The sequence below is a fragment of the Aegilops tauschii genome, chromosome 6 (genome assembly GCF_002575655.3).
Source record: "Aegilops tauschii subsp. strangulata cultivar AL8/78 chromosome 6, Aet v6.0, whole genome shotgun sequence".
NCBI lineage: Eukaryota > Viridiplantae > Streptophyta > Magnoliopsida > Poales > Poaceae > Aegilops > Aegilops tauschii.
In genome coordinates this window covers 74,265,232-74,336,867 of record NC_053040.3, presented here as the reverse complement: position 1 = coordinate 74,336,867, position 71,636 = coordinate 74,265,232, and the positions used below count along the sequence as shown (strand labels likewise).

The 71,636-nt window shown below is 44.9% G+C and overlaps 3 protein-coding genes and 3 non-coding genes across 8 annotated transcripts; 5 read left to right on the top strand and 1 right to left on the bottom strand.

Moving 5' to 3' along the window:
* Positions 1 to 16,465: 16,465 nt before the first annotated feature.
* LOC109760520 (BRCT domain-containing protein At4g02110) lies at positions 16,466 to 24,011 on the top strand. The gene is made up of 10 exons (XM_020319335.4): positions 16,466 to 16,758; positions 16,858 to 16,947; positions 17,040 to 17,144; positions 17,230 to 17,331; positions 18,021 to 18,105; positions 19,071 to 19,137; positions 19,230 to 19,274; positions 19,384 to 22,515; positions 22,761 to 22,977; positions 23,145 to 24,011. The coding sequence occupies exons 1-10, from the start codon at positions 16,660 to 16,662 to the stop codon at positions 23,718 to 23,720; spliced, it is 4,518 nt and encodes a 1,505-aa protein (XP_020174924.1). The 5' UTR covers positions 16,466 to 16,659; the 3' UTR covers positions 23,721 to 24,011.
* Positions 24,012 to 27,733: 3,722 nt separating this feature from the next.
* LOC109760531 (uncharacterized) lies at positions 27,734 to 40,639 on the top strand. 3 transcript variants are annotated; one of them, XM_020319351.3, is made up of 8 exons: positions 27,734 to 27,930; positions 28,773 to 29,094; positions 29,217 to 29,302; positions 29,466 to 29,612; positions 29,711 to 29,813; positions 30,712 to 30,824; positions 31,267 to 31,381; positions 40,226 to 40,639. In XM_020319351.3, the coding sequence occupies exons 2-7, from the start codon at positions 28,818 to 28,820 to the stop codon at positions 31,357 to 31,359; spliced, it is 819 nt and encodes a 272-aa protein (XP_020174940.1). In that variant the 5' UTR covers positions 27,734 to 27,930; positions 28,773 to 28,817; the 3' UTR covers positions 31,360 to 31,381; positions 40,226 to 40,639. The 3 variants fall into 3 exon arrangements, with proteins under 3 accessions (XP_020174940.1, XP_020174946.1, XP_020174953.1); XM_020319357.4 differs by lacking the exon at positions 40,226 to 40,639 and adding an exon at positions 38,485 to 39,205; XM_020319364.4 differs by lacking the exon at positions 40,226 to 40,639 and adding an exon at positions 37,594 to 39,205.
* LOC120967691 (small nucleolar RNA snoR117) lies at positions 33,348 to 33,425 on the top strand. Its single transcript, XR_005761417.2, has one exon. It is a non-coding gene; the product is annotated as a small nucleolar RNA snoR117 (small nucleolar RNA).
* LOC120967690 (small nucleolar RNA snoR117) lies at positions 34,895 to 34,972 on the top strand. Its single transcript, XR_005761416.1, has one exon. It is a non-coding gene; the product is annotated as a small nucleolar RNA snoR117 (small nucleolar RNA).
* On the top strand, positions 36,143 to 36,220 carry LOC120967692 (small nucleolar RNA snoR117). The gene has a single exon (XR_005761418.1). It is a non-coding gene; the product is annotated as a small nucleolar RNA snoR117 (small nucleolar RNA).
* Positions 40,640 to 56,426: 15,787 nt separating the features above from the next.
* On the bottom strand, positions 56,427 to 57,935 carry LOC109760559 (bZIP transcription factor 44). Its single transcript, XM_020319372.4, has one exon. It carries the CDS (start codon positions 57,301 to 57,303, stop codon positions 56,779 to 56,781), a length of 525 nt encoding a protein of 174 aa, XP_020174961.1. The 5' UTR covers positions 57,304 to 57,935; the 3' UTR covers positions 56,427 to 56,778.
* Between the last annotated feature and the right edge of the window lie 13,701 nt (positions 57,936 to 71,636).

Genomic DNA, 71,636 nt, shown 5'->3' with positions numbered 1-71,636 from the left:
TCATTAGAGAATGATGTGATGGACAAGACCCATCCGTTAGCTTAGCCTAATGATCGTTTATTTTTTCTGCTATTGCTTTCTTCATGACTTATACATGTTCCTCAGATTATGAGATTATGCAACTCCCGAATACCGGAGGAACACCTTGTGAGCTATCGAACGTCACAACGTAACTTGGTGATTATAAAGATGCTCTACAGGTGTCTCCGATGGTGTTTGTTGAGTTGGCATAGATCGAGATTAGGATTTGTCACTCCGTGTATCGGAGAGGTATCTCTGGGCCCTCTCAGTAATGCACATCACTATGAGCCTTGCAAGCAATGTGACTAATGAGTTAGTCACGGGATGATGCATTACAGAACGAGTAAAGAGACTTGCCGGTAACGAGATTGAACTAGGTATGATGATACCGACGATCGAATCTCGGGCAAGTAACATACCGATGACAAAGGGAACAACGTATGTTGTTATGCGGTTTGACCGATAAAGATCTTCGTAGAATATGTAGGAACCAATATGAGCATCCAGGTTCCGCTTTTGGTTATTGACCGGAGATGTGTCTCGGTCATTTCTACATAGTTCTCGAACCCGCAGGGTCCGCACGCTTAACGTTCGATGACGATTTGTCTTATGAGTTATGTGATTTGATGAACCGAAGTTTGTTTAGAGTCCCGGATGAGATCATGGACATGACGAGGAGTCTCGAAATGGTAGAGAGGTAAATATTCATGTATTGGAAGGTTACATTTGGACACCGGAATGGTTCGGGTTGTTTCGGGTGAATTTCAGAGTACCGGGAGGTTACCGGAACCCCCCGAGGAAGTAATGGGTCTTAATGGGCTTTAGTGGAAAGGAGAGGAGGGCCTCAAGGGGTGGTCGCGCCCCCCCCCCCATGGGCTGGTCCGAATTGGACTAGGAGGGGGCGGCACCCCCCTCTTTCCTTCTCCCCCCTTCTCCCTTCCCTTGCTTCTCCTAGTTGGAATAGGAAAGGGGGGATCCTACTTGGACCGGGAGTCCAAGTAGGACTCCCCCCTTGGCACGCCCCCTCTAGGGTCGGCCTCCTCTCCTTCCCCCCTTTATATACGTGGGAGGGGGCACCCCAAAGGCACACCAAGTCTTATCTTAGCCGTGTGCGGTGCCCCCCTCCACAGTTACACATCTCGGTCATATCGTTGTAGTGCTTAGGAGAAACCCTGCGCCGGTAACTTCATCATCACCGTCACCATGCTGTCGTGCTGATGGAACTATCCCTCGGCCTCAACTGGATCAAGAGCTCGAGGGACGTCATCGAGCTGAACGTGTGCTAAACACGGATGTGTCGTACGTCGGTGCTAGGATCGGTTGAATCGCGAAGACGTTCGACTACATCAATCGCGTTACTAAACGCTGAAAGGATCGATATAGTTGACTAGAGGGGGGTGAATAGGCAACTAACAATTTTTAGCTTTTCTTTACCAATTTAAACTTTGCATCAAAGTAGGTTATCTAGATATGCAACTAGGTGAGCAACCTATATGATGCAACAACAACAAGCACACAAGCAAGCAATGGATATAACACAAATAAGCTTGCACAAGTAAAGGCACGAGATAACCAAGAGTGGAGCCGGTGAAGACGAGGATGTGTTACCGAAGTTCCTTCCTTTTGAGGGGAAGTACGTCTCCGTTGGAGCAGTGTAGAGGCACAATGCTCCCCAAAAAGCCATTGGGGCCACCGTATTCTCCTCACGTCCTCACACAATGCAAGATGTCGTGATTCCACTATTGGTGCCCTTGGAGGCGGCAACCGAACCTTTACAAACAAGGTTGGGGCTCTCTCCACAACTGAATTGGAGGCTCCCAATGAAACCACAGAGCTTCACCACAATGGAGTGTGGCTCGAGGTGACCTCAACCGTCTAGGGTGCTCAAACACCCAAGAGTAACAAAATCCACACAAGAAAGTATGGGGGAATCAAATTTCCTTTGGTAGGAGTGTAGATCTAGGTCTCCTCCTTCAATCCCTAGCAAATCAACAAGTTTGAGTGGCTAGGGAGAGAGATCAGGCTAGAGAGCTTGAGTGGCATTAATGGTAGAGTGAGAGAGGTGAGAGGTAAATGTGGTAGGTGGAAGAACCACCCTTATATAGCAACCCTAAAAATCCAACCGTTACTGCGTTTTTTGTACTGCAGCGGTACAACCGCTCCTTGTCCCGGTACAACTGGGACTCACGGTTTACCTGCAGAACCCTACCACGCGGTACAACCGGGCGACCAGGCGGTAGTACCGGTTTATGTGAACAACCGGACCAACCGCCCAGCCACCGCTCAACCACCGCATTGAAACAGTAGGGAGTCACCCCTGAGTGTGGTAGTCGAGCGGTACAGGACCGGTACAACCGCTTGTCCTTGGGCGCTGGGGCGGCTAAGTCCTGAGCGGTAGAACCGCTCAAGGCACCGGTGGTACCGGTAAGCGGGGAACGACCGGACCAACCGGGCCACCACCGCCCAAGTACCGCATCAAAACAGAAGTTTGACCGGTAGTTGGGTGGTACTTGGCCGGAACAACCGCCGCAGTCTTTGTTGAGCATGGTGGCCGTACCGCCGCCCGGGAGCAGCGGTACAACCGCTCGATCAAGACTGGTTAAGCGCCAAGAGCCAGCGGTACAACCGCTCCAGCGAGCGGTACAACCGCTGGGAAACCACAGCAAGCAGTAAGATAAGAAGGGAAGCACTCTCTCTCAAAACTAAGGAAGGCAAAAGAGGGGTGAGGCAAGTGTACGTGAAAAGATTCCCCAACTCCTTCGATGGATTCCCTCTTGATAGTACGGGTTTCCTACGACCAAAAGGATAAAAGCGAAGAAACCTCGTCTTCGATCTTTTCCTTCCGAAGAGAGTGACTAACCGTTGTAAGCATAATCACGGAGAACCTGAAGCACTTAGCACACGATTAGACCAACAAAGGGTTGTCATCATCATCCAAAACACAAAGTAGGGAAATGCCCTTACAATCTCCCCCTTTTTGGTGGATGATGACAACAACACAATTTGCAGGAGAGAAGTCTAGAAAATATAGACGGGACTCCCCCTAGATGTGTGCCCCAATTTGAGATGGTTATTCACATATCAAGGGCGAGGCCCCCCTAGATTTTATAGACTCACCACTCCTACTAGACAAGAAGATATGCGAAGATAAGCAATAAGCACATAAAATGAAGGTAAGGACTACAACGAATAAAACAACAATATCACCGATAATAATGAGAGATAGATAGATAAGCGCATGTTTTACACCATGCAAGTTGAGATAAGCAACAAGGTTCACAAGCTAAAGTTCCACACGACAAAACACAAAAACACAAACCCAAGCACAGCAAAGCAAATCAAATCCAAATCCCATGCAAATCCCGAGACCTAATATAGAACTCTCTCCCCCTTTGGCATCAAGACACCAAAAAGGAAAAGAGTGAAGCTAGCGCCCGAGAGCTCAGGCGTCTTCCTCTGACTCCTCAGTAGCACCGGGATCCTCATCATCATCAGACTCATCATCGTCGTCCCGATCTGTGTCCTCCATGATGTCATCAGCAGCAGCAAAGGAGGTGGAGGGTTGGCGAGGAGCCTCATCATCAGACCAAGTGCTGTGTGTAGAGATCCAGCGCTCCTCCGGTGTGATGCTCTTCTCAAAACCACTCTGAACAGGCATATTGAGGTGCTTCATCATTGCAATTTGACGACGCCGGGCATGCTTCTCATTGACATGGGCCTCATACATCCGCTTCTGAATGTTAGACTGGAGGTAGAAGGTATTCTTCACCTTAGCAGTGAGCTTGGTCACCCAAGAAGGCTTGGCCCCTGGCTCCATCTCAAAGTCCTCATCCTCAGAAGTGGCATAGACATCCTCATGAGCATTAGCAGGAAAGCGAGGCTCGACATGCTTCTTTTTCTTGAGTAGCTTGACCTCATGAACAGTGAGATTATCTGGAGAAGTGAGAAGCTCTCCAGGACGGCGAACAACCCAAACTGAGTTCAGAAAGCACATGACAAACGGAGCATAAATGGGGACCTTCCTGTAGATGACCATGTTGTACATCTCGTGCCACAGCCAGTTGGACACATCAAACGTTTCACCAGAGCCCACCTTGGTCTTCATTGCAACCATCAAGTCAACAAGATAGCCATGAATTTCATCTTGATTCCCCACCTTGGGCAGAAGCACATTGCGAAACACTCGATGCATGATGTCATAGACCTTCACCAAGTCCTTGGATTCTCCAATAATACCACGGCCCCGAATGTACAGAGGGGCAAGCTTCTCCTTAGGCATGGACTCAGGATGGTCGTGAGGACGAATGCCACCCCTCCCTTCCAGACCGGTATCGTCATACCCAATAGCATTAAAAAAGGCCCTCCAGGGAACTTGAAAGAGCTCATCACGACACATGAATGTGAGAGTGCGCTCGTCATCTTCTCCAAAATGAAAAGTGGCATAGAACTGATGGACGAGTTGAACATCAAAGTCACAGTTGACTAACATGAGCTTGACAAGATCAAACTCCTCACAGAGAGCCAAGGCCTCACCAAAATAGTCCAAGTTGCTCCTCCAATGGTCAAGATCAATGGTCCACTGCTTGGCGTACCTGTTCTTGTTGTGCTCAAAGAGTTCATGAACAATCCGTACTTGCATCTCATTCCGGAACTGAACGGTGGTCCAACGAGGTGCAATGGGAACCTCGTAAGGATTCTTTGAGCGGAAAGCTTCCCAATCCTTGGCTTTCCAACGGTGCAAGGGCAAGACCACACGTTGCTTGGCAGTGGCAGACTTCTCACGGCGAGTGGGCTTGGTGGGGATTACAACCTCTTCTTCTTCATCAGACGCGGCCGGGCGATGGCACCTCCGAGCCCTCTTCTTGGTCTTGCGAGGAGCAGAGCGAGAACCACCTGAACACATACACGAGGAGAACACACGAAACCCAGCAAAGATGAGAGGATTGCACACACGAGCAGAGGAATAGATAGATTGCACAAACATAGAAGACAGAACAGGGCTACGTGGTGCAGATATCCCGGTAGTACCGCTCTAGCGGTTGTACCGCCCGTAGAGGCGGTAGAACCGCTGAACAGTGACACTACCAGTAGGAAATAGATCTAACCGCAGAATATGAATCACACTAGCCATATTCTAACCTCTAAGAAATGTAATCTAAGCAGGAGGAAAATATAGATCTCTTCCACCCAATAGTTTAAACAATAAACGCGGAATGTCAAGTAATGCCCTAGGAGGAGGGAAAGAACCCTAGAACAAAGAACGAAGGACATGGGGCATTACCGGCATCCATGGGAAGAGATCGGGAAGGAGGAGGCCTCCTTGGAGAGGATCCACGGAGAACCACGGATCCGAAGCGCGAGAAGCACTCCGGGGCAGGGGCAATGGCGACCGGCGGCTAGGGCACAAGATGGGAAGGACAGGGGATGAGGGGAAAAAGAAACTCCCTTCAGCCTCGTGGGCTACATATAGGCCCATAGACACGCGGCGGTTGTACCGCTCAAGGGAGCGGTTGTACCACTACCTGGTACAAGCCAGTGGTTGCGGGCGGTACTTCTCTCGCCAAGAAGGCAGCGGTAGTACCGCCTGTAACCAACCGGTAGTACCGGCCAGACGGGCACCCTAGTGGTTGAGCGGTGGAACCGCTCAAGCACCGCTGGGAGTCCTCCTGAGGCGGGACAACCCGAGTGTAGCAGTGGTAGAACCGCCCGTAACACCGGTTGTACCGCCCTGTCACCATCACCGAAGCCAAGATCAAGTGGGTGCAATTGGACTAGATGGTTCGTAAGGGAAGGGGAAGGCTTGGGATAGAGAAGACACTGGAATAAGGTGTGAGGATCTCCAAGAGACTAAAAGGAAGACTGTTGGAAATATGCCCTAGAGGCAATAATAAATGGTTATTATTATATTTCTTTGTTCATGGTAATTGTCTATTGTTCATGCTATAATTGTATTGTCCGAAAATCGTAATACATGTGTGAATACATAGACCACAACGTGTCCCTAGTAAGCCTCTAGTTGACTAGCTCGTTGATCAATAGATAGTCATGGTTTCCTGACTATGGACATTGGATGTCGTTGATAACGGGATCACATCATTAGGAGAATGATGTGATGGACAAGACCCAATCCTAAGCATAGCATAAAAGATCGTGTAGTTTCGTTTGCTAGAGATTTTCCAATGTCAAGCATCTTTTCCTTAGACCATGAGATCGTGCAACTCCCGGATACCGTAGGAGTGCTTTGGGTGTGCCAAACGTCACAACGTAACTGGGTGACTATAAAGGTGCACTACGGGTATCTCCGAAAGTGTCTGTTGGGTTGGCACGGATCGAGACTGGGATTTGTCACTCCGTGTGACGGAGAGGTATCTCTGGGCCCACTCGGTAATGCATCATCATAATGAGCTCTATGTGACTAAGGCGTTAGTCACGGGATCATGCATTGCGGTACGAGTAAAGAGACTTGCCGGTAACGAGATTGAACAAGGTATTGGGATACCGACGATCGAATCTCGGGCAAGTAACATACCGATGGACAAAGGGAATTGTATACGGGATTGATTGAATCCTCGACATCGTGGTTCATCCGATGAGATCATCGTGGAACATGTGGGAGCCAACATGGGTATCCAGATCCCGCTGTTGGTTATTGACCGGAGAGGCGTCTCGGTCATGTCTGCATGTCTCCCGAACCCGTAGGGTCTACACACTTAAGGTTCGGTGACGCTAGGGTTGTAGAGATATGTGTATGCGGAAACCCGAAAGTTGTTCGGAGTCCCGGATGAGATCCCGGATGTCACGAGGAGTTCCGGAATGGTCAGGAGGTAAAGAATTATATATAGGAAGTCAAGTTTCGGCCATCGGGAAAGTTTCGGGGGTTACCGGTATTGTACCGGGACCACCGGAAGGGTCCCGGGGGTCCACCTATACCGGAGGGCCCCGTGGGCTGAAGTGGGAAGGGAACCAGCCCCTAGTGGGCTGGGCGCCCCCCCATGGGCCTCCCCCCATGCGCCTAGGGTTGGAAACCCTAGGGTGGGGGGGCTTCCCACTTGCCTTGGGGGGCAAGGCACCCCCTTGGCCGCCGCCCCCCACCCTAGATGGGTTTGGCCGGCGCCCCCCTCCCAAGGGGGCCTATATAAAGGGGGGAGGGAGGGCAGCGATATCTCAGCCTTGGGCGCCTCCCTCCTCCCCTGCTACACCTCTCTCTCTCGTAGAAGCTCGGCGAAGCCCTGCCGGCATCCCGCTACATCCACCACCACGCCGTCGTGCTGCTGGATCTCCATCAACCTCTCCTTCCCCCTTGCTGGATCAAGAAGGAGGAGACGTCGCTGCACCGTACGTGTGTTGAACGCGGAGGTGCCGTCCGTTCGGCACTCGGTCATCGGTGATTTGGATCACGGCGAGTACGACTCCGTCATCCACGTTCATTGGAACGCTTCCGCTCGCGATCTACAAGGGTATGTAGATGCACTCCTTTCCCCTCGTTGCTAGTATACTCCATAGATTCATCTTGGTGAGCGTAGGAAAATTTTAAAATTATGCTACGATTCCCAACAAAGACAATGAAGGAAAAACCACACTTGGAGACCACAACACCTAGAGCCAAAGAAAACCAACGAGGGCAAAAACAACAAGGACAAAACACTAAGCACAAACTCTCCCAAGAGAGGTCGGTGGCCGGAGCCACCTATGTTTGAGTCAATTGGTATGGCACCACGAAGATTTATCCTTGGGCCCATGACCAAAACTCGTCTTTTAGGCACAAGTACCATTGCAAATGGCTAATGTGGAAGAGTTGATCAATATATGCATAATGGGGGAGGAAGAGTTCATTGAGAGAACAACACTCCCCCTATGTCCATGCCTACACCTAGAACAAGATAACAAGATGAGTGTGGAGTGGTGTGCACGGGTTCAAGCAACATTGCTCGAATCAATGATATTTAGCTGATGCCTTAACTCGTGAAATCTTGCTTCATCCAAGGGCTTCGTGAAAATATCTGCAAGGTTATCATGAGTGTTGACGTAGTTGAGCTCGAACTCCCCTCGCCTAATGTGATCCCGGATGAAGTGATACCGAATCTCAATATGCTTCGTCTTGAAGTGTTGCGTCGGGTTGAGAGAAATCTTGATGGCACTTTCGTTGTCACACCAAAAAGGCACTTTGTCACAAATGACACCGTAATCCTTCAAATTTTGCCTCATCCATAGGAGTTGTGCACAACAACTACCGGCGGCCACATACTCCGCTTTGGTGGACGAGAGAATTACACAACTTTGCTTTCTTGGAAGACCAACTTACCAAAGAGCAACCAAGAAATTGGCACCCTCCGGAAGTGGACTTCCTATCCACTTTGTCTCCCGCCCAATCGGAGTCCGAATATCCCACAAGCTTGAAGTTTGATCCTCTTGGGTACCATAAGCCAAAGTTTGGGGTATGAGCCAAATATCAAAAGATTCGCTTGACCGCCACAAAGTGGCTTTCCTTAGGTGCGGCTTGAAACCGTGCACAAATTCCCACACTCAACATGATATCCGGTCTAGATGCACAAAGGTAAAGCAAGGAGCCAATCATGGAGCGATATACCTTTTGATCCACTGCTTTACCATTGGGATCTATGTCAAGTTGGCATTTGAGGGGCATTGGAGTGGAAGCCGGCTTGACATCACTTAGCTTGAATCTCTTGAGCATGTCTTGAGTATATTTGGCTTGCTTGATGAAGGTTCCTTCTATTCTTTTCTTGATTTCGAACCCGAGAAAGAACTTCAACTCTCCCATCGAAGACATCTTGAACTTTTAGGTCATGAGAGCGGCAAATTGCTCATTGAAAGCTTTGTTAGGGGAACCAAAGATAATATCATCAACATGTAGTTGGCACACAAACAACTCCCCTTTGACCTTCTTAGTAAAAAGAGTGGGGTCGATTTTCCCAACTTCAAATCCACGATCTTGCAACAACTCGGTAAGGTGGTCATACCACGCACGTGGGGCTTGTTTAAGGCCATATAGTGCCTTATCGAGTTGATACACATGATCGGGGAAGTAGGGATCCTCAAACTCGGGGGGTTGTTTGACATACACCAACTCATTAATAGGACCATTAAGAAAAGCACTCTTCACATCCATTTGTTGCAACTTAAAGTTATGATGAGAAGCATAAGCAATCAACAAACGAACAGATTCAAGGCGAGTAACGGGAGCAAAGGTTTCACCGTAGTCGATACCCTCGACTTGGGAGTAGCCTTGTGCTACCAATCTTGCCTTGTTACGAACGATGATCCCATGAGCATCTTGCTTATTCTTGAATATCCACTTGGTTCCAATGACATTGTGGTTCCCCGTTGGCCTTGGCACCAATCTCCACACTTTGTTGTACTCGAAGTTATTGAGTTCGTCATGCATGGCATTGAGCTAATATGGATCTTCGAGCGCCTCATAGACCTTTTGGGGTTCAACACAAGAGACAAACGTGTGATGTTCACAATAGTTTGCCAATTGTCTACGAGTGCTTACCCCCTTTTGAATGCTTCCAAGCACATTCTTCATGAGATGACCCTTGGTAGAGAGCTTGGATGCAATCTTGGCGGCACGACGCTCCAATTCCTCCTCGGGGGTGAGTTGAGGAGCGGTCACTTGATCATCTTGAGCGCCGTCTTGAGCTTGTTCTTGATCTTGAGGTTGCTCTTGATCTTGAACTTGCTCGGAGGAGAGAACTTGACCTTGGGTATCACTTGGTGATTCAACACCGTCTTGAGATTGATCTTGCCCTTGGTCTTGTTCATGAGGTTGAGGGCCTTCACTTTGTTCTTCGGAAGCGTGTGGGCCTTGGGTTGGTGATGGCTCCACTTGAGTGGAGCATTGTCCTTCTCCTTCGGCCACAAGGGGTTCCTCAATGGGTAGGATAAAACCAACTCCCATTCTTCTTATGGCTTGAGGAGGAATTTCATCACCTACATCACAAGTGCCACTTTGCTCCACTTGGGAGCCGTTATTCTCATCAAACTCCATGTTAGACGTCTCCTCAATAAGTCCCGTGGACTTATTGAGGACACGGTAAGCATGAGAGTTTTTAGCATAACCAACAAATATGCCCTCATAAGCTCTAGCCTCAAATTTAGTCAACCGTACACCTTTCTTGAGAATGAAACACTTACACCCGAACACCCGAAAGTACTTGAGGTTGGGCTTGTTACCGGTGATTATCTCATATGGAGTCTTGTTCAAGCCTTTGCGGAGATAAAGCCAATTTGATGCATGACACGCGGTGTTGATGGCTTCGGCCCAAAAGTTGTATGGAGACTTGAACTCCGCCATCATGGTCCTTGCCGCATCCATCAATGTCCGGTTCTTCCTCTCCGCTACACCATTTTGTTGAGGGGTGTATGGTGCGGAATATTGATGCTTGATCCCCTCATCACTAAGAAACTCATCCAAGGTGTAGTTCTTGAACTCGGTGTCGTTGTCACTTCTTATCGTCAAGATCTTTGCATTGTGTTGGCGTTGAGCTTCATTTGCAAAGTCAATGACGGTTTGTTGGGTCTCGCTCTTCCTCTTGAAGAAGTATACCCAAGTGTATCTTGAATAATCATCCACAATCACCAAGCAATACTTTCTACCCCCAATACTATCAAAGGATGGAGGCCCAAAGAGATCCAGGTGAAGGAGCTCCAAAGGCCTCTTCGAGTAGATGATAGTCGTGGGAGGGTGAGCCTTTTCATGTAGCTTTCCCTCGATACAAGCACTGCAAGCACGATCTTTAGCAAAACTAACATTTATTAGTCCACGGACATGGTCCCCCTTGAGAAGACTTTGCAAAGATCTCATATTGACATGGGCTAAACGGCGATGCCAAAGCCATCCCACGTCAACTTTAGCCATTAGGCATGTCGCGATCTTAGTGGGTCGCTCCGAAAAGTTAATCACATAGAGACCGTTCTCGGCATGCCCAGCAAAGGCCACTTTAAGGGTCTTGCTCCACAAGAGGACCACAGTATCAACATCAAAGAAAGTGGCAAATCCCATGAGTGCAAGTTGACGAACGGAAAGTAAATTGAACGCAAGGGACTCAACAAGCATGACCTTCTTGATCGTGAGATCATGAGAAATGACAACCTTGCCGAGTCCCAATACCTTAGAGGACGAGGCATCACCCCACTCGACATTGGTGGGCATAGATGGAATCTTGTGCACGTCCACCACCAAGTCCTTGCTTCCGGTCATATGATTTGTAGCTCCACTATCGAGCAACCATGATCCCCCACCGGAAGCAAACACCTACAAGAGATCAATGCTTGGTTTTAGGTACCCATTTTGTAATGGGTCCTTTGATGTTAGTGACAAGGGTCTTAGGAACCCAAATAGACCATTCAATGTACTCATAGGGAGAACTAACAAATTTGGCATAAACATGCCCATCACTAGCACGGCACAACACATAAGAAGGGTTAAAGTCGCCGCCTTTGTTGGAAGGGGTGGCATTGTCCTTCTTGACACCACCACCCTTCACATTGTTCTTCTTCTCCTTGGAAGCACCCTCTCCCTCCTTCACAAAAGTTTTCTTGAGAGGAGGAGGTCGTTTGGTCTTGTCATTCTTCTTCTTGTTCTTGGACACGGGTGCGAACCCAATACCTTCCTTGGCCACAACTTCCTTTTGATTGCTCAAAAGGTTGTTGAGGTTCTTCTCGCCTTGTATGCACGACACAAGGCCTTTCTCAAGTTGCTTCTTCAACTTTGCATTCTCCTCAACAAGACGCACATGCTCACAACATGGGTTAGTAGCATTTGCATTATCAATTAAAACCATGTGAGGAAACGTGGTATTCTCCTTGGTTAGCTTCACTTGGAGTTGATAATGAGACTCCTTGAGGCTAGCATGAACACCTTTCAAGGCCTTGTGAGCCTTGTCAAGTATATCAAACTCCTCCTTGAGTCTAGCAAGATCAACCCCAAGCTTGGCCTTCTCGGAGTTTAGCACACGAGATACAACAAGTGCATGATCAAGATCTTTCTTTAATTTAGCGTGGTCATCGTTGTATGACTCCTCAAGAGCCAAACGAAGACCTCGCTCTTCCTCAAGAGCATTGGAAAGATCCGGAATCTCATCGGCATAGTCACAACTATACCCTTCCATCTTAGAGATGGTATCTTCGTGAGCCTCGATCATGTCATTGGCTTCACCAAGTTGTTCCAAGAGAGCAACGAAGTGCTTCTTGGATTTACCCTTGAGCTTACTCATAAAGGACTCAAATTCATTCTCCTCCACATTAGTCCCCTCATGTTCATCAATGCAATCCGTCAAAGAAGGATTATTAATGATGGTAGTTTTGATGTTGGGGGTTACCTTGTTGGTGGCTTTAGCCATGAGGCACTTAGCGGTGATGTTCTCATTGGGTGAGTCGAAGAGAGACACCCGTGGAGTTTTCGCAATGGCAATGGAGGCCACGGCTACCGACTCACCGTCTTCATCATCATCATCATCCTCATTGTACTCTTCTTGTGCCACCAACCCCTTGGGAGGAGTCTTCTTGGTGAAGTTGCTCTTGTTGGGGAAAGTCTTGGCCTTGTCCTTTCGGATGAGCTTGCCACCATTGTCTTCCCTCTTCTCATAAGGACATTCCGCAACAAAGTGGCTCACGTTGCCACAATTATAGCAAGTCCTCACTCGTTGCTTGACCTTCGCGCCACTTGAGTTGTTCTTGTTGAAGTTGGGCCTTGTGTTCTTCTTGCTCCAAAATTGCCTTGAAGCAAGAGCCATGTGTTCATGATAAGCATACTTTGTATCTTCGGGATTGCTCTCCTCTTCTTCCTCTTCTTACACGCTAACCTTGGCCTTCAAGGCAAGGTTGGGCTTCTTTGCTCTTTGTGAGCGTAACACCGCATTGTCGGCGGTCTTGTCCAAGATGCTCATAGCCACAAACTCATCCAACACTTCACTTGAGGACAAGGTGTGGAAGTCCGGCCTTTGACGAATGACGGAGGACATTGCCTTGTGATAACGCATCATGGCCTTGAGGAATTTGCGCTTGATCCAATTGTCATCCATATCCTTGCTCCCATGATCTCGGAGTGAGACCGCGAGTTTGGTTAATCTCCGATAAAGCTCATGAGGTTCTTCATCTTCTTTCATTGCAAACTCATCGGCTTCATCTTGCACCACTTCATAGTTGGAGCGTTGAATGCTTGCGCTTCCCCTGTAGAGGGAAACAACATGGCGCCATGCATCCTTGGCCATGGTGAAGGGCCGGAGATGAGCAAGATCTTCGGGTGGAATTGCATCTTGGATGATGAAGAGAGCATTCTCATTGAATTGATTATCCGCGGCTTCTCTAGGGGTGAAGTTGCTTCGGTCATGCGGATAGAAACCTTCTTTAATGATTCTCCAAAGATTAGTATTCACATGATTTAAATGACGCTTAAAGTGATAAACCCAAGAATCAAAGTCCTCATTTTTCACAATCTTAGGGGGAGGACCGGCATGATTCAAATGAGTTGAAGGAATTGGTCCACCATAAGTAAGTGGATGTTCCACATGGGCAAAGATGCCGGTGCCATTTTTACCACTAGAAGAAGGAGCCTTTTCACTAGTAGATTCCCCCTTGTCGGAGCTAGCATCCGACACCTTGTTAGTGGGATCACCCACTTTCATCGGTGCGGTGGATAGTTTAAGCCCTTCTATGAATTTGTTAAACATGCTTTCAACCTCGGTCGTCATGGAGGTTTTCAATGTGTCCAAGGCCACATTGAATTCCTCACGAGAGACCGCGGTTCCCCCATCGGCCGTAGACGAGATTGGATTCGCACCGGAGTGCTCCTTACCACCGTCTACGGTGTCAACCATACTCTTCGGACGGCAAAGTCCTTAATAAAGAGACGAGGCTCTGATACCAATTGAAAGGATCGATATAGTTGACTAGAGGGGGGGGGTGAATAGGCAACTAACAATTTTTATTTTTTCTTTACCAATTTAAACTTTGCATCAAAGTAGGTTGTCTAGATATGCAACTAGGTGAGCAACCTATATGATGCAACAACAACAAGCACACAAGCAAGCAATGGATATAACACAAATAAGCTTGCACAAGTAAAAGCACGAGATAACCAAGAGTGGAGCCGGTGAAGACGAGGATGTGTTACCGAAGTTCCTTCCTTTTGAGGGGAAGTACATCTCCGTTGGAGCGGTGTGGAGGCACAATGCTCCCCAAAAAGCCACTAGGGCCACCGTATTCTCCTCACGCCCTCACACAATGTGAGATGCCGTGATTCCACTATTGGTGCCCTTGGAGGCGGCAACCGGACCTTTACAAACAAGGTTGGGGCTCTCTCCACAACTGAATTGGAGGCTCCCAACGAAACCACGGAGCTTCACCACTTTGGAATGTGGCTCCGAGGTGACCTCAACCGTCTAGGGTGCTCAAACACCTAAGAGTAACAAAATCCACACAAGAAAGTATGGGGGAATCAAATTTCCTTTGGTGGGAGTGTAGATCTAGGTCTCCTCCTTCAATCCCTAGCAAATCAACAAGTTTGAGTGGCTAGGGAGAGAGATCGGGCTAGAGAGCTTGAGTGGCATTAATGGTGGAGTGAGAGAGGTGAGAGGTAAATGTGGTAGGTGGAAGAACCACCCTTATATAGCAACCCTAAAAATCCAACCGTTACTGCGTTTTCTGTACTGCAGCGGTACAACCGGGCGACCAGGCGGTAGTGCCGGTTCATGTGAACAACCGGACCAACCGCCCAACCACCGCTCAACCACCGCATTGAAACAGTAGGGAATCACCCCTGAGTGCGCTAGTCTAGCGGTACAGGACCGGTGCAACCGGGCGCTTGGGCTGCTAAGTCCTGAGCGGTAGAACCGCTCAGGGCACCGGTGGTACCGGTAAGCAGGGAACGACCCGAGTACCGCATCAAAATAGAAGTTTGACCGGTAGTTGGGCGGTACTTGTCCGGAACAACCGCCGCAGTCTTTGTTGAGCATGGTGGCGGTACCACCGCCCGGGAGCAGCGGTACAACCGCTCAATCAAGACTGGTTAAGCGCCAAGAGCCAGCGGTACAACCGCTCCAGTGAGCGGTACAACCGCCGGGAAACCACAGCAAGCAGTAAGATAAGAAGGGAAGCACTCTCTCTCAAAACTAAGGAAGGCAAGAGAGGGGTGAGGCAAGTGTACGTGAAAAGATTCCCCAACTCCTTCCGATGGATTCCCTCTTGATAGTACGGGTTTCCTACGACCAAAAGGATAAAAGCGAAGAAACCTCGTCTTCGATCTTTTCCTTCCGAAGAGAGTGACTAACCGTTGTAAGCCTAATCACGAAGAACCTGAAGCACTTAGCACACGATTAGACCAACAAAGGGTTGTCATCATCATCCAAAACACAAAGTAGGGAAATGCCCTTACAAACGCTTCCGCTTTCGGTTTACGAGGGTACGTGGACACACTATCCCGTCTCGTTGCTATGCATCTCTTAGATAGATCTTGCATGATGATAGGTAAATTTTTGAAATAGTGCGTTCCCCAACTGCGTTCACTAACCTATGATCTTGCGTGATCATAGGTTAACGCTCGACGATAGATGAAGCGCCGGCTCTATTCTCTCTCCCGCTTTCTCTCCCCTCCAAATATGATTTCGCTGACATGGGATATCTTATAGCCAGCTGATTAGGACCTATTATACTTGATTTAATGGATTATAGATTAACTCATATTCCAACGGGAATAGTCTCAAACACTAGATTTACTGGGCAAAACTGTAATTCAGAGAAAGGATATAATAATAACATGAAAAAAATATGGTGAGACCCACATTCCGTCTCCCGGTTTATTTACCTTTTTTTGTAAGACTACCCATAGTGGGAGTAACATAAGTGGTAACATCACAATTATCTAGGCGAAATAGATGATGTGGCACGTAATTAATGAAAAAAGAGCGGCATGTGGTAGCATAGCTAGTTACTGTAACATCACACATATCAAGAAAAGATGAGTCTAAACCATAGTTAGTTACTGTAACATGTGGAGGTAGTAACATAGACTAGTACATTTAGCTTTTGTCTTAAGTCAAAATTTTAATACTTTAACCATCTTTCTAGAAAAAAGTATAAGCATTTATGGCACCAAATTAGTATCACTAGATTCGTTTTGAAATGTACTTTAATAATATATCACTTTGATGTCATATATGTTACTATTATTTTCTGTAAAGTTGGTCAAAATTTTAAAATTTTGACTTAGAACAAAAGCTAGATGTACACTTATTCGCGGACGGAGGAAGTATGCATGTTACTACTATAAGTTACTCCCCGCCGTGACTAGTCTAAGCAAAGCCCGGTTTATTTACCGCTTGGAGCCACGTGGCAGACGCTGTCGTGGCGTCGAACGTGCCACGCGACCCGGCCTAGCCGCCTAGGACGGTCTCCAAAATTTGTTGCCTTTTCCCTCCCAAAGCCCGAAACCAAAATCCCCATTTTCCCTCTCTCCCTTCCAAATCTTCCCCGGCAAGGCGCCGCCCCTCCAACACACCCACCACCGCAAACCGCAGCAGCAATCCCCCCAACCCAAGAGGCACCCCCTCCTCCGATCCAGACCCCCCCCCCCCCCCCCCCTCCCCCTCCCTCCCCCTCCGTTGGCCCTGACCGCCCGCCATGGCATCCCCCGGCGGCGACGACGACTTCGACGACCACGACCTCTTCGCCGGCGTCCGCTTCTTCCTCGTCGGCTTCGACAGCGTCTCCGAGTCCCAGGTGCGCCCCCCCGTCCCCCTCCCCTCCGTCTCCCATTTCGCCTCGCGAACCCGGCCCTTCTCTCTCGGACGCTAACCTCCGTTGCCGCCTTTCCTGCAGTACCGGTCGGAGATGGTGCGGCGCGGCGGCGCCGACGCCGGGCGGCTCGGCGGCGGGTGCACCCACGTCGTCGCGTGCGGCCGCGTCTACGTGAGTCTCGCATACCACGCCTCCCACGCTTCTTGTTTCTTCGCGGTGGCTTTCTTGGGGATCTGGGACCGATTTGGGCTCTGCGTGTGCAGGACGACCCCGTGTGCGTGGCGGCGCGGGCGCAAGGGAGCAAGGTCGTCAGCGAGCTCTGGGTGGACGATAGCCTCGACCGGGGTTTTCTCGCCGACGCTGACAGGGTCCGTTTCCTTGCTAGTAATATATTTGGCCACGCCTCTGTCACTGGTTTAGTTTCCTGATGAAGCAGGTTTTTTTCTCTGCCAGGTTATTTACTGGCCAACGAAAGATCTGAACGGAATACCAGGCAGCGACTCGCTGCAGATTTGTCTGACGGGGTACCAAAGGAATGACCGTGAAGATATAATGGTAACGGCTTGCCACTCTGATCTCCCTAGTCAAAAACTCTGAAACATGAGTTATGTCAACCTTTAGTTGATCCCCTTTAAACATGACTCCATCAAGGTGGAGTTTTTGTCGCATCGTGTTGTTCCCTTTTTGACTTATAATCCCATTGTAGAGCTTCCTTTCGAATTCATAGCATCATGACCCATGACCCATGACCTGTAAGGTATTTTCATCATTGCAGTACCAATTTAAGTGGAAGTGCATGCAACATTGAGCGCACATGCTTCAGAATTGAATTTTGTTTTTGTTGGGTCAGCTCAACCCAAAAGAACTGTGTCACACTCATGATTAGCCATAGAATACACTAGCCTCACATTTCTGATTTCTTTGTGGCATTCAAGGAGTTGAGTGACTGCTTTAGATGGTGAAATGTTAACTACTATTTAGTTCATTTGACCATAGCATATAACCCAATTGCTTTTCTTTTTTTCTATAGCAAATAGTTCCTATTTGGTTTGTACCCATCACATGTGTGTCATATATGTAGTCTTGAGGATAATTTTTTTACCTGTCCTTATGCTGATGCCACAGTACCTTGTTTTTGTGGAATTTGTTGGCAGATTCTTGATATGTAGTCGAGTTCATGGATTTTGTGGTTCACCAGTTATATATATTGACTTACAATGTTCCTTTTTTCATTCTAAATGCAGAAAATGGTCTCTTTGATGGGCGCACAATTCTCCAAGCCTTTGTTAGGGCATGTAGTCACTCATCTTGTGTGCTATAAATTTGAAGGTTTGTTACTTTTGGCAGCCAGTCAGTTCCATAAATATGCATATATAAGTCTTTTTTTTTTGTTGCTTTTCCCTCCACGCACTTTCATTGCTATTGTTTTTCAGTAGTGACCATACATTTGTGAGAGCTGACATCAAAACTTTATTTCTTACTGTTATTTGCGGCTCTTTGTTTTGGATATGATGCTTATAATTTTGTTGCTAGAACTAACTCTATGGACCAGTAAGATTCTTATACCAAAAATTGGTATCTTGGTGTCACATATATTCCTCAAGTTCGTCATCAGATTAGGATTTTGGGTGAATTAGTTGGAGTGTAAACCTCAATATGACATCTTGAGTTCGAGACTTAGCTAGCCAATTTAATAAAAATAATACCAGCCCCTCTGGTTCACGTTTTAGGCCAGAGGGAGCCGACGCAAGTGGAAATGGCGAGTAAGAATTTTTGATGTCATTTGGTGGTTGAACACTACTTGAACGCATAGATGGCATCACACTGTCAATATTTGCTTTTCTTGTCTTTATGTGAGCCATATAAAAGTAATCTCATGATCATAGACAACCTTTGATATGTGTGGTGTACAAAACATGATGCCCGCATGCTCCTGATCTTTCCTTTTCCATTTTGGTTTCTTCCTTTTCTGTTTTTGGTCCTTGGTAGTTTGAACTGCTGGTTTGTGATAATAGAAATCGGAGAGGAAGATCTTTATATAGTGTTTTATGATGAGCATAAGAAGTTGTGAGATTTGGTAGAAAGTGTGCCGCGTATCTTGTAAAGAAAAATTACTCTTTGTATTGTTTAGAAAGCCTCTGATGAAACATAGGTTTCTCAGTAACTTAAAATAAATCGCAACATGCCTATCGAATGTCTGTTTTGGATCATTTTTTTGTGCATGAATATATCATGACGCGAGAAATTGTTATATGCTCCTTGAATGTGACATCTTGGTTTTTCAAATGAACCAGGTGAGAAGTATGAGCTTGCCAAAAGGCTGGGGATCAAGCTTGCTAATCACCGGTGGCTGGAAGATTGGTACTACACATTAGCTTTTCTTTATAATAATCTTAACTATAAAGCTCACATGTTAAATATTGTTATATTATTGATTTTTTTTTCCTTTGCAGCTTAAAGTCATGGGAAATTCTTCCAGTAGATGATTATAACAAGAGGCAAGTAAAAGTACAGTTGCATACTTCTTTTGTTGTATCCATGTTCTGATTTAATCTTCTCACTATAATGCTTGCTAGGGAAATTAATTCTGTCTATTTATTTATTCAGTAGTTGGGAACTAGAGATAATGGAGGTGCAAGCCAAGGATTCAGAAGATGAAGTAGAAGATGATCGAAAGCCATTCAACAACAGATCTGGAGTTAAGCACACTCCCAACCCAAAAAACAGCATAGGAACTTCTCACAATCCTGAGGTTGATGTACCTATTATTCCCAGTGACAATCAAAATATGGCTGTGGATAGACATCTGAACACTCCAGGTCAGATCAGAAATGAAGAAAGTGTTGTCAACAATACACATGATATCGCAGCTCAAGGCACTCCTAACATTAGTAGGTTGGCAAGTTCTGATAACACTGATAGTGGTGCTCCCGTTCAAACTCCTCCTGTCATCAGTGGCAATAGAGAGGAAGTTGCAGTAAGAAATTTGAACAGTCCAAATCAGGTCCAGCCAGCAGAATACAAATATGTTGGTACAGACATTGCAACTGGTGCATTGGGGACCCCAAGCTCAAGCAGGATGACAGTTTCTGCTAACCATCATTCCCATTCCCCAGATGAGACCCTCACGGTACCAAAGAACATAGCAACTCCTATAGCAATGAATGCAGGTGCCCACAGTGCTAGCATGGAGGTTGATGGATCAGTGGTTAACAATGGCAATGCAGAAGTTTCTGAATCAGGGATTGAAAAAACGATTCCTCACCAGTATGCTGGTGTGACCTCTAAAAAGGGCTCCAGTAGTACCACAACAGAAAAACAAACAACACCACTGAAGAAGGTTCCACTTAGCAGAGTGGCGAGTGCCCTTGCTAAGAAGCAACAGAGTGTTCCCTCTAAGTTAAATGATGCACATGTAGGATCCAGTGTGGAGTTGACTAAGGTGACTTCTCAGGAAAATATTGAGACCCATTCCTCAGATGAGACCCTGATGGTACAAACGAACATAGCAACTCCTAGGGCAAAGAACCCAGGTGCCAAGAGGCTCCACAGTGCTAACATGGAGGTTGATGGTTCAGTGGTTGACAATGGCAAGGCAGTAATTTCTGAATCAGAGACTGACAAAACGATTCCTCACCAGCATGCTGGTGCAACCTCTGAAAAGGGCACCAGTAGTGCAAGTGCAACAGAAAGAAAAGCGAAGTCCCCAAAGAAGGCTCCAGTTGGTGGAATGAGAAGAAGTGCTCTTGCGAAGAGGCAACAGGGTGTTCACACTAAGACAAATGATGCACAAGTAGGATCTGATTTGGAGTTGGGTAAGGTGACTACTCAGGAAAATATCGAGATCCATTCCTCAAGTGAGGCTCTCATGGTACCACAGAACATAGCAACTCCTAAAGCAAAAAATGCAGGTGCCAAGAGGCCCCGTGGTGCTAGCATGGAGGTTGATGTATCAGTGGTTGGCAATGGTAAGGCAGTAGTTTCTGAATCAGAGACTGGCAAAATGATTCCTCGCCCGCATGCTGGTGCAACCTCTGAAAAGGACACCAGTAGTGCAAGTGCAACAGAAAGAAAGACAACACCTCCAAAGAAGGTTCCAGTTGGTGGAGCGAGAAGAAGTGCCCTTGCGAAGAGACAACAGAGTGTTCGCACTGAGTTAAATGATGCACATGTAGAATCTGATTTGGAGTTGAGTAAGGTGATTTCTCAGGAAAATATCGAGACAGACCCTAAGAGGTTTTGTAGCGGCGCAAATGATGATGAACATGGAAGAAAGTCACCCAAGAAGTTGCCTAATACAAGAGTGAAAAATACAGTTGTTAAGAAGTCTCGAAAATCTGACACCAGCACGACCATTGAACCACCAGTTGATAAAGCTGAAACAGTCCCTGCAGAGTCACTGTTTGATGACTTGTTTCCTTCAGAAAATGTTAAAGATGACCCCAAAAAGCTTTCAAGCAGTGCAAGTGTGGATGGTTGTGGCACAGTTTCCCCTGAGAACATATTGAGAACTAGAGTTAGGAAAGTGGTTGCCAAGAGGAAAATAAAAAATGTGGAAGACAAGTCAGGCAGCAAGCATTGCAAAATTGGTAGTAGCATTGTATCTGCAGCTAAAACATTCTCATCAAAGAGAATGAAAAGTGAATGCAATATTGAGAAAGCAACTGCTGACAAAGACTCCCTGAAGGGCAATAATGATGGTATGAGAGATGTATCTGAATTGTCTCGCGAAGATACTGTCACAGTAGACAAGTCAGAAGGAATGCACAATTCCAAGTTGAGAAGTAGTGGAAGAAATAAAGCTCCTGCTTCGGAGCATGACAATCATAACCAACAAGACCATGGTGATCTCAGTTCTAAAACCAGTTGTGGAAATGGTGGTTTGGATTCCAAATTTGCTTTGAAATCAAAGAAGAACAAAGCAGATATGCTTGACAAGCATGGAGGGATAGACAAGTCAGAAGGAATGCACACTTCTAAGTTGAGATGCAGTAAAAGAAATCAAGCTCCTGCTTCTGACCATGACAACGATAACCAACAAGACCATGGTAGCAAAGATACTGTCACTGTGGACAAGTCAGAAGGAACTCACAATTCTAAGTTGAGATCTAGTGCAAGAAATAAAGCTCCTGCTTCAGAATATGCCAATGAGAACCAGCAAGACCATGGTGGCAAAGATACTGTCACCGTAGAGAAGTCAGAAGGACTGCACAATTCTAAGTTGAGAAGTAGGAGAAGAAATAAAGCTCCTGCTTCAGACCATGACACTGAGAACCGACAAGACCATGGTGGCAAAGATACTGTCACCGTAGACAATTCAGAAGGAATACACAATTCTAAGCTGAGATCTAGTGCAAGAAATAAAACTCCTTCAGACCATGACAATGAGAACCGACAAAACCATGATCTGAATTCCAAATTTGCCTTGGAATCCAATTGTGGAAATGGTGATCTGAATTCCAAATTTGCTTTGGAATCAATGAAGAACAACACAGATGTTCTTGACAAGCATGGAGGGATAGAAGGAAATGGAGCCGGAACCTTGATCACATTGGACCCTGCATGCTTTATTTTAAGTGGACATCGTCATCAGAGAAAAGATTATCGGTCAATACTTAGACGTCTGAAGGCACGAGTTTGCAGGGATTCACATCATTGGTCATATCAAGCAACACATTTTATTGCCCCGAACCCCCTCAGGAGAACTGAGAAGTTCTTTGCAGCAGCTGCTGCAGGCAGGTACAAACTGTGATCTAGATCCGCAGGAACTTAAATTTTGCAGTATAGTTAATAGTTTCTTATTGGCTTAGTTTATAGCCCCTCATCAATGAGACCAGAAAGAAAATAATATACTGCTTAATTGGACAAATAGAAATGTTTGCCAAATATGTACGTGACTTGCATTTTGTCTTACCTACTTACTAATCTTGCTAAAGTCTGCCATGTCACAAATTTAAATGTTAGCTCTTTTTCTCCCGAAATAGGTGGATCCTCAAGAGTGATTACTTGACCTCTTGCAATGAGGCTGGCAAGTTATTGGCTGAAGAGCCGTTTGAATGGTCTGGTACGGGCCTCAATGAGGGTGAAACGATTAGCTTCGAAGCTCCCAGGAAATGGCGTGTTCTAAGGCAGCAGATGGGTCATGGTGCCTTCTACGGAATGCAGATAGTCGTCTACGGACAGCTCATTGCTCCGTCACTGGTGAGTCTTGTTTGTCAATCAACTTACCTGCCAAAATGATCAGTGATAAAGTATTTCTGACAAAGCAATGCATGCATTGTGAGCTTATCTAGCACCTGCATATTTGGAGGTTCCATGGTTCTTTATCCTCCAGTTCATCTTAAGAACTTCCTGTTCTTCCCTACCAGGATACGGTGAAGCGCGCGGTGCGTGCAGGCGACGGCAACATCCTAGCAACCGCACCGCCATACACTAAGTTCCTGAACTCCGGCGTCGACTTCGCCGTGATCTCAGCGGGCATGCCCAGCGCGGACGCATGGGTCCAAGAGTTCATCCGTCACGACATCCCGTGCGTCAGCGCCGACTATCTGGTCGAGTACGTCTGCAAGCCCGGCTACCCCCTGGACACGCATGTCCTCTTCAAGACGAACCGTCTGGCCAACAAGTCCCTGGACAAGCTGCTGAAGAACCAGCAGGAGGTGGCCACGGATAACCTGGAAGCATCCGAGGACGACGACGACGATGACCTGAGCTGTGCAGCCTGCGGAAGCACGGACCGGGCAGAGGTGATGCTGATCTGCGGTAGCGAGGACGGCACGGTTGGCTGCGGGGCCGGCATGCACATCGACTGCTGCGACCCTCCCCTGGACCGCGTCCCAGACGACGACTGGCTGTGCCCCAAGTGCGAGGCGCCCAAGGCCAAGAAGAAGCCCCCGAGGGGCGCGGCCAGCAAGTCGAGAGGATCATCCAAGCAGCGGAGGTGATTCTGGTTCTCTCGCCTTGTGTAGTACACTCCTTGTTTTATCGAACACAGACAGAATAAATAGTGTATTACAGTTAGCACCAGTGTAATATAAGCTTTGGTATCGACAGAAATGCCGCCTCAGCATTTCTCTTGTAATAGTTGCTCTTTTTCCATCCACAGCTGTTTTCACTTGGCTTCATCAGTGTGCAGTGATAGTGATTATGATTTGCTGTAAAGCCTTCCGAATCTAGCAGTGTTTTCTGCATCTTCCATTTCATTTGTTTTTTTGGTGTATGCCACTTCCATTCAATTTCCCTCTGTTCCCAGATATAGGATGTTTTGGATATTTTAATATGGACTATATGCATTGAAATGGGTGAATAAACACACTAAAGCATGTCTATATATATATCCGATTCACAAAATTTAGAACAACTTGTACTAATGGTTGATGGTATAATACCAATATCGTGGGACATGACACTACAGGGAAGACTATGAGCGGGTGATGTCCATGAATGCACAAGGAGGTTTCAAAGTGGAAGTTGCTGTCCTCCTCCTACCTTGCTTCACAACCGGAGCAACATACTTTGCTATCTTCCGAACGAAGGAGGTTGGTTTTTTTTAATTCTAATATCTCTATTTCCTGACTCTTATATTTGTGCGTCTGGTGATACAAATGAACGGTTGATGGCCATTTAAGGGAGAGTGAGAGTGGCAAGGATGTCACCGAAACCGAGAAAGTTGATACTCTCTCCAATTCATAAGTGTCGTCGGTTTAGACAAGAGTAGTTAGTACCGGGCCTTGTCGTCGTCTGCGGCGTCATTACCATGGTGCCACCGGCGGAGCTTCGGCAATGCTGAGACGGCCATGGCCCGCCCTAGGCTGGAACAAAAAAAAGTTCTACATGAATGATACTATGTTTATCTTCTCTGACTCAGTTGTTGTGAGCAGTAGCAGAGCTAGGGGTGGATAGATCATATAATAGCAAATAATAATAATTGAAATATAAATATAAATTATAAATAAATTGAGAACTATTATAAAAAGATAAATCCATGAACTAGTTCCACGATGGATAATCTCGTGGCCATTATGATGGATCCGCCACTGGTTGGGAGGTAGCGGATCAGATCTTACAGATACGCGATAAACCACATTAACGACGATTCTACTACCTGTAACATGCCATTTGTGAGGAACACAAAGTTGATGTCCTGCGATGGTGCCTCCTCGAAGCTTGGGCTGCTGGATCTGCATCATTCCCCTTACGCGTCGACGGATTTCAAGTGGCGTTTGATGACAAACACATGGACTTTGAAGGGTTTCAATATAACTTTTTGCAGGGGCAATTTTTTGTCTTACACCAGAATAACAATCTATTTTAAACTTTGCAATGACAACATTTATTTTCTCTTACACTGTAATAACAAAGGCATTTTTTAATGAACTTCACAATAACAAAGCCAAGGCAAAGGAATGTGGAGGAATTGTGGGCATGGTCTAGAGTTGTTAAAAACCAGTTACAATGTAGGAATGTAGAGTTGGCAATGTAGGAATTTTTGGGATAACTGGTTGGCAATGGTGAGATCATCAGAACATGGAGGGACCCGTGGGTTCCTAAGGGCCCTGTGTTCAAACCAGTTACCCCGAAAATAAATTGTAGGCTAAATCATGTGACATTTTTTTAATGAACAAGGAGCATGGAACACACAACTTAGGGGACATCTTTGGCCGATGGATGTGGATGAAATGTTAAGGTTCGTACGTCTCCGCGTCAACGCCAGGATTTTGTTGGCGCTTATAAGCTTGCCACGATGAAGCTTTTGCTGCTGGTGCATCAAGTGGTAGCCCGAACGGTGAGAGGCAGCTGTGGAGGTTGATTTGGAGTGCTATGGTTCCTCAAAAGTTGAAACTTATGGCTTGGGAAGCATATGTGGGTGTGCCTGCCACCATGAAGGGCAAGGCCCCACATGAACGTTTGTGCGACGTGTTCCATATGCGGGATCGATGAGGAGTGCAATTTCCATGCTGTGGTGACCTGTGGTCACGTCAAGGCTCTCTGGGACTGCATGTGTGACGTATGGCCGTTGCCATCTAAGGAGTGCCTTCTCCACACAAGCAATGATTGACTCCTGACAATTCATCTGAGTTTAGAAGCATGACGATTCTTTTGATTTGGCAAATCCGGCAGTTAAGGAGTGATATATCCACAAAAGATGCTAAACCGATGAATGTTTTCGGTTGATTTCTTGCAAAGTTATTGGCAGTCCCTTAATAACGCTAAAAAATGCTTGTCCGAGGAGATAATTAAGAGGAAGATGCCGATGTTTAATATTGCTGCAATACTTGTTCATCCTACTAGATGACCCGGTGCGCCAAATGGCGCAGAGACCCATTTGAAACCATGTTCGTGTTGAGAAATATTTGCCTTTTTTAGTAACTTTATGTTTGATCAAGGATAGAGACCATGTCAAACTCGAAGTGTTTTGAACGTGTATTTGGACAATGTGCCATTTGGCTCTATGTTACCCAAGTAAGGTGCAAGGTCCAAATTCAAGCATGAAGGATAATGATTCTAAACCTTTTGTAATAGAAACCTTTGCATTTGTTAGTAACTTCGAGTTTTAGCAAGCACTGAGGGTAATAATTCTAAACCTTCTATATGAAAAATTAAGGAATACCTATGTTCAAACTATATACTTTAGCATGTGAAACTAATTCAAACTGTGCAAGTTGAAATATTTAGAGACCGATCATAAAATTGCCGGCTCCTCTCTACTGCAACGCGAGGGCCAGCTTGCTGCACCTTCCCCACATAACTGGCCAGAAGGTATTTTAAAATTTTCGATTATCTACATTAGTATTTCTTAGACACCATATAGGAGATGAGAGAACAATAAAAAAATTGTTAAATGAAAACTATGTACCTTAGCTATCTAAGGCTTATGAAAACTGCAATCTTGAAAGAGGAAAACAACATTAGAAATCTTAATGTTCCTGGTCCTGAATAGTGTATTCGTCTAAATATGTAGTTGATCACCCGGTGCAAAGTAAAAAACTTCTCATGATATACGCTGGGAACCTAAAAGTAAGTGATCACACATACAAACATTCCAAGGGAAAATGCGTAAACTCACAACTCAAACAAACTACTAACAGGACCATGTATGATTTTGCAGCTTAGAATCTACATAAAACAGAACAGTGCAAGTAACCTCTACCTAAATCTCACTACTAACTTTATTCAAACATTTATTCTTAGATAATCCGTACTCCTTTTATGTACAAATCATGCAATATCTCTGTCTAAATTCATCTGAGTTTAGAAGCATGACTATTCTTTTGATTTGGCAAATCCGGCACAATAAAGATGCTAGTTTTCGGTTGATTTCTTGCAAAGTTATTGGCAGTCCCTTAATAACGCTAAAAAATGCTTGTCCGAGGAGATAATTAAGAGGAAGATGCCGATGTTTAATATTGCTGCAATACTTGTTCATCCTATTGTCGCACCAGTACTATCGTGGCCACCACCGCCGTGTGACAAGACCTGGTAATCTGCTGATGGATCCTTTTCGGCATCTGACAGAACAACGACAACATATATGATCTTGAGAAGGCACGACCGGAGTGTTATCTTTGTGGCTTATAGGTTCTTATTCCATTGCAACGATGCACTTGAGGCAGAGATCCATGATTTAATCCAAGACAATGTGTTTGCAATCCAGCATACAGGTCTTCTGGTTATTATTCAACCAGACTTGTCGTGAGCTCTTTCGGTCCTCAGATTTTCTCGACCGTTCTGCTTACAGTCACTTGGCTTTGGAGATTAAAGCCCTTTTGGTTGATAGGGGTTTGACAGGATATGTAGTCTTCACTCGCAAAAAAGAAAAGAAAAGAAAAGACAAGATATAATTCCCATGTATTGAGGAAATCTTGCCTCTTGATTGTAACTCTAAAATTATGGAATTTTTTTTGTCCTTGCAAAAAAAGGAAAAAGAAAGTCAATGCACATAGGTAAAAAAAAACACGAATAGAAGAGACCAACGAGGCAACGAGGCACCGAATGAACCAAACCAACCACCTCTTTTCCCACGGCGGCCCCACCCGTCCCCGCCTCCAGTCAGTCTCCGTCCTTCCAGAAGGCCGCCGGAGTAGACGCGCTCCGGCCACTCCCCCTCAGATCCCGCCGCCGCGCCCCAGCCCCCATTGCCGCGGGGTTGCACTGGTAAGCCGTGGCCCGCCCTGCATATTTACACCCCCGGGACACGTAGATAGGAGGATCGCGGATTCGTTTCCACGGGAGCCCGCCCAGGCGACGACCGAGGTCAGTCAGCGGCGCCGAATGCGCGCGGCGCCGCGCCGTCGTTAACCGTGCACCAGTCGGTGGTGATTAGGCAGGGACCGAGAATCGCTGTGGAGCCGCGGGGAATCCGCCGCGGGGATTGGATTCGGTTCCTGCCTTTTGGTATCGTTGCTTGCTTTTACTGGGTCACTCGGAGGGGAGTTGCGTCAGCCCTTGTAGTCGCTGATTCACAGTTGCCGGCTGTTGCTTGTTTTGAATTCTCAATTGATGTTCCCAGGTTTGCTGCGCTGGATTTGTTGGGATTGGTACCTAAATGCAATAATGTAACAGTCCCCCCAACCTGGGACCATAACTGATTCTGCACTTTGTATGGTTATTAAGGAGGCTAATGGAACAGTCCCAAGCAGAGAAACCCAGCAATCATCCCATGTTTCAGTTTACAGGATTCCTTTATGAACCAATTCTAGTTCGCGTAAAACTGTAAACTGTTAAAAACATTTGCTAAGAAAATTTTAAAATAGCACGTGGTCTGATAACATGTCCAATATAACTCATCACTCCCCCACGTTCTTCATTGTCAACCAAATAGGAGGTTACCAGTATACATACTTCAAAATTTCATGGTAAATTTTATGGAATTTACCCTAAATGGCCTTTCGTTTTTATGTTGTGTTATGTTATTATATCCATCTATTAATTCGTTCCACCCTTTCTTTCAAAATCATGCTTATTATATAGTTGACTTGTACTTTATTATTCTGCAGGACTTGCATATGATCGGCAACATGTTGCCTCAGTGATATCCAGGCATGATTTGGGTACTGTTCATAATGCAGTTGGCTTCTCATGGCACCCGAGATGAAGAAGGAATGCAGCTGGTGCCCCGTTGTGATCAGGAAGAAGTGTCAGATTCGCAGGAGATATTTTCACAATCTGACACCGCAGGAAGCTCCACCGAGTATCTGGGCTCATGTGAAATTAAGCCATTAATTGTTGAGGATGAAGATCACAATATCGATGAGAGTGAAGAAACCCATCTTGTCATTCAAGACTTTCCACAATGCCGGATTTGCCTTGATAATGAAGGTGCACACTACACTATGACCTGAAATACCCTTTTCTTAGATAACACCTTAAGGGCTTTTATATATCTCGTTATATTTTATATCAAGTAGGTGTTTACCATGTTGCATTTCTGCTGCAAGCAGGTGATGACTTAATTGCACCATGCAACTGCAAGGGCACACAAAAGTATGTCCACAGGTCCTGTCTTGATAACTGGAGATCAACAAAGGTATTGATTCACGAGCATTTCGTCATTTACACCACACTTGTACAGTGTAGACGCTCAAGTGCTCAATCATCCTGAAATCCACCCAAAACACCTGACATGCTAACACGCAATATCGTCACATTATTCTCGTTCTGACCTAGTTTCTTTGTTACACATCACCCAGGAAGGTTTTGCATTTTCACATTGCACTGAGTGTCGGGCAGCATTCTTACTTCGTGCAAATGTTCCTCCAGATCGATGGTGGCTAAGGCTCAAGTTTCAACTTCTGGTTGCTAGAGATCACACATTGATCTTTTTCATTGTACAACTGGTAAGATGTTCACACCTTATATTAGTGCCATGAACTGATTTTCTTACCAAGTTGATTGTTTTGTTACCAAGTTGATTTATTTTCTTTTTGCCTGATAGGTTGTTGTTTTATTGGGTATGCTGGTATACAGATTTTATGGAGATGAGCTGCGAGAAATGTTTGGCTATGAACAGCATCCTTATGCTTTTTATGCATTGGCAAGTAAGCTCAATTTTCATAGTGATGTCTACTATCCTTGCGCATGTTACAAAATATCTTCCTCTATAATTCAAGAAATTTCTTGATTTGCCATTTACCTAAAATGTCGAATGAGAACTAACTTATGCCTTTTATTAGTACTGCATTTCTTCCTATTCAGTGCTGTCAATATGGTTTGGCATGTAGTACTTTAAAAGAGCCACTTCATTATTTGCTTCTTTCATTTTTAATTTTGTAGCCAGTATTAAGCTATATGGTGTTGAAATGATCTTATGCTTGCACAACCTCTTATGTATTTCTGTATCTATGAGAATATAGATCATCATCGTGTAATTTATGGTCCCAGCAACACCTTTGGTCCTTTGAGTTCAAAGTTACATAACCTAAATAGTACTCCCTCCGTCCTAAAATTCTTGTCTTAGATTTGTCTACATACGGATGTATCTATTCACATTTTAGTGTTAGATACATCCGTATCTAGATAAATCTATGACAAGAATTTTGGGACGGAGGGAGTATTTCATATAGGATGAGGCATGGTTATCTAAGTGTGGTTTGTGCTTTAGGCAAACATGGAAAGACCTGTCATATGGATTTATTTTCATAGTTCAGATGATCGTCTAGACTAGTTCTCAAATTGTAGACAAAACATCTCTGATAGAGAGAAGTGCACATGCTCAATGGGAGCTACATGATAACTCATGTTTGTACTTTGGCTCCAAAAATATGTAAATTGTAAAGACAGCACAGGCTTGATGAGAATGTAATGACATTTGTCTATCTGCTTTTGGCATTTAGCGTAGCATTTTGTGATTGTACAAGTATTTGCATTGCCTGTGCTGTATATGGAACACTTGCTCAGATTGTTTCCTAATATTTATAATAATTTCTCAAACTGCAGTACTGGCTGTTATTTTGGTTGGTTTGCTATATGGATTCTTCATAGCTATTATATGTGGACAGAGGATCACTGAACGGCACTACCATGTTCTTGCAAAGCAAGAGTTAACCAAGGTTGGTGAAAGAAAGAGAAACAGAAACATCAAGTTTGTTGATTGATCTCCATCCCAAGAAGTGCATTTCCTGATTAATAATCTGTTTCTGTAACTGATTAATGAACTGTTAGTTGCGCCACCAAGTACTCTCGTCACCAACAGTCCAATTTGTTGCGAAAATCTGAATGCCAGTTTCAACATAGAGTGTCCCAATTGGTTCTGTATCATGGTTGAGGTTTCCCGTGTTGTCCTTGCATGATCCCAGTGGGCTATACTAGAGCATGAAGTCCCATGTGAGATGATTTTTTTTTGGGTGTTTCTTGTTAGTTACACGTGCCTTTGTTTTTTGGCAAAGAATAGCTTCTTAGCAGTACAACTTTCGAAATTATAGCACCTTCTCTTTCTTATGATAAACTTACGCTAAAAGATTTGCTCATACCGTGATGTTCTTCTTATGGCAGGAGTATATCGTAGAGGATCTTGAAGGAGCTGATCCAGTGGCAGACCTTGATCCTAGCCATGTTACGGAGCTGAGGACGCTGGGGCTCTATTGAGCATAGCCGCATATAGCATCAGGTTGGCAGTTTAAGTTGCTGTTGATTTACAGCATTCTCTTAGTCGTTATGGGTGCACTCTCTACTCGTCTAGAAATCACTCTTCGCAGCTTGCAGAAGTATATGTAACAGCTCGTACAAAACGCTGTAACAAACATCCCCTTCCACGGTTCAAATTTCATAATGGCCATTCCATTATCACACAAAAAATGCCCCTTTTCGCTATCATTTCGTAAGCAGCTAGTACCGGGTTTCCATATCCCTTCCAGACCGCAAGGCCCTGAAATCCTGCGCTCTGGGCGTTCCGTGCTGTGTCGCCGTGTAATTTCGTTTGGGCTGAGCTGGGTGGTTCCTCCAATCAAATGGCAACGCCACTCTATGCATGGACCCCATCCATCCATCTCTCCTTTTTCTTTTGTCCCTAAGGTTCTGATCCCTCTTGATCTTTCTCGTATCCCCTCGGTTTCTTCCTTGCGCTCACTTCGATTGGCTTGGTGGCGCCTGTCATCGCCCCTATTTTGCCTGGCCGGGCGAAGGAAAATTCTGCTGCGCCATTGTTGTGCTGGAGGCCGGTCAACACTGCCATCACAGGTGAGAAATGTCACTGTCTCCCCAGCCCACCATTTCCTCGATTTAGAAGAAGGATCAGTACGGGTGTGTTTGGTAGAGTGCATGAGCTCAAGAGTTCCTTCCTCGACCCACTTTTGGGTGGCCGACTCAGCATGCACGAGCTCAGCCTAAATACCCTCTTAGCATGCACGAAGAGAGAACGCCCCATGCACGAGCGAAGCGAGCGACAATGTGTTTCAAAAAATGTTCAGAATTTCTAAAAAATAATTTGATTTTCAGAAAATGTTCAAATTTTCGAAAAATGTCCAGATTTTCAAAATTTGTTAAAATTTTCGAAAAATGTCCACATTTTCAAGATTTGTTAAGATTTTTATTTTTTTTTCAGATTTTAAATTTTGTTGCAATTTTTAAAAAAGTTCGGATTTTCAAATTTTGTTTAAATTTTAAAAGACCAAACTTTCATTTTTAAAATTAATAAAAAACTTTAGAATTTCAAAAAATGTTATTTTTCCATGTTTAAGAAAACTGTTAACATTTTTGAAATGTTTTGTTCACTTATTTGAAAATACCGGTTGCTACAGTGCCGACCGACATGTCTAAATAGATGGAAGCTGCCAAACAGAGTCTTAACTTAGCATGTCTCAGCACATACACTGCTATCAAACAACAGCAAATGCATGTACTCAGCATGTCTACACCGAGCATGTATCAGATGAGAGCAACCATGATAGGTTGGGAATGCTACCGAACACACGCGTGTGGGCATTCTGTTGTTCTTGTTGGTCTTTCGTGCTTGGACCGACGAGTGATAGATAAGGTTTTCACTGTTTTGTATTACTACCATGTGGTTTTGCTCAGCTGCATCGAGCGTCCACGAAATGAGATGCTCTAGCAAAGACCACTCCTACCCTTTTTTTTTGTGAGCGGTACTCCTACTATTAGCCAGGCCTTATTTTTGTGTCCGTATTACAACTAAAGTGGGCTCACGACAAAGGGCCCAGTAACTCGTCTGGGCGGCGTATTGGGCTTCCGTAACGCCATCTCGGCTTCCAGGGGGTCCGCAATCCACACGACACGCTGAAGAAAACTAGGGCGGGCCCAGTAGCTGGGCCTTTTTCCTTAGGAATTTACACCTAAAGTGGGCCCAGTGGCTCGTGTGACCGGGGTTGGGCTTTGATAACGCCAGCCCGGCTTTCCGGGTCCGCAAGAAACTAGGGTTAAAGGGCACCACTATATAAGCCGCCACATACCCTCCCCTTCCAACACCGCAAGCCGCCGCCGCCGTGACGGCTCGCCTCGCCGCAAGATGTGTTCCCTCGCTCGCCGCAAGATGTGTTCGCTCGTCGCCGCCGGCTCGTTTCTTCTTCCTCGAGTTTCCCCTCTCGTTTCGATCAAATATTCGATCTTTCTTTGTTTGGGGCCTGTGATGTGAACAATTTGTCCGTACCATCTGACATCTCTGATGATCCACATTTGCTAATGTATCTCTGAGGTCCCCCTTCTGGTTCTTCCCCATCTTGTTTTGGTTTCGATCTTGATTTTTTTACCTATGGATCTCTGTTTTATCTGTCGCTCAGCCATGGAAAGGCAACAAATTAGAGTCTCTGATGCGCTAAACTCCATAGCGACTTTGGTGCTGTACGTTGCCGAGAGCGACCCCGGCGACAGTTATCATGCGTGCGCCGTCTTCTCGTACGGCATGCGCATCCCTGTCCCCTACATCTCCTTTGTATGAATGAGTCTTGTAGTCCTTCGAGGCAAACAAATTAGAGTCTCTGATGCGCTAAACTCTGTAGCGACTTCGGTGCTATACGTTGCCGAGAGTGATTTTGGAACGAGGTATCATGCGTTCGGCGGCTCGCGTACGGCGTGCGCATCCCTATGTTCCACACTTTTTAGCTTTGCCTTCTTAATCACAAAACAAAAAACATGTGAAAATGATGGGTCTGAATTCTTTGATTTTTTTGTTGCGCTTTCCTGTTTACTTGAACCTTTTGTGCTTGTGTTTGGAATCAGTCCGTTATGTCTACTAAACGAACTCTCTTCACTAGACGTAAGGTCTAATTCCAGGACTGCATGGCAACAATGAAAATGAGTGAATGAACATAAGTGCTTGCACGTTCTCTTTTAAAAAGAGAAGATTAAGGAACGAAAGCAGCGTGTTAAGTTCATTACAGGCCGTTGATACCGTTCAAATACCACAACATCAACAGCCAGGAAAATTTATATCAGCCAGCCGCACATCACCAAACTGAAATGAAATAGAATCTGTGCCAGAATGGTTGATGTTCTGTTTTTAGCTGGGCTGGAGAGTGGGCAGAGCCCTTTCGTCCATGAATAGCAATCTATACTAGTAGAAACAATGGAACCCAACTCTTTTGTCCATGAATAGCAATCTATACTGAAACAATGGAACCCAAAGCTTGCCTAATTAGTTTGACAAGCAAGTTACATTTTCACTGAGAGCAGGCAACTCTTGGTTAGTATAGCAGTTTACTAAAAACATAAATAGATGGGAGTCATTCTCCAGAACTATGCAAATAACAGACAAGTAGAGACGAGAAACCACCTGTTTCTATCTTGTAGTACATGCTGAGGATCAAACGCAAAGAGTGATTTCCGGATCAAACGCCTGTAGCAAACAGGAAACAGCTTGAACTGCTTTTCCCCCGAATTAGAAGCATCACAGAGTATTGAAGGTGAAATTTCACATTTTTTCTCTCGATATTGTTGAGTCTGTCTATGTTTGTGGTCTATTTTTTTGTCCTAGTTTTTTTTCTAGTTGCTGTATTATATATTTGTGGGAGCTTAGATGTGACATCCTTAAAAAACATTTAGATGTGAATTAGACAAACTTTCTAAGGCTGGAGCTACTCCAGAAACGGCTGGAGCTTAGCCGCCACGCTATCAATCAGGAGTTCCTTCTTTCATTGTTGCCTCACGAGCATCAATCTACTTTTTTTGGGGCCTGTGATGTGAACAATTTGTCCGTACCATCTGACATCTGTGATGTTCCACATTTGCTAATGTTTCTCTGAGTCCCCCCTTCTGGTTCTTTCTCATCTGGTTTTGGTTTATGAATTTTTCCTCATTGCTGTTTTTATTGATATCTGTTTTTGCTGACGCTCAGCCATGGAAAGGCAACAAATTATAGTCTCTGATGCGCTAAATTCCATAGCGACTTTGGTGCTGTACGATGCCCAGAGCGACCCCGGCGATAGTTATCATGCGTGTGCTGTCTTCTCGTGCGGCATGCGCATCCTTATCCCCTACACCTCCTGAGTTTCGTGTGAATTGATCTTTTGTTTTTCGAGGCAACAAATTAGAGTCTCTGATGCGCTAAACTCTGTCGTGACTTCGGTGCTGTACGTTGCCGAGAGCCAGCTGGGAACGGGTTCACGTACGGCGTACTCGAACTCTTTTTCATACATTTAGACCAGATAGGTTCACATGTTTACGAATATATATGAATTATTACAAAAGGTTGCAGTTTGATTTTTCCAGATTTTTTTAGATTTTCATTCGAGCTTACCCATCCTTTTAAGACGGGGCAAGTTAAAGCTTAGTTTTTATTTTGTGTCGTGCAAAAATATGACTCTGACGATTGTTATCAGTGTCAGATAAAAAATGCTTAATGGAAAATAAACAAAACCAGTGTCACAACAGTTGTAAGATCATTACAGGCCTTTATTTATAAAACCTGTGGCAGCCAGTTAAGCTCATGAGAAACTGAAACTGCATCTGGACTTATGGGGCCTGCATGGACGATGTTCTGTTATTATGACAACAATTTTCATTTGAGAGCAGGCGTGCTCCTTGTTCATGGGATGAGATGGACAGTGGATTGACAGTATCCGAATCAAATAACGAAATAAAATGTAGCTATTTTATCAAATCCTGATTTGTCAATTTCTAGTTACAAAGATGGTCAGGCGTCCAGAAACCGCCTGGTTCATCCTTGCCACTGCCAGTCAAATGGTTGAATTTTATAGGACTAGATAATATGTTATCAGAAGCCTGAACTGGTGGTTCCTAGCATTAGAAGCATCAGAGAATATTGTGAAATACGTTCTCTTTACCAACTTAGTATGATATCCAAGACATTCAGGCTCACTTCCTTTTGGCTGGAGCTTCTCCAAACATGCCTGGAGTTATGTGCGCACAGAAACAATGTTATCTTCCATCTCTCGAGCATCAATCCATCTACCTTTGGGGCCTGTGATGTGAACGATTTGTCTGTACCATCTGACATCTCTGATGAACCACATTTGCTAATGTATCTCTGAGGTCCCCTTGTGTTTCTTACCCATCTGGTTTTGGTTTTGATCTTTATCTTCCCCACATTGTTTCTCCGATTGCCGTAGTCGATTTATATCTCTGATTTAACAATGGAAGGAAGGCAACAAATTAGAGTCTCTGATAGTTATCATCCATGACCCGTCTTCTCGTATGTCCTGTGCATCCCTATCCCGAACACCTTCTTCAGTATGACTTCGAGGCAACAAATTAGAGTCTAAACTCCGGACTTCGTGCTATACGTTGCTGAGAGCAATTTTGGAACGAGTTTTCATGTGGGCGCCGTTGCGGGCTAGTGGCTACACATCCCTTTGTCCCATGCTTTTACCTTTTTAACCCAAAATATAGAAAATTGTTTCATTTGGGTCCCTCCTTTTTTAGGGATGTTCCTGTTTACAAGGCCTTTTCTTTATAACAGTAATTAAATAAAAAATTATTCACCCTAAAAAATATATTTAATGCCCAAACCTTTGAAGACAACTTAGACTTTACTCCATCTGTTTCAAAATATTGAAGTTCTAGGTTTGTCCTAAGTCAAACTTCTTAATTACTGTTAAGTCATGGAAACTAATTTTGTTACAAGAACCTAGAACTTCAAAATATAGAAAGTTGCGGGCTAGTTTCATCTACAACATGAATCTAAGAACTGCAAGGCAGCAAATTAGAGTCTCAGATGCGCTAAATTCTGTAGTGCCTTCAGTGCTGTACTCTGCTTAGTGAGTTGAGAACAAGTTATTGCCCTGTCTCGCATCCCTTTGACCTTGTTTTTTCAAAACTATTGGGACATGCAAGAACAACAATCCAATCTTTCTGTATGGAATTAATGCAGGGATAAATAGTGATGCTTTAATCCAAAAACATTATCTGACAATGTATCTCAGTATGGGATCCACTATGCCCAAAACGATTCTTTGCAAAGAACTTTGGATGCATACTATACTAGTACAAGACTTCAGGTCCAATCCTTTGCATATCCATGACCGCGTTGCTGTCTGCATGCAGACACTGGAAATGAGTGACTGATGAAAATAAATGTCTGCATTGTTCTTTTCCATGTAAAAAGATGGAGGAAACTTATACCGTAGAAGCTAATTTTGGGACTACCAAATGATTGAATATACCTTGGACTCTAGCAATAATCCTCTAACTATTGGCTCACATACATATTGAGGATCATCCACCTGTTGCAATCTGCAAACTATTTTGAATGTTGGTTCCCAGAATTAGTCATAAGAGAATATTAAAGGTGAATTATGAGCTCTACTTGATCCAGAAACGAGAAAACACGGTTATTTGCATCAATCCAACAGAAGTATGATTTCTCAAACATTTTAGTGACATAGTTTTCTTGATGAAAAAAATGTGCAGATATGAAGTACTTAACTCAAAAGCTTCAGCTATTGCAAGCCTTCTCATCTGAGTTTTTGAGGCCTTGAAGATCAAGCAGACAAGTGGTCTAGAGTAGAACAACCAACGGGCAGTTCAGCTACCCTAAGACAGTAGTTAGACTGTCATGCAATGCCTTGCCTTGTCATTTTGTTTCAGCTCTTCGCTGCAATTGTAGGCTGCAGTCTGCAGAGCCGTCATCCTGTAGATACCTGGTCATCTTGTTTCCTACCTGAACCTCCAATAGTCCTACTATTCTCTCTTAATTGATTAAGCTGAACTGCTGCCACTATTCTTAATACAAAAAGGAAAATGTAATTAGTTGATGTTGATTATTGAGACAACTGAGTTGCGATTCAAAGTCACACGGAGTAAGGAGTTTGAACTTTGAAATTACAGTCTTGCCCATATGAGTTGTCTTGCCTGAATCAAACTTCCTATTTTCATTGCCTCCTTTTGAAGCCAAGAATATATGCTCCATTTTGTATGCTTATAGACATAGACTTCTTGCATATATCTTTCTGAAAGTAACAGAATATATGGGGAGATATTACTTTGTCCACTAACCAAGCATCTCCCTCTTAGCAGTTAACTTCTTACCAGTTTGTTTGATGGTCTACTTATTGGTGCTCCATTAGTTCGTCTTCTTTTTTCTTTCCACCTCCCATCAATTTCTTTGATTTCCCAAATGACATCCTCCAAATTTTCGTATTTCCCAGGTGTTGGTATTTTTTCTACCAATTTCCCTCCAAATTAATATGATATTTGTATTTGCTTCAGACAACATGAAATTGGAGTTTAAATTCTTTTCTGTAGACAATTCATTCTTCCAGCCTACTGACTGTAATGGATCAATAATGATTATTCTCCTAGGTTGGCAACCAGGACACCAGAGTGAAAGTGACATGGGAATTTATGCTGGTTGGGGTGCAAAAGAATGCACTCCACTCCTGTCGATGCACCAAGCTTCATGTTTTGGAGGGGTACCTCTTGCTCATGGTGTCCTTATTCGTGTATTGATGGAGAGAGTTCGATGTACAAGTGTGACTTACGTGCAATATCTTGTGGCCCTTTACAGAGTAGGATGCCCCTTGGCGCTGTCACAAAAGCAGGGGCAGACTTGTTCTTGGCTCTCTATGTTGTGGGGTCTCTGACTGTAGGTTCTACCGGGGGAGGTTGTCCCATGAGCCAACTAAAGTAGGGTCCCTGGGAAGATGGATCTCTCCTTGGGCCATAAGGGGGGTTTCTTCCCTCCGAGGCCACCAAGGGATCTTCTTGGAGGTGTTAAGTGGGTCTCTTCTATCACCCCTCTGTGGGAGATGCCAGGGACCTATTAGAGGCGTAAGGAGGCGACCTGCTATGGATCGTCCTTGCCTCATTATTTGCATAAGACTTCTTGAAAACAGTACATCCTCATAACCATGTGAGGTTATCATCCTCGAACTCCTGAAGTGTGGAAAATGTTCTTTCGATGTGTCCTCTCCAGGCTACTGTTACCTAGTCCTAAACCTTCTGTCTTAGAAAATTGGCAAGTACATGACCAAAGGTCCCCACTTTCATCTAACAAGGCAATATGATCACACTATGAGTGCCAGTTCTTGTTTGCTAACCGTTTTTAAAACTCTTAATCATTAACAGAAGCCATCCTGAGTTCCTGACAATGACCTGAAACATCTGATGACGTGTATATGAAGGATATTCGATGTTGTGAGTGGTAGACATCATGTACATGTTCTCTTAATTCAACTCATTTTTTTGTGATGCAAAAAATTGCCTGCACTACCTGTATGCAAAGTCTGGTGGCAACAACTCAAACAATGATACGAGTAGTCTTCATAACATTAGGCATGCCATTATTTTGCAGTTCAGGACCCTACAGATTCTTTACTTTTTTCTTTTTTATGAACAAAAATGTAAGCGAGCATAGCTTTGGTAATCTGAGTTATGAAGTCACGAGTCATCAGCTGTAACACTTCCCGACAAATGGCAACACATCAAATTGGGGAATTTATGGACAACTAGAATAGAACACATGTTCGAGAATTTGAATAGAACAGATCCAGAAGGTGTGAGACTGCTGACTCCTTCATCAGTTGCAGCTATTTCCAGTTACGCCGTGTCATGGTCATGGGTCGGTGCCATTATTGTGTCTAGAGAAGTCATCTAATGTTCTTGAGATGATGTATCTATGCATCTGATGACCGAGCATTCATTTCCCTGTGATCCAACACAAGGCACTATCTTCTGGACAGCTGTTTAAGCATGGGCATAGTTGGTGAAGCTACCAAAAATGTGTTGGGTGATAGTTCAGGAATCAGCTCTGTCCCAAGCCTGTTTACCACAAATTCATCTCTTGAAGCCCTGAATTGCGCTCATGATTAAGTTGTGGGGAGATTACTAGCACCAGTTACACCGCCTCACCACCTGGGGACCTCTCCCCCATGTGACTGTTTTATCCATCTACATAGTATATCATAGTACAAAGTTTCATGGCTAAGTAAACCAAGAGAATAATTAACTTACTGAAAACTGAAATGCCTAGAGATTATGTGAGCTAAAGCATACCATAGTTGAAATTATATTTGTGATTTAACCTCCAACATTTTTTTTCCAGGTAAACAGCAATGATGAAATGGGGAAACCAGCCTATTTCAGCATAATTTGGAAGGCTGATGTTGCAGGAATATTATCACACTTTTCATCACGAGGAATGAAAAATGGGCCTTTATGTGGCGCATATGTGTATATTTTCAAAAGGAAAACAGGTCGTTCCTTTCTAGCCACCAAATAGAATTCATGTTTCTTTTTTGTTTCATGTAGGGTAGTTTGCTCTCAAAATATAGGAGAATAAGGTGAGTTGCCTTCCACACATTCTCAACAGAGAGGTTGCAGAAATGCTAGGATGCTATGCTGAATGTACTTTTTTTGTTAGATACATTTCTTTTGTTTCCTTTTCCAGGTTCGTAATAAAATGTAACATTTAAAGTTGGAAATTTGTTCTCTATTGTGCATATGTTGCAACTCTGTGCTTGGCTATGCTTCATCCTTCAATTATTTTCATCAAATTTATGAACCAATTGATATCTCTGAAGGTGTACACAAGTTTGTACGCCTAGCATCCCTGTTCAGAAAATGAACTAGAGGTTTATGTCGTATTGCTTGAACTGTCTGCACCATCATAATTTGCACTGCACATGCTGCTCTTGTACTGGAGGATCTTTTTAATTGTTTCTTCCATTTCTATTTTTCTATGATTGCTAGTACCTTGGGACTTGTGATGCGCTACTGAAATCAAGGACAAACACGTATGCCAGTATGTGCCTTGCTGCTGAACTGTTAATAATGCAACAAACACCTGAAGGTGGCGATCATTAGCAAACCAGCATGTGCAAGGGCAGTCAAGGTTCTAAATTTCCAGTGTATGGTTGAAATGGCCTGGATTTTTGAAAGCTCTTGCTAGCAATACTAACTATAATTAAATATCATAATGTCAAGCGAAACTGATCTTCTTTGCACGTGAAGCTCTATGCTAAGTGTGAATGACCCTATGGCATTGCGTGAACTTGATCATCATGCCCTTCCAGTCTTTGCTTTCTAATTGTTTTGCTCTCACCATATTCATTGCAAGAACTGAATTATTAGAGAGAGAGAACATCCGTGAATTGTTGATAATATTTTTTTCTTGGATTTTGTTTGGTAATGGGCCCCTTAGGAGTCCATAAAACCTACCCTGGGTTCAAAATCTGTGTTCACGTGGGGTTACAAAAATATCTTCGCAAAAGAAGAAGGGTTAGGCCTTGTTTGAATTGAGTGTAATTTCTGTGTGCTCCCTGGTATTTAGCTACCTTATCTATTTTTCTTGGTTGGGTGATTGGAGAAGCAACACACTTTTTAATATAATGCGAGGAGCAACATTTTTTTTGACTACTAGTAGTCCCTCATATTTGGTCAACTTCACAGGTTACAGCCTTGCCATAGGGTTCCTTTTTTTATGTTGAAACGGATGCCATAGGGTTCCTTCACTTAGTTGCACTTGACAAATTAATTATTTGGGTTCTTCCATCAACGCGTGTGCACTGCGAAGCAATGGTAAAACCATTTTAATGTAAGATGAGGGTAGCAAGTGCCAATAACACAAGCAACCATGTGTGCTCAATTTGGCAATTAAACATGGCTGAATTATTTGATATTTATTTCTGATTGGCCTAAACTACTAGTTGCTGGATGGGACGCCAATGTGGATGGTGACACACGATGATGACGGTGACGTTGCTGGAAGGAAGGAGTCCCAGTAGGCAGTTAGTTGTCCAGTGAGTGGCAAGGAGTCCCATTGGAATTCTCCTTGATTAGGTGAGAAGTCGTCTCTATTTTTGGATGTTAATTAATAAATATGCATGCATTGGGCTGCTGTTTGTTGCATACCTGATGTTATGAAAATGACAGAAGCAACTATCAGACGCTTCTAAGTGAGGAAAAAGCTACCTAAATCAAGTTTGGTCGGCAGCTCAGCTGTTCTCCAGTTGAATTTCTGTTGAATGAAGCTAATTGTTGGTGTGCATGGGTGAAGGGAACTGGATCTTTGAAAGTTATTGCTAACAGAACTACTCCCTCCGTTCGGAAATAAGTGTCGTGGTTTTTGTTCAAATTTGAACCACAACCGTGTTATTTCCGAAAGAGTGAGTACTTTTAGTTTTAGCATTATCAAATATATATCATAATGTCAGGTGAAAATGGCCCTCTTTCCATGCAGAGCTATATTGGCAAGTGTGAATGACCCTATGGCACTGGATGGACTTGATCCTGATACCCTGCCAGTCTTTGCTTTCTATTTATCTTTTTTGCTCTCATCGCATGCATTGCATGAACTGGCTTTTTAGAGAGAGCATCCGTGAATTGTTTAGCATATATAATAAATATCCTGGATTTTGTTTGGTAAAGGGGGCCCTCAGGAGTCGATCGAAGCTATCCTGGGTTCAGAATCGGTGTTCACCAGAGGTATCAAATATCTTCGCAAAATAAGAGTTAGCCCTTGCTTGGCTTGAGTGTAATTTTTGTGTGCTACCCAGTATCTAGCTATCTTGTCTAGTTTTTTCCTTGGTTGGGTGATAGGAGAAGCAACACGTGTTTTTATTTATTCGAGGAGCAACACAATTGTTGACCCTAGTTTCTTATAGTTGGTCAACCGCACAGCCTCACCATAGAGCTCCTTGACCTTATTGCACTAGAACAAATTAATTATTATGTGGGTTCTACCATCACACTAGTAGAAAAATGGTCATCTGTCCCGGTTGGTAAGGGCCTTTTGTCCCGGTTGTTGAACTGGGACTAAAGGGTCGTTACTAATGCCCTAGCCCTTTAGTCCTGGTTCTTACACGAACCGGGACAGATGGGCCTCCACGTGGCCGCTGTGGCCAGCCCAGGCAGGAGGGCCTTTGGTCCCGGTTGGTGACACCAACCGGGATCAAAAGGCATCCACGCGTCAGCATTTCAGTGGCTGGGGTTTTTGTTTTTTTAAAAGGGGGAGGGTTTAGGGGGTAATTTAGGGTGTGTAAGCTAGCTAACAGAGAGAACTGTCCTCTCTTATTTCCGTGCTTGATTTACCAACGCTATTGCTATGCCTAAACATGGCTTAGATTAAAGTGAAGGCAACATGTGGTGCATGTCGAAAGTAATATTAATCCTAACTTGATCAAGTTTGGATTAGTACTATTTTCGACATGCACCACATGCTTGTTGCCTTCACTTCATTCCAATCCATGTTCATTTCACCCACTGATATATAATAACTCTTAATGCCCGCATCATGCATCATCATAATAACAAGTCCTACTAATTATCATCATACAACTTCTACTCGTTATTAATAACAAGTCATATGATCATCATCCTCATAGTCATCGAACCAACCTTACTTAATTGTTCTTAGCACATGATCATCAGTATTAGGTAGGACCTAAATACCTTCTTTAAGGTAAAATAGCATAAAACAATATAGACCCCGACTCTCCATTATGGAGAATGGAGATCATCCTGTCTCCAATTTTTGCGCTTCACTTCCTTTTGCTTCCAAGAACCTTCTTGCGACTGTCCATACATTTTTTTCATTCTTTGATTTTCATGTCTCCACTTATTTTAGAAATCCGGTATGGACAGTTGAGATTCGTAGGATGACCTGGTTGTATTCAAAACATCAAGGCTACCATTCTGATACATTAAATGAGGCACACAATCCTCTGGGATTATCTGTTGAAAAACATAGTAATAACTTCATAGTTAGCAATGATGTACTAGTTTTAGAAGTATGCAAAAGATGCATGGATGTCGTAATAGTAAGAAATCTTACCAGGGCATCTCCATAGTAGTTACCGTAGTTCAGCACGTGCACTAGTGGCATGTATTGACCATAATGTGGAGGAGTTTTACAATAGATATTGTAATTCTCAAGATCAGTACAAAATCCGACCAGATGAGTTTTCCCCTTATAAGTTAACTCAGAGCCATCGGTGTAGTAGGTTCTGTCTACCATGTTCCGCACATTGTTTGAACAATCAAAATAAGCTATCAATGAAAATAAGCTGTCAACTATTTTGAAATGAACAATATAAATTAGCTAATAACTATGTTTGAGAAACTCACATAGCGGTAGAATTGGAGGCGTATCAACAAGGACCCAAATGTCCATATTGTCTTGCTCGATGTCAGGATCACCAAGATCCATGGTGACAAGCATACCCTCATCAAAACCATACATCTTGCAAAATGCTTCCCAATTTTTGCAACCAAAATGGGTTACGCTCTCAGAATTATACAGATTTACTTTAAAATCTATATCATGATGGGTCTTTAGGTGAATTTTCTTTGTTTTCATACTTTCATGGTCTTCAAAACCCATCCTCTTCAAGACGTAGCGTCTTGCATGACATGGGATAAGCTAGTCGAATTGTAAAAGATGAAAAGTACACGTTGAAATAGTTGAAGTCGTGCTTAATTACGAAAAAATAACACTTGTCGTCGTTGCGTACCGTTTCAACATCGAATGTCTCCTCCAGCTTAATACTGAAGCACCGATCTTCGTCCAGGTGAGGCCTGTCGCACAGACCTCGGTCGTCGTGGTACCAGTCGCACTCCCCCTGGAGACTTTTGTCGTCCGAGTACGACATTTCCTATGTTCATAATTCAAATATTAAACGTCTACAATTAAATATATGTACTAAAAAACCTAAGTTAGATCATTATTATTCATCACGGGTTGACTATCGGTTTGTCGAGTCTTTTCTTGAAAACTCTCAGCTCACGTGGTGTATACATTCGACCGTTGGTGATGGTCGCTCCTCCTTTCATCCCCGAGTGCATTACACCAAAATGTCTATCACACGGGAATGAAGGAGAAGCGACCCCCACGACAACAGTCGGGATTCTTCGTCCTCTCATATATATATGGTGGAACTCTTCCTCACTGATTCCTCTCAGAGATTTGCGACCGTCGGTGATGGTAGCTCCTTCCTTTCGTTCCCGAGTGCATTACACCAAATTGTCTAGCACACGGGAATGAAGGAGAAGCTACCCCCACGACAACAGTCGGGATTCTTCGTCCTCTCATATATGGTGGAGACTCAATAGACTTAAAGTCAACCTGAAATATCGTTTAATTATCTTTCTAAAACCGGTTCGTGGCTGGTCTCACCTTGAGGTCGGAGGGGGTCGGTGACGGGGACGACGACGGGGATGATGGAGGGGGGCTCCTAGATTTCTGCGAAAACAAAAACCCTATAAGCTATCAACTAATCATATGCATATGCCTTGCATACTGCTCTCCAATTTTAGCATTCAAAGTAGGAGTAGTTTTCCAATTTGAGCATTCAATAAGCAAAATCAAATCACAAAATAAAGTAGTATTCAAATTAGGATGCATTCAATTATAAGCAAAACTACATCATTTCCATGCGTCCGTACATCGTCGTATATTATCACTAATACACCTCGAATACTATCATACATATAGCATCGCTAGTACAGCTAGAACCGTAGCGCCCGACGGGTATCGGCGCGGGCGGTGGATACCCAAAGAGAAGGAACCATCACAGGATCATAGCTCCACTGAGATCCCTGAAGAACCTGCCAGGTATTGTCGAACCTGCACTCCAATGCAACCATGTAGCGACGGACGTGCTCGTCCTCCTCGCTGACACGGTGACGTACCACCTCCGCGGTGTCCGGAAGCCTCGGCACCATCACTGGCTCACGCGATCGCCACCAAACAAGGATCGGGTCACTGACGGGCTGGCTCCTCACCAACCTACGCCCCCCGGAAGGTAGCACCTCCCAAAACCAGCCCGGCGGAGCCCAGTCCCGGACATGGCCCCTCTGATCAAGCCGACCTCCTCCGCCGAGTCGACGACGAGGATGCGGGATTGGCATCGTCGACGTCGATGCGGAAATAATTGCTTTAACTAAAAAAATAAACTAGTTCTATTATTTTTCTTGCTAAAAATAAACTACTTCTATAGTAAAATAAACTAGTTTTATTAAATCAACTAGTTCAACTACTAAGCACTTACTATAAATAGAATAAAATAGTACTTACTAAGAATAAACTAGTTTAACTAGTTCTATTATTTTTCTAACTAATTCTATTAAACACTTTCTCTTCTTATTCTATGAACAAAATTACAACTGAAAAAAATCATAAAAATTCTATGAACAAGATAAAAATTCTATGAACAAAATTACAACAGAAAAAAATTATAAAAATTCTATGAAAAAATTGACATATTCTTTGCATATATATGAACACACAAACATTTGCATATTCAACAATAATATCACAAAAAAAATCTATGAACAGAAAATTTTTCTAACTTTTGCATATTCATTTATGAACAAATTACAACAACTCAATTAACTACACATCTAAATTAGGAAAATTCATATGAGCTCACTAAAGGGGCGGCGATCGACGAGGAGGCAGGGCATGGGGCCGACGGTGAGGGGCGCGGCCACGGGCGACGAGGAGGCAGGGGGCGGCGACGGCGACGGTGAGGGGCGCGGCGACGGGCGACGAGGAGGCAGGGGACGGAGGTGAGGGGCGCGGCGACGGGCGACGAGGAGGCAGGGGGGCGCGGGGCGGCGACGGCGTCTGGGCGGCGCGGGACGGCGTCGGAGGCAGGTGCGACGACGGCGACGGCGAGGCGCAGAGGGGCAGCCTGGCGGCGTCGCCGGGGCGGGAAAGACGAACTGAATGAAAAATTTCACAAGTGCTAGTTATATAGACGAAGCATTGGTCCCGGTTCGTGACAGCAACCGGGACGAATGCGACCTTTAGTCCCAGTTGGTGCCACCAACTGGGACCAAAGGCCTCTTTTCAGCAGCCCAAAGGGCGGGAAGCGGCGACCTTTGGTCCCGGTTGGTGGCACCAACCGGGACTAAAGGGGGGGCATTGGTACCGGTTAGTGCCACGAACCGGTACCAATGCACACCTTTAGTCTCGGTTGGTGCCACCAACCGGGATGAAAGGCCTTGTGCTGCTGCGCCCGCGTCGAAAGTTTAGTCCCACCTCGCTAGTTGAGAGGGGCCGCAGTGGTTTATAAGCCCCACTGCCGCACCCCTCTCGAGCTCCTCTCCATTGCAGGCTTACGGGCCTAATTGTCACTGCTATGCCTGATGGGCTTACTGGGCCTTCTGCGGGCCTGAATCCTGGCTCATTGATGGGTTTCTAGTCGTATTCAGGCCGTGGTGGCCCAGTAGGTGGCGTATTTTTTATTTTTTGCCTTTTTTTGTTTTCTTTTTTGCTTTATTTATTTTGTTTTGTTTCTACTTACAACAAAAAACTTATTTATTTTATTTTATTTTGTTTCTAATTACTTATTTATTTTACTTTATGATAATTCTTTTTGCTATTAAAGTTTCTAACAAAAAAAGTTCTTTATGAAAATTCCTTTTGCTTTTAATGATTTTGAACAAAAAATACTTCGATAATTTTAGTTGCATCAATTTTATATAATTTTAGTTTCAATAATACTAGAGGTTTCTTATAATGTTTTGAACAGAAAATACTTTGTTAATTTTAGTTTCATAAATTTTATTAAAGTTTATTTTATTTTGTTTCTACTTATATATTTTAATAAAGTTTATATTATTTTGTTTCTAATTACTTATTTATTTTATTTGTTATTTTTCATGCACCATTTTTCATGCATTTACTGATTATTTTGAGCTATAAGACCCTAAATTTGAAAAGCATTTCAAATGAACTCTGAAAAGGTTGAAAGTTGGCATGGTATCATCATTTCATCCACATAGCATGTGCAAGAAAGTTGAGAAGGTTACGGCAAAAACTGGATGCACTTCGTGTACAAAATGGACAATCTCTTTCAAAGTATCAGGATTTCATACGGAAACTCGTCTGTTACAAAAGGATTTTATTTTTTAAAACTTATTTGAACTCCTGACTTTTTGTGTGTTCAAAATGCACCATTCAAAGCCACATCATCATTTTTCAATCCTTTCTGACTTCATTTGTTATTTTTCATGCATTTACTAATTATTTTGAGCTATAAGACCCTAAAATTGAAAAGCATTTCAAATGAACCTGAAATTGAAAAACCCTACAAATGAACTCTGAAAAGGTTGAAAGTTGGCATGGTATCATCATTTCACCCACATAGCATGTGCTAAAAAGTTGAGAGGGTCTCGGCAAAAGCTGGATGCACTTCGTGAACAGAATGGACAATCTTTTTCGAAGTATGAGGGTTTCGGAGGAAAACTCATCTGTTACAAAGGGATTTCATTTTTTTAAACTTATTTGAACTCCAGACTTTTTGTGTGTTCAAAATGCACCATTCAAAGCCACATCATCAATCTTCAACCCTTTCTGACTTCATTTGTTATTTTTCATGCAATGACGGATTGTTTTGAGCTAAATGACCCTGAAATTGAAAAGCCCTATAAATGAGCTCTGAAAAGGTTGAAAGTTGGCATGGTATCATCATTTCACCCACATAGCATGTGCTAAAAAGTTGAGAGGGTTACGGCAAAAGCTGGATGCACTTCGTGAACAAAATGGACAATCTCTTTCGAAGTATCAGGGTTTCGGACGAAAACTCATCTGTTACAAAGGGATTTCATTTTCTTGAACTTATTTGAACTCTAGACTTTTTGTGTGTTCAAAATGAACCATTCAAAGCAGAGACTGATTTTGAATGGTGCATATTCAACACACAAAAAGTCTGTAAAGATCGCCAACCACAACATAAAAAAATGAGCATAGATGCGCCTATAGAGAGAATTCAACCTAAATTCATAATAAATTTCTATGAATTTTAAAGAAATTTACTCTGAATTTAGGTCAAATTCCCTGTATAAGGGCATCTATTTTCACTTTGAGAGGAGCTCAACAAAGCAGAGAGGGACGGGCTTATAAACCGGTGTGAGCGCCCACTAGTACAAAACAGGGCTTTCGTCACAGGGCAATTTTCACATTAGTCCCGGTTCAGTCACGAACCGGGACTAATGTGAGCATTGGTCCCGGTTCGTGCGGCTAAGATATTATTTCCGGTTCACCTGGGCCCTTTAGTCCCGGTTGGTGCCACGAACCGGGACTAAAGGGTGCGATGCCCATTAGTACCGGTTGGTGGCATCAACCAGGACTAAAGGTTAGTCTAACCTTTAGTCCCGGTTGGTGCCACCAACCGGTACTAATGGGCTTTGAGGCATTAGTACCGGTTCATGGCACGAACCGGTACTAAAGGGCTCATTTTCAAACTCTACCCCCCGGACCGCCTTTTCAGTTTTAGAAAAAACGAAAGAAAATGATGGAAATGTCAAAAAAATAAAATAAAATAAGTTTCCCATGTGATATGTGGTCTAGTTGTTGGGAAAATTAACAAATATGAATTTCGACTTTATTTGCAAAATCTCTCTGGAATTTCTTAAAATGGGCATAACTTTTGCATACGAACTCGGATGAAAAAGTTTTTTATATGAAAAATCATCTACTCGAAAAGTTACATCCGAATTTAACTGGGGAACCTTGTTAAACATTTTCAAAATCCTCAAAAACCTAACAGAAAAAAAGATACGGGGCTTTTAAGATCTGGAGAGGCAAAAAATTCAAAAAATTTCAAATTGTGGTCAAACTGTGGTCAAACAATGGTCAAACTAATTATTCTAGAATATTAGTGTTACTAAATAATTATTTTAGTTTTTTTTGAATTTTGGTCAAATCTGGTCAAACAGTGGTCAAACAATGGTCAAACTAATTATTCCAGAAATATTAGTGTTACTAAATAATTATTGATTTTTAAAACAATAGTTTCAAACTCAAACAGTGAAATGTGTCACTTCATGCTCAAGCTAAATTCCTGAGGGTTAATACAATTGACATCTTACTATTGTGAGGAAAACAACAAGTGCAGACTTGGAAACGAGGGAGAATAGAACCCGGAAGTTAAGCGTGCTCAGGCTGGAGTAGTGAGAGGATGGGTGACCGTTCGGGAAGTTAGATGATTTGGAATGATGAGGGGTGATTAGAGATTAGATGATAAATTGAGCAGTGATGAGGGGTGGTGATTAGAGATTAGAGGTTAAAATAATTCAGAAATTTGAAAATCAAATTTTTTTTTAAAAAAAATTCGCAAATTTTTTTTTCAAAAAAAAATCATAAAATTTCCTTTAGTCCCGGTTGGTAACACCAACCAGGACTAAAGGTGGAGCTCCAGGCTGCGTCCACGTGGACGGCCTTTAGTCCCGGTTCGTGTAAGAACCGGGACTAAAGGGGGGAGGCATTAGTAACGACCCTTATCAACCGGGACAAAAGCCCCCTTTTCTACTAGTGGCCCTTCAGTTGGCGAGGTGGGACTGAACTCTGACCGCAACAAGGACCAACCCTTTAGTCCCGGTTTGTGGCACAAACCGGGACTAATGGTCATGGGCCAGGGGCGAGGCGCATTGGTCTCGGTTCGTGCGTGGAACCGGGATCAAAAGGTCCAGACGAACTGGGACCAATGGCCCACATGGCCCGGCCGGCCCCGTGGGCTCACGAACCGGGACAGTTGCCTCCTTTGGTCAACTGTCCCGGTTCGTGAGCGAACCGGGATTAATGGTATTACGAGGGCCGAACCAATGCCCTGTTTTCTACTAGTGCTCAACACATGCACATCAATGAAAAAAAACGATTTTAATGCAAGATGAGGGTAGCAACATCCAAGAACACAAGCAACCATGTGTGTTTAATTCGGCAACTAACCATGGCCTATTTTTGTGTGATATTTATTTCTGATGGCCTGAATTACTAGTTGCTGGATGGAACGCCGATTTGGATGGTGGCGCCCCACGACGAACGGTGATGTTCCAGTAGGCAGTCAGTTGCAAGGAGTCCCATTGGAACTCTCCTTGATTAGGTGAGAAGTCATCCCTACATTTGGATGTTAATTAATAAATGTGCATGCCACTGCTGTTATGAAAATGACAGAAGCAGCTATCAGGCCCTTCTAAGTGAGGAAAAAGCCACCTAAATTATGTCTGGTCGGCGGAGCGCCGTTCTCCGGTTGAATTTCTGTTGAATGACACTGGTTGTTGCTGTGTCCAGGATTTTGCTATACTAGGAAACTAGGAAATACCTTGACGTATCAGAGAGATGGAAAACATCATCCACCGGTGCGCCACTGACACGCATTGGCCCTGGCTGTATCCCACATACCATTTTTCACCAGCATTATGTTTGTGCCTTCTCTTTTTGTGTGTGTTGGTACTCTAAATTTCCCCAAAATTAGATCAGCAGTGACAAGAGTCCTGCGGCCCTGATTGCGATAGAAGAATGACAAGTTTCATTTTGGGAGAACTAGACATGATGATATATTTTCGGATTGCAATCTGGTAGGTATGATCTTCACCAGTTAGCCTGTTCAGTCACTGCATTGTGAGCACCTGAAGGCTTCTCTCTAATATTGCTGTCAAGCACTGTAGCTTAGCAGCTGCCCCTTGCAATTACTTGCACTCCATCTGCTTAATAATGTGGAGAGAGACGGGGATGCCCGGTGGAATCAAATGGTGGTAGTTGGTTAGTGTTCCACTAATGACATTGCAAACAAGACTTGTCTTCCTAAGCATTTTTTGTGATTCCTATCTCAGATGAGCAAGAGAAGGTATCATTTGCCTCCTTTCTTGCAAGAATTTGTTAAGAATGCAAAAGGGTAAAAGGTTTACAGAAAGGCTTGGGGTGCAAGGATCCCATCAAGGGCGGGAAAGTGCATTTTTACAATCTGATGGCGACGCTTTAATCCTCCCTTCTGAAGTAAGGCAATTGCTGCTTTACCAGACTGTCAAAGAGGCTACTGCATTAAGAAAATGGCAGTCACATCACACCCATCAGATGCCTAGAAGCTTCATCAAGCTCTCAAAAAGGGCTGGTTAATCATGCTAATTAGCGCTAAACAACACGCAACCGCCTTCATCGAGCTGGGAGAAATACCCTCCGCGTTCCAAACGGGGCCTAACCTTTTCACATTCGAAAGGATCGTCGAGAAAAGGCCATGTTTATGCCCCTTAGCCACACAATAATGTGGAAGTCCCCTTCTGTAAATCCTGGCCTGGACTTTACATCCAGGCATCCAGCCAGTCAGCACATTCTCATTGGCTGTGGAGGGAGAACAGTCAGTCCCTGTTGGCTTACTGTTCCAGGAAAAACCCTATCCCTGCCTTTCACCTTCCATGAATGCACATGGCAAGCATTCCCATGGCAATGCAACAGCCTGCTTTTGACAACTTTGATTGCTCCCCCTAGAACATTACAAAACCCTGGCCTTCACTACAGATGCAGTGACCATGACAGGCTCTTTCACCGTCCATTGTGGCAATAATGCCTGCCTTTTTCGCACCTCGTTTTCTCGGCACGGCGCGTGAAAACATTATACTCCCTCCGTCCCGCAATATAAGATCGTTTTCCAAGCTACTACTAGTGTGAAAGAATGAGGGTAAGAACTAACAATGTGCATAAGCGGAGAGTTGTAGGGCTGCTTTACAGAGCGAGGGCAGTGTCTGTTCTTGTGTGTGTGCAAGATGTGGTGCATCTAGCAACATAAGCGAAGAGGAAATGTGTGTGACTGTACAATTATTTGGTTTTATCTTTTCCATTTGCAGAAAAGGTATTCCAAGAACAACATTAAAGCCGGGCGGCCACGCATATTTCCCTGTGGCTGATGGCTACCTCCAGCAATGGAAATGGAAGGGAAGGCAGACAAGTGCAATCAGATTCTTGCCAATTGTCTATGCAATTCTCAGGTAAGAAAAGAATCAGATGGTCCAAAATTTCGAATTTTCAATACTCGCTGCGCCTTTATGCTCTTCGGTGGAAATGTCCTCGAAAATTCATGGCAATTCGGCATCCGGTGCTGCTACGCGTGAGAATGGAGGACGATGCTTGTTTAGTAAAAGCATGGTTCATAATCATACCAGGTTCTTCATGAACATGTTTCATGGACAGTGCTTGTTCATGAAATCCGGGATCTGTTACAATCCATCCGATGTTGACCTATACGCTTTCGAAGATGTGATTCTATTCAAATCTCTGAACCAAGAAACATAATTTCCACTTGCATTTGCATCTTGTACAATTTGTAAAAAAAAAGAAGCTAAATCAATTTCTCCAATTAGCAATGACTGAATCTGATCTGGGGCTCCATGGACCTTGCACTGTGCAACTACTGATGGAGCAATGTGGCTGAACATGAGCACAGCAGCCTTTGCCCCCACCGACCACATGGGCTTAAGGAACACAGAAAGCAGGTTAGTGCATGCATTAGCCCATATGCAGCTGCTCATAACCACTATTCAATTGAGCACAAGTACAAACCGGCCGAGGTTTAATTTAAGAGGGGCAGATCCTTAGTCTTGGTTTCTGCAAGAAGGAATCAAAAGAACGATTGTTTAATTTCCGTGCGCGATCGGTAGATCGCGTTTGCGATGCCCACCATGCTTTTGGTAAGATCTGAATTACATCTCAAACTGTTAGGAAATTCTCTTCTTTGATGTGAAATAGTTTTTGGCTGCATTTAGCGTGCTTCGAATGATAAAATTCCGCTCTTTATTCTCTGGAGAATTGTTTAGTGTGGCCTTTTGTTCCCATATAGCTCTGCTTTTTATTCACCTTCTTTGGATGATAAGATCTGAATTACATTTCCACTGTTAAGAGATTCTCTTCTTTGGTATGAAATAGTTGTTGGCCACATTTAGCGTGCTTCGGATGATAAAATTCTGCTCTTTATTCTCTGGGAGAATTATTTAGGGTGGCCTTTGTTCCAATATAGTTATGCTTTTTAGTCACCTCCTTTTATATTTAGTATAAAGTGTTTATTCTGTATAACCTTTGCATCTCCCATAAAGGATATTTCTGGTCTTGTTTATGGTCAAGGACTACTCACTTTGTATGAGAGAATTTATTGGCTAATATATATAAAGCTGCAAACCTGCCATACATCAAAACAATAATCTGAAATTCCATAACCTCTAATTAAGGCCCTAATTGATTGTAGCTTATGGAGCATTGTCAAGCTCCAAGGGACATTATGTCCTATCTAACCACATGCACAGGCTGCTGTCTCACTAATTCCATGTATAATGCATGAGCCAACCTTTGGACTCAGGTGACCCTATGATCCAAAAGCCACAATCAATGGCAAACAAGATCCCTTTTCCTCTTATCATTTTCTTCTTCTCTTTCCTCCTGTTAGATCTTCATGTTCACAAATTATCAAGAGGTGACAGATGTACACCAGCAGAACAACCTCACAATAATAAAGATACATTGGAGAAAAATATGTACTTTCTCTCTTCTCCACACACACATACAGAAAAGCAGAGAACGCCTTGGACGCAACAGCTCATGTTAAAAGTACAACTAAGTACTCTAGCTCTGTTGAGTGCCTCAAGATTCTTGAGAGGCGCCACCAAGAACACCAAGGTCCATGGCGCTTTTCCCTCGAGGTGCATTGCCCGATATGCCTTGTATTTCTCTTTTCTGATGAGTTTTCATGCTGCAAGCAACGTCTACTTTTTAAAGCTGTAATGTGCAAATTATGTATGTGCACATCATGCAACCAGATCAGGCAGAAGGATGGCCTGGGCGGTTCACTTGACCGACGAGAAGGAAAATTTAGCGTTTGTGTGATTTAAAAACTGCACTGTCAATTCAAACCAATCATGCTCATATAGTCATATACACACCAGGATGTGGCTCATTTTTTTGTCATGGCCAGGAGCAACTGAGCAAGCAACCCCTCAATGCATCCACACCTGGAGCATCAGGTTGCTTCCACTGATGGTAACTCCCAAGACACTCAAACATGCAAAATATTTTCTTGTGCCTACGGAAATCTCCGACGATCGCCGTCGCCTGCCTCCCGGGACCGGAGCACCGGAGCGGCTGACCGGAGATGGAGAGGTTGTTCTCGCCTAGAAAGGTGGTGGCTGGCTGAGGAGGGGGAAGTGAGTGACCACCATGGCCGTCCTTGATTCCCTGCCATTTGCAGCATGGATGGCCTCTGCAATGTCTCCACTGTGTGGGAGGGCCGGCTCTACTCTACTCCACTCCCATGAATGCAGCTAAGCTACCTCCAGGCCCAGTGCACCAAATTGCACACCTCTTGCAGCCAGTGGTCCTCCATTGGCACCCCATATGTGTGCAAGCATGTGTGTGTGCACTGGTACAAGTGCTAACCAAAGTTACACAAGGGATGCAAGACCAAGATGCAGATCACATCCTGTGGTGGCAGCTGCTGATCCTGGCACTCCTGTTAGGATCATGCCTGCATGCATGCATGAGATTCATGTGTGTGTGATAGCTAGCAGAAGGATCATCATCAATCAGGCTGCTGCTGCATGTGGTTTGGTGGGTAGGTACCAGTACCAGTACCAGTACCATACCATACCAAGAAGATATCATGTGAGCTGGAGCCAGATGAAAAATGCATGGTTTTGAGTCCATTTTCATCATTTTCTGAAGGAAAAGGAGAATGGGTTTGAGGTGAAATATCATCAGTGAGTGAGCTAGCTAGCTATGCCATGAGAGGCTACTGGCAGTGGTAGTGCTGCTGCCATTAGTTTTGCAGAGATGGAGATGCAGTAGCAGTACATGCATGCACTGTGCCTGTGTACAACAGAGTTGGTCCATGCATGCATGACAACCAGGAAAAAGTGCCCTGTGGTACAATCAGAATTCTCGGGAATCAATAGTGGAGGGGAACATAGAGGGTAAATTGGAGAATCTCTTTCTGTGGGCATGCACAACCGTCCACCTGTTGGTGCTGTGTACTGAGAAAATTCTGAGAAATATTGTCAAAATTGGTGAATGAAGAAAAAAACCTATGGGCCAGTTGTTTTTATTCCATTCTCAATATATTCCAGTCACAAAAGACTGGCTGCTATCACTCTCTGGTTATTCCCTTCCCACTCTACCCTGTGGGTGGAATATCATGAGGATTTCCAGAACATTGTGCATTGATTGGCATCACATGAATGTACTATGCAGTAGCTGTGAAATGTGAATCTAGTTTTCTTTTTTGAAATGAGAATGTGAAGCTAGTTTAAGCCAGGCAGAGCAAGATAGTAATTAGTGGCATTATTTACCAGAGCACATCACAATTGAAAGACAGAAGAAAAAAAGTTGCTCCAAGGTAGCAGAAATAAGACATTCATGGCAGTAAAAGGCACTTTAGCAGAGCACATCACAATTCAGAGTCGGAGAAGGAAAAACCTGCTCCAAAGTAGCAGAAATAAGAGAAATACATTCATGACAGTGAAAAAGGAAATCATGAGATGATGAGTAAGTAAGTAGAGTAATTATATATGGCACTTGCTTTGTCTGAACAACAACAGCACAGGGAGAGAGAGCTTACTGCTTCTTCCTTCTTACATAGGGGATCACATGATGGTGATGCATGCTAAGCTTAAGAACCATCATCACTTGGTAAACACACCAGTTCAGATTACACATGATAATTATAAACTAATTAACCCCAGCAGCTAGCTTAGTTAGGTGCGGTAAAAACTCCACGGCTCTCCAGTTTTTGTAGTACTAGTAATTAACCTGAAACACCAGAAGCATCAGGAAAAAAGATGGATGATCTCTTTTGTTGCGCTCGCTCTTGTGCTGCTGCCATGGCCGTGGCGTGGGTGCTAGCTTTGCAGGGCTGGGAACATGAACATCTCGGGGGAGGATCTGAAGAGGAAGTCCTCGAATGACGCGCCGTCGAAGCCGAGCGGGTCGGCGGTGGTGGCGGTGGCTGCTGCGGCGACGGTGAGCGCGACGGCGGCGGCGGTGTTGTTGCTGGCGCTCATGCAGGCGATGATGTCGTTGAGCGAGTGGAGGCGCGCGGCGAGCTCGGCGGCCTGGGTGCGGAGGACGGCGTTCTCGGCGTCGACGGCCTGGAGGCCCCGCGCGGTGAGCCCGAGCGCGGCGGCGACGTGCGCGTTCTCGCGGCGCAGGTGCGCCGCCTGCGCGGCGAGGTCGTCGAGGTGGCGCTGCTTGCGCATCCGCGAGCGGCGCGCCGACTCCCGGTTGGAGAGCATCCGCTTGGCCCGGCGCTGCTCCATGAGCGCCCGCATCTCCTCCTCCGTGCCCGACGCGGCCGCCATCGCCATGGCCGCCGCCGTCGACAGCGAGCCCGTGCTCCCGCTCCCGCTCCCGCTGGAGGACGCCATCACCTCACCACCAAGCGAGCAGGCAAGCACTCTCTGCTTTCCTTTGTTGTTGTTGCAAGAACCAAAGATCGACTTGATTACCAGCTACGGACTGACTCTAGAGAGGCAACGACGACGACGACGAGAGAGTAAGCGAGTGTGTGGGACGAGGGGAGCTTGAAGGGATGAGCAGGGGGGCTAAAGGAGGAGGAGGAGGGAGAGGAGGGGGAGGGCGGCGGCGGGGGCGAGTAATTTATGAGAAGACATAGAACCAGTAGAGGAAGACGACGGAGAAGGACTGGACGAGGTGGGTTCGGCGCCGGAGTGTGGAGTTGATCATAAACCCGGAGAGTAGGATCTCGCTGATCACCGGCGACATCGGGGGACTCTGAGGCGGACCCGGGGAAGCATGTGCGCTCCGCTTTCTTGGGTTGCCTCCGGGGGGAAGAGAAGCAACCAACCAAGCTAGGCGGCAATGGATGAGTGAGACCGACCTCTTTCTTCCTAGCTCTCGTACTGCTTGCTTCTCCTCCTCACTTTCTCTCTCTCTCTCTCTCTCTCTAGACGGACTCTGCTCGCTGCGGTGCAGGGGAGGGATGGAGTGGAGGAGGAGGAAGAAGAGTGGAGGAGGAGGAGGAGGGGGGTGTTGGGGCAGGGAGCGGGGAGGGATTTATAGAGCCGGCCGGTGGCTCAGGGGAGGACGAACGGGAATGCAATTCCGTGGGTGGAGGGTGGGAATGGGAATCCGATCTGAGTGCAGCGGTGCAGAGCACAGCAGAGCGGGCATGCAGGAATGGCTGAGTGAGAGCGCGGGGAGCGCAGGCGGGCAGGGCGGTCGCACGTGCGGGCGGTCGGAGTGGATCCGAGGCTGAAGCAGCTCAGCTGGAAATCACGCTGACCTCACTTGGCCTCACGCGCCCATGCCGCCGTACGTATGTGCAGGCGCGTTCACTTCACTTGGCTCGGCGCCACTGCTGTAGCTCGGGTAGCCGGTAGGCCCCGTGGGGTGACCGGCGGATGCGTCTAGAGAGGAGGCCTCCGTGGCGAAACCTCTCGAACTTACCGGCCCGCGCCGGCGCCGGCGCCTCTCTGCCACGAGAAGATGCGCCGAAAGCAGGCGGGCGGTGAAAAGGGAAAATCATGCTACCCAGCCGGCCCGGCGGTAGTTCAAAAGCGGAGAGAATCTGGCTCTACTGCGGCCGCCCGCCATTGATCCGCCGCCTCTGTCTGGGCTCCGAGGCGCACGTCTTTCGCAGCATCAATTGCAAGCGCAGAATGTAGATGGTACTAGTATTCAAGATGACTGGTGCGCGGGTCTTGCCGGCGGGCTACGATTTGAATCACGGGCGGTGCTAGTCTAGCAACGGGCCAGGGGGCGGGCCTTCCAAATTTCACGAGGCTCGTCGTCCTTTTTTCCGTCCTAGGACCTCATTTTGATTCGTGGGAATCTGGAAAATTGTAGGAACAAGAAACACATTTATCTGTTGCCAGCCAAGGTATTTTCCCGGTATTTTTAGGGGAAAAAAGGGGTCGGCTGAGTCCAATAGAAGGCTGGAGCGTAGTCCGACTCTAAATTAACAAAACCATCAATCTGCCAGGGTTACAAAGACACCACGATATAGAGAAAATGGAAACAGAGCGGAACGTAGATGCAAGGTGCTAGGGGGAACAAGTCAAAGCCAACAACAACCACCGTTGCAACCAACCACCGCTACGCCAAAACTAGCCAACCTAACGAAGGCCTCCGGAGGAGGGCAACACCGACATGTGTATCATGCCGCTGACTGCATCCAAAGAGTCAGACATGAGTAAGACTAGGCCTTGTCTCCGTGGACCTTAGGGCCACGACACTTTCACCCAGGTTTGACGGGTGCCACACCGGTGGGCGACAGAGAGCTTCCCACTAGAACCTAGACCAACACGCCCAAGCTACCAAAGGGGAGCAGTAGAAGCAGACCCACAGGCACAGGTAACCGACCACAAGAACATAGTTGCCGGTAGCGACAACACAAAGTCGGTTGAGAGTTGTCGGTCGAAGCCGAAGAACCATGGAGAAGGCCAAAAAGGGGACAACTGATGCGGAGCATCCCAAGGTCATCCCCATGGACCTACCTACGTCTCCCACGACACCATTTTGACCAATGACAAGAGCTCGAGCAAAGGCTATCGAAGATAAGGTGAACTCGCTCCTCTCCGAACTGCCACTTACTACATGTGAGACATGGCTACTACCTCAAGTGGAAACACTATGCGTGATCAGGTACTTGGAGGAAGGCCATGGAGTAGCTACACCCAACGGACAAGACGGCGAGGACACCAAGTACAAGGAGCGAGAAGAAGAGCAGCCTGAAAGTCCCTAGCCGTCGGACGACCGACCCCGGCCGGACGACCGACGCCTGGAGCATCAGCCAGCCGACCAAGTCCCAGCCAGAAGACGCCCCAGCGGCCGGACGACCGACACCGACCGGACGTCCGACACACTCCAGGTCCCAGGCGACCGACCCCCTCCGGACGACTGTCACCACCATCACCGAGCCAAAACGTCGAAAGAATGGAAGCCTCCAGACGACCGACGCACCGGATAGCCGACCGCGACCGGACGTCTTACAAAGCCCCAACAGAGCCAAAACATCGGACGTCCGATCCTGCCCGGACGACCGATCACCCGCGAGCCTCCGGACGACCGATGATCGTCGGACGTCCGACGCCTGTATGCCGCCCGCGTGTTGGGCCGAAGCATTATTGAGGCTCACTAACAATTGCATCAAATTTTGTGCCACCATCCTAACCGAGCTCCACCATAAGCTTTCCTTGTGTAGGTGTGAGAACCGACAAGAATTGGTACCAATTGTGCTATTTCCTTGTTCCAAATTTGAGTGATCATTGATCCATCTTCAACATTGGTCATGGTACATTTGGTATAAGTTCTTCTCTTTCTCCCACTCACATATTTGCTTGAAATGATGGATAGGCCAAATACTTCTACCAACCCACTCTTCATCAAGCAAGACGACGACATGACTTCCCACGTCACCAAGAACCACCTCTTCGGTGCACAATGAGCTTTGCATCAAGAACAACAAGCAATGAGCGACCGCATCGACCATCTCGCCACCGACTTGTGACTCTCCGAGCAACGTACAAGAGACTACTTCGACAACAAGCTCGACGAACAAAAACAAGAAAGCAACGCAAGAATGGACGAGATTCGTGCCTTGTTGGTCAACCGTTCTTCTACCTCTTCGTCCTACTCAAGATGGAGCCGCTCGAGTCGACACTCCGATGACACCATCTCTGGCTCAAGTATCCGACATCAAACACTCTTCGACGAGCCGCGCGCCAAGACCGTCAAGCTAACCGCAATCCTCTACACGGAACCGATTCTCAAGAGCAACTTCGAGCGCAAGAGCATCGACATCGTCAAAACCAAGCTACATTCGCGCAAGCACAAGAACGGCAACGTCTACACCAACAAGACGAAGAACGAGCGAGACAACATCAAAACGAGCAAGATGCCGAGGCACAACGTCAAGAACAACTACGGCGAGAAGCTCAAGCACTTGAGGCGCAACGTGCACTCCACAACACAAGTCGCGCCGTTGCCGCACGCAACCGCCATAGGCGCGAACAAGAAGAAGCACTTCGCGATGAAGTTCAAGAGAGGATTTATCAATCACGAGTGCATCGTAAAGTTCCTCAAGCTCCTCCACAAGCTCGACAAGAACCTCCACTACAAAAAAAGACACTTCCGTGATGATACGTGTTTGTCACAGTAGGTCGCGTTTTTTGTCATGCATGTACATCCATGACAAATTTATGACAGAATCAAGATAGTCATACCTGTGCTGCCGTAGAAGTGTTCCATGACATTACCAAAATTATCATCACGGAAGTGAACACTTCCATGACGATAAATCGCGCGTCACAGAAGTGCTTTCGTCAAGGGTGACCGACACGTGGCATCCACCGTAACGGAACACCGTTAAGCTATCGGGTCCGGTTTTGGATCCGATAACCCGTTAACAGCCCCGACCAATGGGGATTTTCCACGTGTAAAATCATCATTGGCTGGAGGAAACACGTGTCGGCTCACCGTTGGGACAGATGTCATCCACTCATTGGACCCAAAGCGCCTATGATACGTCGACACATGGCACGGCCCAACAGAGGCCCATTCCTGTGAAAAGGCCGGCCCGTTTGACTTGGTCAAAAGGTGGCGGGCCGGCCCACGGCAAGCCTGTTAACGGCCTATTCGCATATAGCCCATTTACAACCCGCTAACCCAGGGCCCGTTTACGGCCTATCCGAATTAGGCCCAGTAGCGTCATCTGGGCCGTCCAATATAATTCCAGCCCATTGTAACTTCCGGCCCATGTATGGCCCATGACGTCTTTTGGCCCATCTGAGGCCCTTAGTAACCCTCGGCCCGTTAACGACCCGTGGTAAAACTGGCCCGTAATGAACAGTGTATCACTTTATACCCATTAACGACCCATTATTCCGTTGGGCCGTTTCTAGCCCATGTTATCTTTCGGCCTTCTCAGGGCCCATTTATGGGCTCATTTCCAGCATTCGGTTACTTATGGCCCGTTACTGTCATTTTCTGCTTGTGGGCCAAATTCAGCCCGTGCTTATAGTCGGCCCGTTTGTGGCCCGTTAATACGTTGGGCCGTTTTCATAGCGTCATCAAATATGGCAGATTAATGACGGCCCATTATGGTCGGCCCATGAACAGACGATTCCAACTCTAGCCCGTTTACGGCCATAAAGCGGTATGTTATTGGCCCATATTTGGGCAATCGATCATACGGCCCGTAGAAGGCCCATTGATAATACAGCCCGTAGAAGGCCCATTGATGATACGGCCCGTAGAAGACCCATTGTTTCTATGCCCCGTAGAAGGCCCATTGTTTCTACGGCCCGTAGAAGGCCCAGTGTCACTATAGTAAAAATGTAGCCCATGGTTATTGTGGCCTAGTTTAAAAAAAAGGTTATTGCGGCCACTAGCAAACCGCGGAAAAAGAACAGCACTGACTACAAGCAAACAAATAAACAAGACAACAAGGAAATAAATAAGCAAGCAACTTACGCTAGGCTATCACGACTATTACACATATTACATCCACTGGGCATCATAGTTCGCCACCAGTGCAAATATAGGGAACAAAGCAGCATATCATATACACTAGTTGTCAAAGTTGGCGACCAGTGCAAATAAATGCCGCAACAAAACATGTCTAGAACTGAAACCACTTCAGAAGATCTCAAGAAACAATATCCTGGGTACCCATAATGCTGGCAAGATGCTTAGTAAGCTTATTAACTTTCTCTTGTTTGGCGCTTAAATCCTCCAGCGCTTGCTGTTGCACCAGAAAGTATGCATCTGAATTCTGCAGGGACTTCCTCAGTCCTTCAGCTTCCTGTCACAACACATCTGATCGATGTCTTTCAACTTGAAGCTGAGACTCAAGAAGACAAACTGATTCAGGCAGCGAGTTCGAAGAGCTTGTGCCAGCGGTAGTGGCCAGTAACTCGAACACTACATCAAGACAAGACTTCTGGGTTCTCTCACTGTCGTCAAGGTAGTTTTTATCAGCTTTCTTGGAGATCAACAGGGATGTCTCACTATCTTGAACCTTATCTGCATTACTTCCTTCACCATTGCATAACGGGGTACTGTTCTCCAATATTTTGTCCGCATTCTAAAAGAGAAACAAGCAGACACATCACAGGTTTACCATGTTGTATATGAAACTCATTTTGGTAAATCAGTTCAGTAGTAAAGTGCACAGGATAACAGCATGAAACAAACATATATCTATGTACCATGGTCACTTTATGGTCTATATCATTCTAGTTTTTGTTGCCAAATCAAGATAGAGACATAGTTCAAATAATATTTGTTCAAGACAAAGCAGAATAGACAGAATATAAGTGTGGGAAACTATAGAGACACTTGTAATGTGCATGACATGAGAACATAACTGTTTATTCAATTGAAACTGAAATCAATATAGAGCAAGTTACAACAGCAAACCAGTTAAAGAAACAAGTTTAAAACATACCTGTTGCGCCATTGGAGTTTCAATTTCATCCTTCAAATTTGAAAATAGTTGGTCTGAGTAAATACAATGATGCAAGAGCAAAGGAGTATGAACCATAGCTACAGAACCTGACCTGAGAACAATTCTTCTTCTCCTTTAAGCATTGAGTTGGGATTCGGAGTGGTGGTCCTCGTGCTTTGGGCACTGCAGTTCCCTTACTAACTGCTCGTGTTTGGGTGCTCTGTGGTGGAGACGGTGCTGTGTCAACTGGAACTGGGTTACTATCTGCTAGGGTTGGGGTTAGAAGGGGTGTAGCTGGTTCTCTGTCCAACTGGGTAGGGGTACAATCTGCGAGAGTCTGGGTTATGTGTGGTGGGGCTGGTTCTTGGGCAATTACAACCGTGGTTCTATCTGCATCAACTGGTAGCACTATCTTTTCTGAAGACCGTGTTGTTACTCCCTTAGATACTGCCATCACCCTCTCCAATTCAAATGGCTGATAAACAAGAAAAGTAATTGAATGTACAGACATTGTATGATAGACAGGTGCAATGGATAGTGGGGAATAAAAGAGGGCATGAAATAATTCACATTTATGTTGTCTAACCAAACAGGATAGCATGACACAATTTCACATATATGATGGCTAACTAAACAGGATAGCATGATACAATTTCACATTAGGATGGCTAACTAAAAAAGATGGAAAGACATAGTTCAAAATATGATGACTATGTAAACAGGATGACATGATATAACTATATAATGTGTTTATTAAATAGGTTGGCATGCCATAATTCACATACATGCCGCCTATGGAAACATGATAGCATGATATAATTCCCGGATAGAATGACACAATTCAAAATATGATGACTGTAAACACTAAACAGGATGAGATGATATAACTATATGATGTCTTTATTAAATGGGTTGCCATGCCATCATTCAGATAGATGTTGTGTATGTAAACATGATGGCATGATATAATTCAAATATATGATTTATATAGTAAGCAAGTAAGCAGATGGCAATCCATATATGATGTAAAAACTAAGCAATGCAAGGCAACATGCATGACATGGGTAATATAACCCTGCCAAGTTTGAGCATAGACCTCAGGGGGGAAATAGGACTGGTCATCAGTCTCTGAATCCTCCTCCGAGGAGCTCTCTGTATCCAGCAAGATGTCTGCTTCAGCAGGTAGCATTGTCTGCTCTGAATACCTTGTTTTCACTCCAGATACTTCCATCACCGCTTCAAATGGCTGATGCACAGGAATAGTAGTTGAATATACAAACGTTGTCGACAAATGGAGCACGTAATACAAAAAAATGATAGCATGATATAATTCACATACATGATGATTGGCTCAACAGCATGGCATTGCATAATTCACATATATAATGCCTTTGCAACAAGATAGCATTGCATAATTCACATATATAATGTCTTGCAACAAGATGGCAATGCATAATTCACATATATGGTAATTAGACACTAAATAGGTGGCATTCACACAAAGCATGTCTAAACTAATCAAATGACATCGCAATGCAAGACACCATACACATGATATGAGCAACATAACCCTGCCAAGTTAATTAGAGCATACACCTCGGGGGGGGGGGGATAGGACTGGTCATCTGTCTCTGAATCCTCCTCTGAGGAGCTATCCGTAACCAGCGAGATATGCGCTTCGTCAGATAGCATAGTCTGCTATGAAGACCTTGTTTTCACTCCAGAATTTTCCATCACCGTGTCAAATGGCTGATGCACACGAAGAGTAGTTGAATGTACTAACATTGTTGACAAATGTAATACGTAACAAAAAAAAAGGATGGCCTGATATAATTCACATATAAGATGACTGGCTAAGCAGGATGGCATTGCAAAATTCACATATATGATGCCTGGCTAAACAAGATGGCATTGCATAATTCACATAAACGATGAATAAACTAAACAGATGGCATTCACATAAAGCATGTCTAAACTAAGCAGTTGACATATTTGATGTATAAAGTAAGCAATGCAAGGCACCATATGCATGATATAACCAAACATGCCAAGTTAGAGCGAAGACCTCATGGGGTAAATAGGAGTGGTCTTCTACTTCTGAATCCCCCTCAGAACAGTTATCTTCCTCTTGATTACGATCCGAAATGGGTCGAGGGGGGCTGCCTTTGCGCCCACCATGGAGCGACGTCTGCATGAAATTTTATTGCCACGCAAGGCTCGTCTCTTTTGCTCTACATGTTCAGTTCCATTCTGTAAAATAACTGACATGCATAGGAATAAAACATAGTGAAATTATGTAAGGAGTGCATGCACAAATCCAGAGTGATGGTAGCAAACTGTGGATAGACCCAAAACCAATGATAGCAGGCAGATAATAGCTTTAGTTAAAAAATACAGATAATGGCTCCTTTAATGTTTGTTTGCACCCAACATGAAACTCATAGTAGACACCCGAGATTAACTAGATAGTAGACATATAGTACTAATTGCTGCCCCAATATGTACCCCACAACCATTTAAAAACTCAAGTTTCAGCATAAGTTTGGACCTGACTCAGAGTCTAATAGGTGAACACGACGATAAAGTAGCATATCATCATATTAAGTGATGCATAACGTAAGCAGACACGGAAGAGTGCGACCTCTCTTGCGTGTAGTCCTCAAGGTGATCTGCTCAGTTGATGATGGTAATGCAGTTGTCGTGGCTGCCAGCGGCGGGGAAGAAGATCTGAGGCGGCGAAAGACAGTCTGGAGAGCGGATCCCTACTGTGGTGAACCTTTCCGTCGTTGGAGCAGCTGAGCTGGGGTGGAACACAGCACCGCAGGAGCAGGACAAACCACACAAGGTTTTCTTTGACACATATCTGTAATAGAAGTAATTGTGTAAGGGCTTGTTTGAATTTGAGGATTCTAACAATGCAGGGATAGGAAATAGACAGGAATAGGATAGGAATGCACGTGCAAAACAGAGAATTTAAAAACACAGGATTTCTGCCAATCTGGGTGTTTGGTTCACAAGAATTGGAAGATCACAGGATGCAAAGAAGCATGGTGAGATTAAGTCAAACCACAAGAAAATGTACGGTTATAATGCTATTATGCTACTATCTCTTAGTCTTGTGCTTCATGAATAGGAATTTGAAAAGGAGGACAAGTGGAAATTAAAATTCCTACGGTTTTTCTTTCAAGGAGACACTAAAGGAACAAATCCTACAGTTTTCCTTTGCTCCATTCCTTTGCACCAAATTCATGAAAAGTAGTACCATACGAAACTTTCCAATTCCTATGTTTTTCATTCACTTTTCCTTTCAAGCACTGGCAATTCCAGTAGGCAGGCTTGAGCAAGGAAAAGCCTACACTAAAAAAATGTTTTTGTGCTACTTCTATTACTTTGGACCCAGGCCACTACCCTACTAGCTCAACTCCCAGGGCCATCGACAAATGCACAACTCAAATGCGCAGAGATAAATAATGATGGCGTTCAAGAGAGTCCATCACAGATAGCTAACTTGCCTGGTACCTCACTGCTTGTCATAAAGTAGGATAAAATAATCGTATTTCCCGTTACTCCGTGTGCTCAGTGGACAATATATATAACATGTAGAGTAAAAAAGATATGCAACAAGTGTACAACCTCTTTGGCGAAGCCATGTCGATCTCAGCGTGATTGGGTTGGCCGGAGAGGATGCTCCGGCTGACTTGGCTGTCGGAGGAGGTGAAGAAGATCTTAGGCGTCTAGAGATGGAGCCCGAGGTACTGCTCTGCTGTGATGGAGGGTTTCGTTGTTGGAGCAGCTCCGGTGAGTTGTACGACGCCGAGGCTGAAGCAGGACAAGAGAGACAACGTTAACCTGAGTGGAATTCTAATAGCATCTCCAATAGATGACGTAAAATACATAACCACAAAGTGCTAGATGTATACATCAGCCGCTCATCTCTGAACTTAACTATCGAAACTGAATTTAACTGTCGAAACTGAACTTTACTGTCAAAACTGAATTTTGATGTTTTACCGTCGAAACTGAACGCACTAGAGGTGAGGCTACACATCAGTTGACTGACTTTTTCATCTCTGGTCAGTCGATTTTGCAGCCGTTGGATACGAAATCAAGGGCTTGCAGTTCATCTTCAACCTCTACCCCCCTGAGCCGCCAGCCACCACCGGCCAAACAACCGCCCCGCCCGCCCCGAAAACACTCCCCACCGCCGGTCCGCCGCCGCCTCGGCCATCCCTCTAGGCCCCCCCGTGCCGAGCTTTTTCTCCGGCGATCCGCACGCCACCGCCACACCATCGCCGGCGACCACCGCCCCCACCTGAACCCTAGGATAGATAGTGGGGTACTTCTCCGGCGAGCCCCCCTCCCCGCTGCGGCTGGTTCTTCCTTAACTCCGGCGAGCCCCCCACCCCCTGAAAATCGACTGACCCAAAAGTCGATTCAGTTGACTGAAGTGTAGCTAAATCGGAGCAGCATCGCAAGCAAGAGCAAGAGCGAGAGCAGCAGCGCGAGCAAGAGCAAGAGCAAGAGCAAGAGCAGAGCAGTAGCGCGAGCGAGAGCTAAAGCAGCAGCAGCTCCTACTGATGTGGACGTCGCCGCTGAGGGAGCGACGCCGTGGAGGATGGAGCCATGCCGTGTCGGCTCGGGACCGAGCGCCGACAGCACCGTGAGATCGAATCAAGAAGAAAATGCGGCGATTAGTGTACAACCTCTTTGGTGGCGCCGATTAGGCCGCAGCTTCATCCGAGGAAACGGTGAAGCTGATGCTCTTCCGGTGGTGTAGGTGAAGACGGCGATGTGGGAATGGAGGTGGCGCAAAAGACGAGGGGAACGTCAGGGCAGCTCCTTGGAGGTGGAGGACGGGGTGGCTGAACCAGCGGGACGACCAGATCGACGACGGATCCTCATCCGGTATGGTGGATGAGGGACGTCGAGGTGTTGTTGTGGACGACATCGTCGGGGAAGAGGCTCCGGCTGGGTGGCGGACGGAGGAGGGTGCGGGGCTTCGCGGGTTTTCCTGGCCTCAGTGTACGAATGGGTGGGCGGATGGGATGGGGGTGGGGAACCATGGCTTAGGGACGCGCTTGTCCGAAATGTGGGGTAAGTTACGAAAGTACCCCCACTGATTTGAGGCGGTTCTTTTGGTTCAGGGGTATCACGGGCATTTCGCGTGTCGGGATTTCATAGGAGGTGGGAGTTTTCACGCGCGTTGTAATTTTGGAATAGCAAGGCGCGGGTTGAGATGGAGGGAGTTGTCGGAGAACAACGAGACAAAGATATATCTTAAATATTTCGGGCTAACAAGGCGCGGGTTGAAGAGGCGGGAGTTTCGCAGCACGATAGACAGAGACGCTAGCTTGAAATTTCGGCATAACAAGGCGCGACTTGAAATTTCGGGAGAACAAGCTTAACGTGTACCCAAAAGAAAAAAGACAATTTAGACTAGTATGATATACTACGTACAATGTGTTCAACACGCACAACACACACACAAACACCATTTAGTCTAGTAAGGTACACGTGCATTGCACACATGAGATTTGGCAACCAAATTATGAATAAATACCACATTATAGCATGTAAGCTTTGAGTCATATATGCATGATGTAGATGTTCGTTTAATTCTTATAGTTCATTTCATTCAAAATCATCTAGTTTTTATAAGAAAGCTAATCTATTTTAAGATTCATGGAATTGTGCATAGTAAGGCATAAAGTAAAAACAAATCATGTAGAAAAACATTTGGGCAATTCTGATACGGAAGATTCTAGAACAAAGAAGAAGTGCTTGTGTTTTGAGGTTTGTGCATTATGCTTAAGTCCAACCATAGAGTCTTCTAGATTGTACATGTGGCAAAATCTGGTGGAATCTAGATGATATCCAACGGCCAGTAGTAAATTTGCCAGCTCTGCACCATCGGATTGGCCTCATCCAACGACCATCTTTCAAAGTTAAAGTTATCCGCACACTATATAAAAAAATATAAAATACAATATATATAGGGGTATAGATATCGATATGTGATGCGAAAGCCACCCATCATCTCCAGTTAGAATAGTTTGTCCATGCACGGATGCAATGTGGCCAAACGATGTCTGCCATCGGTATCTCAAATTCAAACCAATCTGACCTTGTTCAATGTGTATACATTGCAACATGCTCGTTTCCAAACCACACCGCGCAGATCTCCGTTATATTCATGCATGCATGGGTTTCAAACATCATGATCTCTTATTCAAATATTTGAATTCAACTTTACATTGATTATGACCTCACCTAGTCTTTTACACCCACACATTGGTCTTCTCTTTATAATTGTACCACTAACTTTCTCTCGTGCATGCATGCACACACACTACCAATCGGCATTATCCATCGCACACATGCAATCTTTTTCTTCAGGTCGGTATCCCATGAAGGCACACACACACACACATCCCCCTCTCCATCATATCGGGCATTCTTTATCTCTGACGTGCATGCGCAACGATCGATGTTCCTCTATGTGTGTGTGTGTGTGTATAGCTAGGTCTTTCATAGTTTTCCACATAAAACCGATCAATCTATATATCTAGTGAGGTCTCACCCTCTTTCCCACGTCCACATCGATCAATCTATACCTCTCTATATAGGATTACATATATAGCTAATACATCCACATTAATTATATATCCAACGCCCCCCTCTCATCATCCATGCCTTTCGCTTCATCTCTCAGAGGCGCGCACAATGGCCAAGACAGGGGGCAGCAAGGGCCCTGTCCCCCCTAACATCACTATATACCGAGGCTAATATGAATGTGATCATTAGACAATTGCTGGTAAAAATGGTTTAAGTTGATGAATTGGCCCTCCTCGTAAAGGATTAGCAATGCTTGGCCCCCTAGCTCATGGGACATTTTTCATGGCTCCGCCACTGCGCACAACAGTGCACGTTCTCGCCCCCTCTCTCTAAATATCGATCTCGCAGTTGTGCACTCCTTCATAGTCTTCCTCCACTCGGCCCCTCGCACCATCTTCTAGCCCCCTACCGGATTTTGCCACATGTACAATCTAGCAGACTCCATGGTTGAACTTAAGCATAATGCACAAATCTCAAAACGAAAGTGGTTCTCCTTTGTTCTAGAATCTTCCGCATCGTAACTGCTCAAACTTTTTTTCTAGTTGAATTGCCATTCTTTGTTTGTACTTTATGCTTTACAACGCACAATCCCATGAATCATAAAATAGATTAAGGGCTTCTTTGATTCAAAGGATTCTCGAAGGAATTTTGGAGGATTCTAATCCTTAGGAATTTTTCCTATCTTGGTTGTTTGATTCGTAGGATTGTAAACCATAGGAATTTTTCCATATGATTCATTTGCACTAGATTTCATAGGAAACATCCCATCCACTCAAACCTCTTTGAAAGAATTCTGCGTTTTTTCTACACAATCAAACACTCGTACCATCCTGTAGGATTCAAGACGACATTCCACTCTAATCCCATGTTCTTCCTATTCCCGCGTTTTGGAAATCCTACGAATCAAAGAGGCCCTAGGTTTTTTATAAAAACTAATTGATTTTGAATGAGATGAACTATAAGAATTAAACGAAGGTCTACATCAGGCATATATGACTCAGAGCTTACATGCTACAGTGTGGTATTTATTCGTAATTTGGTCGCAAAATCTGACGCGTGCAATGCATGTGTGCCTTACTAGTACTTCGAGTATGTGCAAAACACAATGGCACGCTACACAGTGTCTCTCTTACAGTTCATGAAGCCACGTGGGCACGTGGCACATGTGGAGGCGTTGTCGCGACATCCTTGTGTGGGTTGATCACAGTGACGTGCTACTAGTTCCAGAAGAATGTACTCGTCCTCCCTGAGCCGCACTGGCGGTACATGCACGAAGCGAAGATGTGCACGCACGCCACGCACGCACTCATTCCCTCGCACGCACATGCGGGTACACGGGCGGATGCAATTTTGTACCAAGATCCACCCCATGTGATAATTTGACGCGTGTAAAGTCCTTCACTTCATTGATGGTCAATTAATACAGCGCATGCAAATTGAGTGGACGTGAGGGCGGAAGAAAGACATTACTACTCCACTGCGCGCACGCGAGTAGTTAAATCATGGGTTGCTAGTAGTACTTCCATTGGTCTCCTTCATATTTTGTGCCAATTTTTGACAGTAACATAATATTTACGCATCTGAGCAGTGCAGTCTACTTGAAATTTATGTTCCACTAAACTCATCGGGAGCCGTTTCGGGCCTCGAAACCAAAAACCATCAATTAATCTTTAC

Coding starts and splice junctions, on each gene's coding strand:
- LOC109760520 (XM_020319335.4), top strand. CDS start 16,660: ATGGCATCCCCCGGCGGCGACGACGACTTCGACGACCACGACCTCTTC. Junction 16,948..17,039: donor TCGCGTGCGGCCGCGTCTAC/GTGAGTCTCGCA, acceptor CTGCGTGTGCAG/GACGACCCCGTGTGCGTGGC. Junction 22,978..23,144: donor AGCTCATTGCTCCGTCACTG/GTGAGTCTTGTT, acceptor CTTCCCTACCAG/GATACGGTGAAGCGCGCGGT.
- LOC109760531 (XM_020319351.3), top strand. CDS start 28,818: ATGATTTGGGTACTGTTCATAATGCAGTTGGCTTCTCATGGCACCCGA. Junction 29,814..30,711: donor TGCTTTTTATGCATTGGCAA/GTAAGCTCAATT, acceptor CTCAAACTGCAG/TACTGGCTGTTATTTTGGTT. Junction 30,825..31,266: donor CAAAGCAAGAGTTAACCAAG/GTTGGTGAAAGA, acceptor TTCTTATGGCAG/GAGTATATCGTAGAGGATCT.
- LOC109760559 (XM_020319372.4), bottom strand. CDS start 57,303: ATGGCGTCCTCCAGCGGGAGCGGGAGCGGGAGCACGGGCTCGCTGTCG.